Genomic DNA, 71,619 nt, shown 5'->3' on the forward strand with positions numbered 1-71,619 from the left:
GCACATTCAGGTTTAGGTCTTACGTAACTCCATTGTGTTGACATTGGATTCTGACTGGCCTGGAATGAAGGAAGGGAGAGCACAGGGACTCCTCCTGGAAAACTGTGATTTTCTAATGAAAGCGACGTTCCACCTTTGAAAATATTGAAATGGGGCGTTTTCAAACCTCAATGTTTCTTATTGTTGTGACGATTCAGTGTTGGTGTGAATCCAGCTCAATACTAACAAAATTCAGGAAATTATTCCAAATTTTTGGACATGTAGGCAGTGAGCTGAGATGACACAGTAGGTGAGGGATGGTTAACCATTTCTACAGAAGACTACTTTTGAGGTAAACTTATAAACATCACGTTAACATCGATTTTTAGGTGGACTATCCCTTTAAATGTTTATCCGTGGACCAGAAGACGTTCACATTAACACTGACTTGATCCAGCAAAACATTTGGGAAAGGCACGGCTGCTGACAAACAGCATTGCAAAACAAACTAAAACAGCCAACTGGTGTGTGGCCCCCTGAAAACATACAGCGCTTCCAACTCTGGTCTCCAACACTCCCAGCTTCCAGTTTGGAGGAGAAGTTCATTGTGACATGGCATATTCCAGTTGCCAAATTTCATTCAGTGCTGAGAAGTCCTTCTCGTTGGAGTCCCCCCCACCCCCCCTCCCCATTCCCCCTCCCTCCCTACAATTCTAGAAGAAACTCTCCACACATTCAGGGATGGAGTGAGGACAGAACATTGGAGAGAACTGATATGGGAACATAGCCAGAAACTGGACTAGGAAGAAGGCACGTGGTTTGCTGTATGCATTGAATGGTTGAGACCCAAAGAGAAATAGGCCCATGTCTTGGAATAGAGGCATTTAGAATGGAGGGTGAGAACATTTGCTCTCTCTTTGTCCCATCCCTGGGACTTTGTGGTTAACTGTGTATGATTTCAAAGGCACAATAACTGGATGCAGCTTCCAGAGGATGGGAAGGCAAATAAAAACCATCCAAAAAAACTAAAAGGGAAACAGTCGCAGATAAGTAGTATTCCATTTGGAGTGTAGCATCCATTTGTTCCCTAAACCCATTTATATATCATTTATAAGTCCTTCAATTTGGCAATCCTTCATTTGACCATATATGGGCACAGTCTCTAAAGAGAGTGTTTCCCTCAATCTCTTTCAGTTGGTTAGGTCTCATTAGTGAGAGAAAGTGGGTAATGATTGGTTTGGTTGTCGTAAAGCAGGGAGGAGGGGATAATCAACGGTGAGGGGAAGTACTTAGTAGTAACTGCCCAGGTGCGAGGGCACATGGGCGTTGGGGTGGCGAGGCACACTGGGGTTGGGGTAGATCCCCCCCGTGGGGGAGCTCCAGTAGGGAGCGGTGGGTCCGAAGAAGTTGGAGGAGGTGACTGGCATGGAGGGGGGGTGAGGGGACACAAAGTTGACCTTCTGCTGGTGGGCGTGGTAGCTGGGCACATAGGCCAGGTCCGAGGGGTATTTATACATGGAGGACTCGGTGGGGTGGGGCTGCAGAGCCTGGGCGATGCCGTGGAAGTCGAACTTGTAGGCGTAGCGCTTGCCGTGCACCTTGGTCATGATGTTCTTGTCGTAGTAGTAGCGCAGCGCGCGGCTCAGCTTGTCGTAGTTCATGTTGGGCTTGCTCTTGCGCTCGCCCCAGCGCCTCGCCACCTCGTCCGGGTCGGTCATCTTGAACTCCCCGTTGGTGCCCTCCCAGGTGATGCAGCCGGCGTTGGCACTGTCCGATAGGAGCTCCAGCAGGAACTGCCACAGCTGGATCTGACCAGAGCCTGAGGCAAGGAAGCACACAAACGCCCGCAAATAAACCCACACAGCTGAAATGATTTTCATTATTCATGACATTATTTATGATTTATTTTATGATGTTTAGAAATCCATAAAGACAAGAGGCGAGGATCTGCTGCTTGTCCCAGAATTCCTGGATGACTTAACAAGAGGACTAAGAAGCATCTTTACCATACTAAAACAACTCAGACCCAATCTTGTAAACAATAACTTTCAACGTGGCTACAACAAACAGCAATGCAGACCACCAAGACATTTGAAGTACTTTTCCCTCTCTGCCAAGGTATGCCCACGCTCCAATCCTTACCTGGGTTGGCCAGTCGACTGCTGGTGGGTCCCAAGATCTGGTAAGGATCTGTGAGGAGAAGGAGAGGTTTGTCAGACTATATCAAGTACCCATCTCTGTGGTGAGTCTGATCTGACTTGTGTGATGTATACGCTGGACAGAAGAAACAAGCTGCAAAAATCCATTACCTGGCTGAGGCCTGGCCTGCTCAGCGGACTTGGACACGTTCTGTGTGACCACCGGCGAGCCTGGAGAGGAGAGAGGTTAAAAGAGGGAAGAAAAAAGAAAAAAGAGAGAGGAAAAACAGAAGCGGGTTCAGCCACGGATAACATGCAGCCTATCCTGATGGCACGTCCGAAGCGTTCCAAAGCAAACAGGGCAGGAGCTAGCGGCTATGCTAAGTGCTGTGAGCGTCTGGTGTTCGGAGGCTGACGGCTGAGGTTTTAGTCGTTGGTGGTCTGGCCTGACGCGCTCGCGGCCGAGCGTGGCCTCTCACATGTGCCTCTGCGATGTGGGGCCTCGGTGTAAAATGACGAGGAGAGAGCTCAAAAGTTAGCTCTCAGCTAACTAAAAGTTCCCGGTGTGTTCCCGAGTGCACGATGCTCACCTTTGCCGCTGTGCATGCTGTTTGACCATCCTGTCCGTCTTACAGCATCGTATGAAGGGTCTGAGAAGGAGGAGATGGGGAAAAAAGAGGGCTTTGTTAATGCAAACGACTACCTCAGTCTGAACTCTATTATTCATCCAGTTCATACATATACACTTTACATCCACCCATCCCAATGTCACAAATGGATGAAGTGGCTCAGCTAGAGAATCTGGTTCTTAATGTTCTTGGCAGAGAACCCTATTGCTCCACTCTCCAACCCATCTCTGGAAGAGAACCTGGCCTTGAGGGAGCCGAGAGACTCTCTCGGAAATAAGGGGAGAGAAGGATGCCAAGAGGACACTATAAAAAGGTCTGCCTATCTCAGTGCTGTCCAAGAAACCCGTTACAGGATATCTGGCATGGGCGATGTGGTTTTATTTGGCATGCAATGATGTCTCCGAAAGTGAATGAACAAAGAAGATGGCTTTGATAAAAACAAAAACCGTTTGTGGGGAAAGTTGCAGCACAGACGACCATGAGCAGAGATGTCCACGTACACAAGCATGTGCCCAGATGCAACCAGATCCAACCGAGGATGCATCCCTTCTTGGTCATGCCACAAAAATGACTCCTGCGCTCTCACATCATAAACAAACGTGGACCCTCATTTCACTGTCTTACATGGCCCAAGAGGTCATTTGCTATGTACACAAGCTACTTGCAAGCTAGCCATGTTCCTGACTAAGTGACAAGCCCTCATTGACCAACTCACAGCGGCAGGAAGAAATATGATGCCTTTGTAGCCATGCTTGTTAGTCTACTTTCACTGTGCTGACGTCACGCTCCTTCAAGCCTTTGTGTCATTTCAGAGATCCCAAAGGGTTGCTTAACCAAGAAAGACAGGATTCTAGTCCAACTGTGCACCCCTCCAACCTTTTGTATCATCCTTTGGAGTAGATTGTTCCCGTGTGTGAACCAACTGGCCTGAGACATTGTTTGTGTGTGTTTGTGTAGTTGTGTGTATGTGTGTGAGTGTGCGTGTGTCTGTGTGTGTGCACTTGGTGTGTCATTAGAAATGTTGCCATGCTGACAGCTAGAACAAGACAGACTTAGTCATGTCATGACGAAGACCTTTTTTTGTCACAGTAACTTTACATTATTGACTCAAATGTTCCCTCAAAGGCACGTTTGTGGAGAGCATTCAGTGACTCATCAATGACCTCAGAGTCTACAATTGTCCAAGCTGGTTGTGTTCCGTGTCAAGGTTTAATATGCTATTCAACACTGCCCTCTGCTGGTCACAAGTCAATCGTTCAATACAAAATAATGAACAAATTGACTCTCATAATTTAAGTCTTGGTGTTGAATATTAGAAAAAGTGTCTCTGGATAACTTTGCCAACACAAAGTATTTTTTGTCAAATATGTCAATGTAATCCTTCACAAAAACAATATTTCCAATCTAATCCAAGTCTAAAAGTACTTTAACAGGATGTTAGTTTATTTCATTTCCTTGCACTCCTGAGTGTTGACACTTTATAAAAACGTCCACAAGAAGAAACCAAAAAAGAAAACGCTCTTAAAGAGACCCCCGTTTCACTGATTTCTAACTTTTCAATTTTTAACCCTAGAGTTGCCTCGCGGACCTGAAATTGGACGTGCTGAACAAAGGCAGGGGGCTCTCCTTCCTCTCCATGGGCTGGGTCTGAGGCTAAAATGGAGGGATGGAGGTGGAGGTAGGAAGGGAGGGAATGGAGGGGATGACAGAGTGAGAAAAAAATTGTGTAAGAGAGAGAGACAGAGAGAGAGAGAGAGAGAGAGAGAGAGAGAGAGAGAGAGAGAGAGAGAGAGAGAGAGAGGGGGGGGGGGGAATGACAGAGTGAGCAAAATATAGAGTGCAGGAGAGAGAGAGGTAGGTAGGTAGGTAGGGAGAGGTGGAGAGGGGTGAAGGAATAACAAGCGAGTAGGCTAGAGGGCTTAGCTGACTTGTCAGGTCCAATCTGGGGAAGGCCGGCGGGATAGCCAAGGAGCAGCGACTGGGGGAGAGTCCTGGGAGAGTTGTGTTTCCTGCCTCCTTTCGCCTGCAGACAACCTCTCTTTGTTTTAACTGCCCCCCCCCCCCCATCCCACTTTCTGTTTCCCCCCTCAACTCCCCCAAAAATCACACAGGGGCTACCTCCTTCCAAGAGAAGAGAAGGGTCACTAACAGAAGGGCAGTAAAGAGAGAGAGAGGGATAGAGAGAGAGACAGAGAGAGAGACAGAGAGAGAGAGAGAGAGAGAGAGAGAGAGAGAGAGAGACAGAGAGAGAGAGAGAGAGAGAGAGAGAGAGAGAGAGAGAGAGAGAGAGAGAGAGAGAGAGAGAGAGAGAGAGAGAGGGAGAGGATATGAGAGGAGACTTAGGCAGACGAAACACAACGGTGGAATTTGAAAAGACAACAATGATGGCGGATATAGCTACTGTCTGGTTCAGGAGGGGGACTTCTTAAATAGTGTTGGCCTGAACAGCCTACTTCCAACGAGACAGGTCACATAGCCAATATCCTCACACACACTGCGGACTAGAGAAGCTACTGCGTTCACACACACGAAGCACAAAGAAGCAAAGAAACACACACCTAGCGAGGTCAACTCAGACATAGACAGAACTATACACACAAAAACACATCCAGTATGGTTAGACACTGATACGAGCGGGCGTGCAAATAGAAGCCCCCATCTCTCCCATCATTTTCCAGGCTTCTCTCTCCTTGACTCTCCACCTCTTTCTCTGCCTGTCTTTCTCTCATTCTCTCTCTCTCTACCCATCTCCCTCTCTCTCTCTCTCTCTCTCTCTCTCTCTCTCTTTCTCGCTCTCCCTCCCTCCCTCCTTCCACGTTGCGCCAGTTTCCACACGGGCCGGGGTGTGGTGCACAATCCTGGGAGACACGACAGCAATCCAGCTAGTCAAAACAAGGGGCTGAGCAACCGATGAGAGCGTCCAGCCATAGACCGCTCTTAACCCACACTCTCAGCTAAGGAGGGAGGCCGCCCCAGACAGACTGGGCAAGGTTTCCCTGACCCCATACACAGGTGCATCTGCTCAGCACGAGACGAGAGCCCGAGGCCGTACCGTACACGTACAACCACAAGGATACAACAGCCCGCGAATAGAGTTTCCGTGGACGCGGCGCGCCTCCAGTGTATGTCTGGAATATAGAGTGAGCGCGAATCAAACGGTTTCAACGTGGGAGGCCAAGGAAGGAGAGATGAAGGAGGGGGCAGAGGACAAAGAATGGCCCATCAATCTCTCAAGCTGCCTCTGTAGTGGCTACTGAGCACCCATGTGGTAAATCTCCTGCTCGCGTCCTCCAGGTTAGACGACATGCACGGTGTGTGCACGTGGACGCACGCTCACGCACAAAGGAGCAAACGCAAACACGCGCAAGCACGCAAGCACATACTAGCACGTGCACGCGTGCACACACACACTTTATCGACTGAAGACACATCGACACACACACACAAACACACACTTCCATAGCTGCTGCATTCCATTTCTATGCTTTCTTTTATTCATAACATTGCATTTGACACCAGACAGTCTGGAAAAGATTTAGAGGTCTCCAGCTGAATGCCAGTACTTGCTCTACCCTGGGAGAACCTGGATGTGGTTCAACCAACTTTCTAAAGGCAATATGACTGGGAACATCTGGCCATTTGGGATGTGAGCGAGCCTTGATAGAGGTTCAGAGCTGGCTTCTGTTGTGAGCTCCTAAGCAAGACCCATTTTATGAAGTTCTGGCGGCGGCTACCCGTATTCTGTTATTGGAAGCGGTGAGAAGCACTGGGTGTTATGGGGATCGGTCGTGTGGTGCTGCGAAGGGGAAACGCTGCTGAGGGAGTGACCGGTTATGTGTGCCAGTCCAAATACCTGCCAGTGAGAACCAGGAAGACAGGGGTCAGGGGTCGGCCCGCAGAATCTTATCTCTCCCTGTCCGTTGGTCCGGCCTCGCTGCGTGGACAGGGAACGGTGTAGCGCCGATGAGGGGGGATTTATTCATCTGCACAGTCGTCGTCACCCCCCCCCCCTACACCCCCCCTCCCTTCTCAACCCACTCCGTCTAGATAAGCGATTGTCCTGTGAGCGAGACTATCACTGTTATTGCAGCCTGCTCTCTGGTGGGGTGGTGACTTCACGTTTCCACTCTAAAGGACTTGTAAGTGGTTTTCACAGAGTTTGGAGAACAATCCCCCCCCAAAAAACTTTTAAACAGGTCAGATAGATCGGTTAGCCCTCTCAAAAGACCGTAAGGATTAAGGAATCTATAACTTTTTATTTGGGGGATGCCCTTCAAAAAACTCAAGGACATCTTACAGAAAATGAGCTTCTATAGGTTAAAAACTGTGGAGGTTTAAAAAATACGTCTAAAATCAGGATACAGATCAAACAAACATTTAGTACAACGTGCCTTCAAACTGAATTTGAATTACCACAATAATCCCCTACAGCTTTTCAAAAGTTCCTCAACCACTGACACGAGACACGCAAAAAGACCCTGGCGTTTCCTCCGCTAGGCCTGTTTTCCTTAACACGTGCCCCTTCCCGTCACAATAAACTCCAGTCCAGTCTATAAAAACAAAAACTAGCTTTCCATCTCCCTCCCTTTCCTGTTAAACTCGGTTCCTACCACCTGTCTCTTCACATCCTCCCTACCTTCCTAAATTATGTTCACAGCCCTTCTTCCGTCCATCTTTTATCTTCCCCTTGCCTCCCAACAAAGATCCGTAGCCACGTGTGCCTTTATCTTGCTAATCACCCTCCATTCTGAGCTAGCCCTCCATTTCCCTCTTTACAGGTATAGGCCTCGGAAAGCATTGATTGGGGCTAGTGCTGTTGTTATTTGGGAAACACAAAAGGTGCACCTGCCGATGCCGCTGTCTGGGTTGTCGGCGGTGAATGTGTTCTCTGTGGCAGGGGAGGGGGAGCTGGCGCTGGCTCTGAGCGCGTCCGTCTCTCAGGGGCTGGCAGCACGAGGCAGAGCGTGGCGCTCCATTGTTTTGGTTTAATGATCCCGCCTAATGAGAAGGTTCTGTCTTCTCAGAAGGGACCCTTCCTCTCCTCAATGTCTGTCTCCCACGCTTTGCGCTGTCTCTCTCCGTTTTGCGCTCTCTCTCTCTGTTACTAGCTCCCCTCTCTCTACCTCTCTCTCTCTCCCTCACGGTCAGTTTCTTTCTCTGGTTCTCACACACTGTTTCTCCCTCTCTATCTCTCAGTTAGTCTCTCTTTCTCTCTCTCTTTCTGTCCTCCAGCATGCTAACCTGTGCACTCACCTCAACATCCCTGCCAGGAGAGCTCCTCACAGTGACTTGAGTGTTCAATAGTCTCAGGCAAAGGATGATGGACCAATTACACACGCAACGCATGCAAATCCAAATAACGAACGAATGTAATAGACACATAGTGGTCCAGAGAACAGACTGTTTCAGTCACCCGGGCTCAAAGAAAGCTCAGCCACTCAAAAAAAAACATCTTCAAGGAGATAGTTACCCATTACAAAAGGGAAGCATCTCCATTATAGACTATTTGAATCTTTGTTGAAGTAAAAAAGTGTGTTTATGTGGAGGGAAATGTCAAATCCTACCTTCTTTGGCAGCCAGGCGTGGAGACTGGTCCGTGTGAGATGGAGTGTTATAGGATAGCGATGAGCTACCTGCAACAAGCAGCCACATCAACATGTCAGAGATCTCAAAAGCAAAGGGAAAACTTGACAGAAAATCACTACAATCCTGAATATTGTGTCGCATTAGCATACCGCCCATAGTATCAATATTATTTTCTGCACCTCTGTATGTGTTTACTTCTTTACAAATGTTTGTTCAGCAATGATGTTTAAACAGCTGACACCGGGCTAGCACTGGCTGCCAGCCAGCAGATGGCAGTAAAAAGATTTCAGTTCCCTGTTACAAGGATGTGTGCTCAGCATGCATAAGCTTAAGCTATACAGCAACGTCCCAAGTGACCATCCAGGGGAAAAACACATCAACCTATTTCAATGTTTTTTTTTTTTTTTTTTTTTTTTTATAAAACCAGCAGAAGGACTCAAAATGTACACTCTAAACCTGGAATGCAATGTAGTCATAGTCAACGGGTTAACAGTGAAACCTACTTCTGAGCACTAAACTAAAGGAGGGAAGCCTCAGCTGCACATGGCTGGCTATTCATTTCACCTTATGGAGCAGAACTCTAGACTGCATTCCTCCGCTTACACTTGCACCCTGGGCGGCACCAAAACGCTCTCTTAATTTTAGCCGCCCCGAGGCATAAATCAAGGAGTGGAAAAACAGACCCCAAAAATGCGCTGAGAAAACACTGCTCGACTTCTGCGTGGGGAGCGTTGGCCTGAACACGACTACCAGTGGGAGTCTGGCTGGCTGGGAGATCGCTCTTCTCTCTTTTCTGAATGGAGGGCAGATACGAGACGCGTGTAGGTGTGTGGCACCATGGCACGCCCGTGCCGAGGACAGGGGGGGGGGGGGCGGGGATGGGGGTGGTAGTTGGAGGTGGGGGTGAGGGGAAGGTGGGGGTGAGGGGAGGGTGTGGACGAGGAGGGGAAGGTGGGGTGTGGAGGGTGGTGAAGGTGGGGATCGAGACGCATTGGTTGGTGTGTGGGGGACTGGAGGTGAGGGTCGGCGGTTGACCCCGGGGGTCTGTTTTTTTTTGTGTGTGGGGCGGAGGGGGGGGGGGGGCAGGGTAGTTCTGGGGGGACTTCACACACATATTCTAACCCCCCCCCCCCCACCCCACGGCACCCCCCCCTAAGGCTCTGGTCCCAGTTTGGATCTTGGGGGTGGCTGAACAGGGGAGGCATTGTGTGGATGGGGGTCCCTGCACGGCAATCAAACGCAGCTCGGCGTACAAAAATAATTCCACACACCAGGCAGTGGAGGCACGCCGCCGAGACATCCACGCTGAAAGAGAGGGCTGAGGGAAGGAAGGGAGGGGAGAGAAGGAGAGTGAAAGAGAGAGAGAGAGAGAGAGGGAGAGAGAGACAGGGGTTGACTCTCCCCACACTGAGTCCCACATGTGGCAGTCTCTCAGACAGGCAAACGGGCAGAGAGGCTGAGAAAAACCACAATCCAGCCCATAGCACTGACAGAGGGAGGGAGAGAGAGAGGAGAAAAGAGACAGACAGACAGACAGACAGAGAGAGAGAGAGAGAGAGAGAGAGAGAGAGGGAGAGGGAGAGGGCGAGAGAGAGAGAGAGAGAGAGAGAGAGAGAGAGAGAGAGAGAGAGAGAGAGAGAGAGAGAAGAGAAGAGAAGAGAAGAGAAGAGAAGAGAAGAGAAGAGAAGAGAAGAGAAGAGAGAGAGAAGAGATTTGGAAATGCAGCCCTTGACACTTTGGGAGCGAGGAAATCTTGGCCACAGCTTGTATTTATTTGGACCCCCCCAACCCAAAATATCTAAAGTCTACAGTAATCTGAGGGATGGGGGGAGCAGGGGGAGGGGGGGACTGGCTGGTATTCAGCTTCTCCTCTCCTCCTCCATCCCTCCATATCCACATCTGCGCAGGGTCTGCTCTATGACATAACACACCTCTATTTTCTTTCCCTCTCTTTCTCCTCCTTTTCTATGACTGATTGCTTCTTTAAAAAGACCCCCGGCCACCATCTTTGCGCACCATAATATTGACAGAAATCTTTCAGAGATGGCATGACGTCACGGCCAGCGACTGGGCCTCTGGTGTTGGTTTTGTCCCGCCCGCTCAAAGATGCCGCCGGCCGCCTGCACCCTCCCCTTCGGGCTAAAGGACACCCCCCCCACAGTCAGCCAAATGCCCGAGAGACCCGACTTTCAGACACTTGGTTAACCCGGTCCCCCTTTAAAACAGACCCAGAATGCTTTGTAATGGTTGCTAACGACGACAGCTGACAGCCAGGCCACACCGCTCCAGCTCTGCTCCGGTGCTAATCTGCCAATAGAAAGCACTAATGCAGGGAGAGCCCCCCATAAAAACGTAGCATGAGACAGCGGGAGAAAGAGAGAGAGACTGACCGAGTGACTTAGGTAGAGACATAGAGAGAGAGGGACACTGAAAGAGAATGACACAGAGACACGTTGTGTGTGTGAGAGAGAGAGAAAAAGAGAAAGAGAGGGGGAGAGAGAGAACTCCAGACCTTCCTCCACAGCCCTCCAGCCCAGATGTTTATGGTCTGCATAAACTATTGAGGGCTTGAGAATGTCCTCCAGTCTGGAGTAAGCACACAGCACACAGCAGCAGCAAGAGATGCAGTTAAATGTGGGAGCCCAGACTTATCACTCTCTCCCACTCTCTCTCTCCCTCCCTCCCTCCCTCCCTCCCTCCCTCCCTCCCTCCCTCCCTCCCTCCCTCCCTCCCTCCCTCCCTCCCTCCCTCCCTCCCTCCCTCCCTCCCTCCCTCCCTCCATCCCTCCCTCCCTCCCTCCCTCCCTCCCCAGACACATAGAACAAGGAGAGCTACAGGAAAGAAAACCATTACAATTCTCCAATGACAATGTTCATTTTCACATACTTCTATAAAAAGCATCGCTCTCTCTCGCTTCCTCTTTTGTCTCGTATCTCTTCTCTAATTTTGCCCTCTCTCTCCCTTTCTCCCCATCTCTCTCTCCCTCCCTTTCTCCCCATCTCTCTCTCTCTCTCTCCACCTCCATCTGGGCCAGTCTTCCATGTCAGAAGATAGATCCTCTCGTTGTCTGAGGTTTTCTGGCTCTGCTCCGTTTCCAGCACATGTGGTATCAAACCGACCTACACGGGTGCGATAAAGCAAACAGTCCACAGTCCCTCCCTGACAGACTAATTTGTACAAATTCTCAAATTGCGGCCCCAAATTGAAAGCACATTGGGGCGCGGGCGGCCATCGCTTATAAAAATCTGGATAAGTGACCAACAATGAGGCCAAAATAATGCAGAGGCACCCAGCCTCATTCCAGCGAGCAGCTGGGTAGGTGGGGGTTCTGATAGGTCCGGCACGGTGTCTACGTGCCATACCTGGCCCTATGTGGGTGTGTGTGTGTGTGCACATATGTCACTCTTTCTGCCCCCAAACAAAAGAAAAGTGCTTCATGACACAAATAGTTTTTAGTTAGCGTATCAAAACGCGTACACATGATGCACACAGATGTGTGTATGAAATGATTGTAGCGGGGGGGGGGGGGGAATTGTGTGTATGGAGGGGATAGGATGGTGGGGGGGAAGGGGGGGAGGGAGGCGGGGTTGTTGGAAGACATCACATGGCCTATAATCACTAAATACTTCCAGGGCCTGACTCCCCCCCCCCCCCACTCTCTGTCTGAGCTGGAAGCTCGGCCGTGCTCCAGCTCTCGTGAGTGAAGCCAGAGGTCTTCATTCTGGCCCAGGCTACTCCTCGTCTGTGATTGTGTTTGTTTGTGCTGCGGGAGTGGGGGGGGGGGGGGGGGGTGGATAGAGGTCGGCTTCGGTTCTTCTACGAGAAAAATCTGGAGTGCCCGCGGGGGTCAGGATAAACGCTGGAACCTCCCCTTCCCTCCGACATGCCTTCACTCACTCACGCGTTGCCTCCGAGCCCTCGGGGGCAAGGCCGTATACCATACCATGGCCCTTCTCTCAAAGGGCCCCTGCCTGCCACTGGTCAGTCCACGCACGGGTCGGTCAGAGCGCTTGTCTCTCCGGCTCAGGAACGCATCCAAAGCAATTTAAGTTGCCGAGCGGGGGATTCCGAAAACATCTCTTCTGTTTCCAAAACACACAAGGGCTAAATCAAAAGGACGAGTGGCAGGGAGAACCACAGTATAGTGAATCTAAGCCCAGGCTAAGGTCTGCGGCAAACCGTCCCTAATGAAAACTGCTGCCCTGCATATAGAGAAGTAGAGAGATAGAGAGAGAGAGAGACACAGAGAGAGAGAAAGAGAGAGAGAGAAAGAAAGAAAGAAAGAGAGACAGAGAGACAGTGGGCTCTGCGATTGACAAGAAGATGCAGAACTGCCTGATGATCCAGACACGCGCGCGCGCACGCACACACACACTCGCTCACACATACACAATGGGGCCGTTATACTCAACAACAACCATCCTCTACTCCCAGACGCCACGCTACGGAGAAAAACTGTTGACACCCGCGGAATAAAGTTCCCATTACATCACGGGCTGAGACATTTTTAGGAGCAGCATTAAATGCAGCCGACCCATCAGCGGCTCCACCCAGCTCAGTGTCATGATGTTCTCTGCCCCCGCTCCGAAGCACAAGCCATTAGCATCTCCTGCTAACTAGCACATGTGTGTTTGTGAGGCATAGCAGGATGAAAACCGAGACATCTATTAGGACATTTATGACTAGCTGATTTAGAGTAATAGACTGTTCACTCTTTAGGCCAAGAAAAGGAGTAACGTATTCATCCAGTCCAACCTCAGGCTAACGTGCTATGCTAAAATACTAGCAGTGCAGCTTGCCACCACGATGCATCAAATACATTCAGCCAAGGCTGAATTGACAACTACCGAAGTAACACTGAACACTGAGCAAACTTTACTCAGTCCAGTTGACCGGCCATGTGCCATATGCTGTACTTCTCCCTGACATGCTGCTTCTAAACACCATTTGCATGTGGGCGCAGGGAGAAAGCATGTTTCTATGGAGCCGTACCTCATTGCCAAAACATGCAGTAGAAAAGTGCACAGAAAGGCCCCTCAATAGGATGAGAGCAGAGCAGGCTTCTCTAGTCAATTACAGATAAACTTCCCTTGCCAGGCTGAACACACAGGCCTTATGTCTGCTCCTGAGGCAATGCACCTGGGCTTCATCTTATTGTGGACTATGGCCTGTCCCCAGTAGAGAAGGGGGGGGGGGGCATGATGGTTATCTAAAGAGGAAAGTTCCCTAAAATCCACTATAGCTGTGCCAAAGTCCGGCCTGCCATTTTGGATATAAACAGTTTCCTAGGAATCGGTATCACTGTTAGGCAACTGTGTGCAGTGACAATGCAGCATGAGTGATGCTACTCCCCTGGTTTGGCTTTTTTGTAAGGGCTCCCCATCCAAACGCAGAAAAGAACAATATGTTTAAAAGTCTACACTTTGAGTATTACCATAGAATTACAGAATAGTTTACTATACAGTTCTTTGTTTGTAACAGGCTAGTGATAGTGATCTAGAAAGCATTTCTAACAGGTTGTGAATACATTTTGTTTTTTCTCAACTCACTTTCCCTGAGGTAATTGAGATGTGAGAGCAGGACTTCGGCGTTGTACATGGTGGTGAGACGGAGGAAGTCTTCCTTGCTCATCTTGCACAGATCCTTGCCGTCCGTGTTCTGGAACATGGCCGTGTCAATCTCCAGCAGGCCGTACTCCTTGATGGCCCATTCCAGCCACTGACGGACATGGTCCTGCGACCACAACGAAGGGTCTGGTGGGAGAGAAGCAGAGAAGGCATGGAAGTCACGCAAGCTGTCGGGCCTGAAGTTCTCCTTCAGAACATGGAGCAGCTTATTGTCATTCGATAATATCTACTATTCTGATGCTGTGGATGCCTAAGAGAATACAGGATGTTTTTACTGAGGCGACAGCCTAGTGATGGCCTAGTGATGTCAATTGAACTGCAGTCAAAACAAACAGAACAATAAGATATCGAATTAACTGTACTCAGGCGTCCGCAAGACTGATTGAATGCATAAAGGCTGAAATGTTGACATCATGAAATGTAATTGAATAGAAGCAAATCTTGGATGTTTGGGTTGATAACTTGGGTGTGTGGGTTCATTGTGATGGGAGGGGCTGAATAAAGAGGGAGGCGATGAGCAACCGTTACCTGCGGGGACAATGACCCTCCTCTCATTGGTGGTCATGTTGGGGGGCGCGGCGTTCTTCTCGTCCATGTAGTTGCCGTAGTTCATTTGAGATGAGTCGTTCCCACCCACCAGCTTATTGCATTTCCCCACAGTGCAGTCTACAGGAGACTCCCGACTGCAGAGACACCAGGGTCATCAGTTTAGATAAATGGTCTGTCTCAGACTTTACGTTGTCTCAGAGTGTACACACAATTGGATGGAGCCTTTCAGTAACCTTTTGGATATCTGGACCCCATGAAAGACCAAAGTCCCAACCCACAATGAGACACTGTTCCTGTTAAATGCGTATTTGGTTAAGTAGTAGATCGTTCTGCTGTATTAATGATCTCTATTAACAGTAATACTGTACCTACTTAAGGTTTCAGCAAGTGGACAAAAGGTATTTCCAAAGACTAGACTACCTGTTCAGATTTAGCCTAGACAAATTATTCCTGCCATTTGAGATACATACTTTCTAAAATGAGCACTTATGGGTTTATTGGTTTCCTGAACAGGGATTAAGCCAAGTCATAAACCCCCCCAAAAAATATTCTATAAGAACTCTCGGCAAAAAACGAAATCTGTGTGTCTATTGTGACTATGTCTAATCTGTGTCTGGGACTCCAAATCCAAATTTGACCAGCTCTAAAATAGTCTAGAGCTGTAAAATGGGTGGTAGGCTACTTTACCTAGATCCATTCATGTGTTCATATTCTCTCTTGACGTTGACTGGACGGACAGGTTGGTTAATCCACTCTTGCTGGGGGGGTAGGGGGTTGATTTTGTGGGGCTGGCCATAGTCCTGTGTGCCAGAAGCAGTCATGTCTGTCTTGGGGAGGGGGGCGGCAGCAGTGTAGGGCGGCTCAAAGAGGGACTGGTCTTCACTCACCACTGACAGCGCCTCCTGTGGGTGGGGAAAAGCACAACGTTACAGACATACACCTATCACGTCATCTCCCATCCTCCATCTCTTTCCCTCAGCCACATCTTCTGTTTACTGCAATTACTGCGCAGTTATGTGTTCCATCGCATATCTGCCCTCCTAAGTGGTTTGTGTATGCAGCAGTTGGGCCTAGCTAGCTTAAAGACAGCTTCCTGTTGACGTTATTGTGACTTCAAACGTGTCCACGCGGCCGCGTCCTGGGCGCTGCCGCGTGCAAGCGGTCTCGCCTCCGGCTCCCGGTCCGTCCGCCGAGGGAGGGGGAGACTCGCAGCTGAAGACTGAACAGAAGCAAACGGGGGTCAGTTCTACACTGACCCCTCTGCAGTGGCTCAGCTGGAGCAATGTCGGTTTATTAAAGAAAACAAACAGAGCAACTGGGGCTCGATGGAGGAAGGCTTTGTGTCCACGTGTTTGGTCTCTCGTCTTGGAACGAACGCTTGGAAACGCGGCCGTGTCTGAAGAGTGTCTGTCTACGAAGGGTGGCAAAACAAACAGGCTGACAACAATGTGGTAGCTATGACCCTCAGACACACAATGCCCAAACCGCTTAGTGCTCCTGGGCTCATTTCAATAGCCGAAGCATGATGCTGAGTCCTTCAGACCTAATGAGGTGTCTATGATACTGGTGACTGTTAAGACAATGCCAAATCAAACTGTGACAAATATCAAATGGTTTGCATTTCAGGGATTAGGATCACATCTGACGCACTTTGGGTCTCACAGCATCTGATGGCTAAGCCAAGAGCAGGACATCTTTAATCCTTGAGATTAAAGGTATTTATTTGCTAATGACATCTGAGACAGATCGTTTTGTGAAGGCATATTCTGTGCTGTGTAAAGGATGTGACGATATCATGAGCATTGTTGTCATTTGGTGTGAAGTTTGGGTAGAAAACAACAACGATTTTACAAACAGGACTTGTTTGTGCAAATATACAGTATGTTTTCTTACACACACTGTATCACAGCTGAAATACAACGACAAAGGACTAGCCTACATAATTATATACTTTATAAATATATACGTATATACATACTGTATATACTTTTATACTCTAGTCTCTCAGCATATATACGCAAAATAGTTGACCCATTGGAGTTACAACAATGCATGCGGCTGTCTGGTTGCTGACTGTATCCACATCCTGTGTAATCTTATCTTGAGATAGCTCATGATGTACATCATCAAGACTAATTAGAAGAACAAGTAGGGTATATGTACTGTACATGTCAGCGGTCTCATGGTAAATAAACACGGGCCCCACACGGGGTACAGACAAACTGCTTTAAATACCAGAATCTTAGTCAGAAACGATTCACAAACACTTTGGGAATTGCTTTTGGAACCCCGGGTTCATGCCACAGGTACAAACTCTTCAGTAAATGAAATGTCTCAAACATGGTAACTGTACAACAATAACATTTGTGGCCAGTCTAGTCCAAAGCAAAGGTCATAAAAAAACAGTGCTGGCATAGCTTGGCGACGTCACAGCGATGACATCGTTTCAGATATTGGCGTAGGTGGTTGAAGGAGGCTGGATGATATTGAGGGGACATCTGTTTTGGCACTTTGGCCTTCTGGACAGACATGACCAGTGATTTCATCGGCAAGACCAACATAGGCTGGGATATCTGAACCACCCAGCCCAGCTAGCTGGTGGATGATAAGGGCAGGCCAGTGAGGGAATGTCTCAATGTGGCCTGATAAGGGCAGACTCTGCTATTGTGGCTGTTGCACGTTAAATTTGCACTGACATATCAGAGTGACATATACACCATGTCATTCATGATTGGCAAGTGGCATGTGCCTATCAAGATCACAGAACGTTTTAAAAATAGGAGCGTGTGTGCGCTGATGAGCAGGCTCTGACGGCAGGCTGTGCCAAGGCTTTGTTTTCTACTCTGTATCAGTGAGAAGCACGCAGACCACCAGTGGCAGGGCGGGATAAGGATACAGTTGATTGATCTTGATTCTGACTGGGCACACTTCGCGTGAGCACCTACTCCCCGAAATGTGCTCCCATCCAATCTCTAAAATTTGAGTTTTATAGAAGTTTTATAGAAGAAGCAACCTGGAGTCAGGAGAGGTTTCATGTGTGAAAGCTCCTGACAAAAGTTTCCGATTTTTGATAATCATACTCTCTTTATACGATGGCACATCCGGTAAACATGTTATTAGCATCACTTTCAATATTGCAATCATCATTAATGTTATCTTCCTTATCATCAGCCTCACTATTATCGTCACCACGACCATAAATGGCATGGTTCAGTGATCACTGCTAACGGTGTGACACCTGTAACCTCAAATACCCCAGGGATTATGTCCACAGCCCTCCGTCGCAAAGCAACGCCTGAAAAGTGCGCATGTGCTTCATATTAAGACGTGCACATGTCTAGTTGGCGTTCATAAATCCACTGGAGGTGGGAGTGTAGGGGCGGGGGGGTCATTCCTGTCTTTTGTTTGAGAAGGAAGAGGAAACCTGTCAGGAAACAAGATTGTGTAGCACAGGAAACTCTCATGACTCGAGAACACCCTCTCTGGGTGAGTATGTTTGAATGCAGTCAGATCATTTTAATACATACAATCAGAGATGTCCATAAATAAATACTTCCACCGCAGTCATCACATCGAACAATTCATCTTTGTTTTCCAAATGTAAGTCTGCAATATGGACACGCTGACCGTCATTCCCATCCTCATACTAGTATAATGGCTTTTATGCTTTAACAACAATTGATTACCCTTGCTGTTTGGTCAAAGATTACAGTGTTCCAAAACTCATACCACACCCAGCTGCCACACTGACCACACATCCCCACCCCTCGCCATCCAAAGAAAACATGCCACAATTCTGTACGCAAACAATCACTTTCAATGTTTCTATATGGTTGGAAACCGTCCTATAGTGAATCTAGGCCGAGCGTTGGCAATATCTTCAAACAAGGACATATCTGAATGTTGAAATGTTGAATTTCAGGACCCTTGACACATCTGTACAACGGAGCATCTGGAATTCCAATACCGGGGCCAGCAGCAGGCTACCGTGCTACTCTGCTAGCAAGAGTGCACCAGCTCATTGTAATAAACTAATTTAAACATTCAACACTGTTAAATCCTTTGTTTGTGCAGATTAACTTTGACAACTAGCATTACATTTGTACGATGTTGAAATGTGTTGTGACACTTCGGTTTTTATCTCAATTGAGTTAACGCTTTTCTAAGCAGAATTGGGAAACAGACTTACACATAAACAGTGCTGTGATGAGCTCAACTCTGAATCACCAAAATTGTTTCGAATTAACCCAGACATCGTGAAAGGGTCCAAGGCGCCGTGCCACCAGTGTTGCGCAGCACTGACACATCGCTCTTAGCGAACGAACGCATTAGCCTATATGTATAACGACATGCTGTCTATTGTCAAACGCTCACTTATTTCTCAAATCCGTAAAACCAAACGCAGTTTACATGATTAATATAATTGCTCTGTTATTTGGTTTCTAAAATTCATATTCTAAACAACAACAAAAATCACACATTTCGATTTCAGACGTGCGTAAAGCGCGCTCGTTCCAAAACTTCTGTGTAGTCCTCTCTAAATCCCAACACCACTTTTTCCCGAAGATTTTGGTTGCAAAGGAAAAGGAAACTTGGTGAGAATGAGGAAAGGATAAGGTAATCTGGTTACCGCTCTTGGAGTAAAGAAAGAGCTACGCATTTCTGTATCATATGGCTACAGCTTAGACATAGCTACCCATGCTAAAAGGAGGCGCAACTCGAAAAAAGCATTCTCTCTCAAACTCGTACACCCCAACCTCCACCCTTACCTTAATAGTTCCGTCCATTTTGCGCAATTTTCAGCGGACCCCAACAATAATCCAAACATGACACGCTCCTGAATTAATTCCAGCCCCCGATATGTCGCGGAGAGAAAGAGTTACCGGATGGATTTTTTTCCGTCTAAATTTGGGAAGTGAAGTCACCGCTTTTGAGAAGGAAGCTATGTGTGTCACTGCAAGCCCTGCCTTCATCACAGCACCGAAAAGCAGGATACTTGTCCCAAAGAGATAAGCAGCAAAAACAATTGAGTGTTACAGCCCCGCTGTTAATGTTTTTACACGGAAATATTTACAGGATGGTTGCCAGCCTGTTATGCCGCATTGTTAAGACTTCGCATATCACAAACACTAATGAATGGGTTTGCTCTCAAACAATTTCATTTCATCAATGGGTTATTTGAACAAATACGATTAGCTGAATGGAAAAGCTTTTAATAGATGATACATGACTGTTATTAAACGGCGTTTTAGTGTAATTGCTGTTCTTTTCAGAGGCCCGAATCCGATCGCTGTTTTCTATATCGTGTCTCAATAAATCAGGTCATACATCATACTATGTTTACTGCGAAAAATAGATAAAATAGGGGTCTACTTTTAAGCAGACAGATGTGATCCTATAAATGCGGATTATATAGGCTACCTCTAAATTAAACTTAAGGGGAATGCAAACTTGAACTACCTGTGGAAGGGATTGTTGCAGTCTAGTCTTTGTTATAGCTTCCAAAGCCTCTGTGGAGTTTTCCCGTAACACCATTAATAAAATCCAAGCACGCAGCGCCTCAGTCACATAATGCTTACAGTCTGTTCTACACGTGTGCGTCTGTTATTCGACACATGAATGAATGATGATGGTCTGTGTACCACCTCCAGGACATTGAGATAGCTTGAAATGAGACCCTTTTTTAATTTAAGGATTTAAACATTCACCGAAATAAGTGTCGGCTATGTGTAGCCTATTGTATGATATACCGTAAATATTATTAGGCCTACTGTTGCTTTTCTCCCTATTGTTCCTGCATGCTGTTAGCTTAACGCTGGAATTGGCCCTATAGTGTAGGCTAGTTTTAGGCTTTGCCTCTCCTCATTGACGCACTGAACAAAGTCCCCACCCCCACGTATTTTTCCTTCCCTACCTTTCGAAATTGCCCTCATCAATTCAGGCACAATTTCGGCGCAGATTCTAGACATGGAGCCGGCTCTGAACGTGACCAGACCAACAGGACCCTGCCTGAGGGGAGCGGCCTCTGAGCGTCCAAAAGGAGCCCGTGCCGCAGCGACTGACAGACGGGCCGGTCTGTCTGCTCTCGACTTGGGGGTCTGTTGGGGGAGAGGCCCCCTCGAGACTACCACATCTGGATCCTGCTAGGGGTCAAGGCTTCTCCTGCCTGGGGCCAGCTCAGCCCATGTGTAATTAAGGGAGACACCTTGTTTAACTGTTAAGTTGCTGTTCCTTTTTCATATTCAACATTTAATAGTTGTAATATTCGTCATTGACATAATAGAATGACTCTCTTTAGTAGTTAGGACAGGAGAATGAATAGCCAACATCCGACAAGAAAATATTTCTTGGTGACCATTGTGACCATTGCAGCGAACACTAGCCCCCAAATAGGGGAATTGAAGTTTGAAGTATGGTGCTAATAAAATTATTCACATAGTAATTTACTGAACACTCGTTGTGTAGAAAGGCAAAGGGTGGGTCGTAAGAACAGCCAAGGCCATAATGAAAACAATGTTAACAAACATTTTGGAAGGCCAATAAACAGATGCAAGTTGGTTTATACAGTGAACCACAGAACATCTGGCTTGACGCAGAAAGTTGACAGCCAGACGTTTCTTCCTACCACAAGCAGTAGGACACCAGTAGCGCCTATCCATTGGAGAAAGCATGAAGTGGGTGGATACCATTGAGGTTATGATCTGTATTTAAAGACCTGCCCTTGCCCATGCTTGCCCACTTCAATTTTATGGACAAACTGAAGCGCACCATTTGAGTCTCATAAATAGACATATAATTTAAAGATGGCAACTGCGGTGTTCAGTGGGCTGTTGACATTTTGGTGTACGGTATCATTATTTGACAAGCCACCAACAAGCCATCATTGACTTGTGTGGCTCGAGTAGGTTTCACTAAATGGCGAGGGCCCGGCTTCACGTGCATTAATTGTACGATCATCATTATCGGAAAACCCGGGAGCCATCTCGTTAAGTTGGCATAGGCTAGGCTTCCTTGGGCAACGCCTATGAATTCGCTTTTGTGACACACGCTTGCGGCCTTTATTATTTTAACCATGACATAGCCCCCGATATGGATCAGCCATTTAAGATTGTTCATTAGACGGGAAAGTTCTGTTAAGCCCCATACCTCTCACGGGCAGAAAGAGAACCGAAGTAAAAAAAATACCGAGGGCAAAAAAAACGGAGACTGCTGCACACAAGAGCGAACTGTCTGGCCCCTTGCTTGAGGCCATAATTAATTTGAGATTTATTTTGATTGGAGAGCTCTGGTCTCGCCTGGCCTTAACCAAACAAAACCAATGCTAGACTGTGGATTCGCTTGAATAAAGCAGAGTATTTCTTTAAAAGTTTGTCTTGAGGCATTCACATTCTGAGCGACATTATCCCCCGAATGCAAAACCGTATTGTACGTCTGGCATTTACATTTATTTTATTTGGCTGCTACTATCATTAAGACCTTGGTAGTCCTATGCCATAATAGACTATATCAAAGTTAGTAGAAATGTTTGGTTAATTCATTTTAGATCCACTATTCCCAATTGAACAGCATATTTGCCCTAACTCAAGAATGTCAATCAATAGGCTAAAAATAAAAAGTAGGCTATTGGGTTTTGCCAAAGTTCCTGAGCCATTTGTTGAATAATTATTGACCTACTTCACACCAAAAAAAATTCAAAGCATATTTTCTCCTCAAAAGTTCATGCTTTTTGAGTCACCCAAAACAAATCGTGAATTGTTCCCAGAACTCCAGCATGTGGCACTGAAATTTAAGTCTCTCAGCAGAGGCACAAACGTGGCTGTATGAAAAGGCCCCTTATGCAAAGGGCAATAAGTCTCCAAAACATAACAAGTAGCTGAAGGAAAATACCATGATTATAACGATATTATGAATGGCTTGGCCTCGCACAATTGCTCATTTTCAAAGTGCCCAGTATCCATGTTTGTGTATGCTTTAAAAACACCAAACAAGACAGATATCCATGAATGAATAGCAACAAAGCAACATTTCAAATGAGCAAAACAAAAAGCTTTTCTAAAAGGATTGGCTTTAGGCCATTCTAGACTATTCCAAAGCTGTAGCCTACACTGCAGGTTAATCGGTCTACAATTATGAGCGTGCATATTTCATTTATATCAAACTGTTCAAGGACTATCAGAGTTAGCCGGTTGGAGCAATTCCACGCTGTACCATGTGATTTGATGCAGAGTTTAAACGTGAAAACCAGATGTCCAGTATTTTCTTTGTTTACATTTTTTGAGACTGCAGCGGAGAGGGAAAACAGCATGATGTAAAAACTTCTGCATTTTAAACAAAATAAATGTAATTGTTATTGACACTAAAACCGATCACTTGAATCAAGGTGTGATTGAAAATCATTTTCGAAACACGACATCAAGCGGCTGTACAGATGCAATTGAAAATCATCGGAGGGAGATCTTATGCTATAGCCTTAAGGGAGGCCCCCTGAGGCCCCCCTGAGTCCCCCACCAACCCCAACACACACACAACATTACCTGATCGAAGAGACCATGTTGTCTTACCTTGACGTAAGACGAAGTGTCAGGTACGGTCTGAAACATGTTCTTTGGACTGGAAGGCCCAAAATGTGCAACAGCGTTCAAGAGCCCTGAGGAATAGCAAACTAAAATTAGTCGATATTAAACTTGTAGGATATTGTGTTCATATGTGTTTATTGGTACATTATTATTGGTGTTGCTGTTGTTGATTTAGTTATTACCAGAAATAACAAGCTTTTTATGGATATCCTTTCAATAGTGCAATTGTATAGGGTGCAATATGTGTGTGATAGGCATAATAACAAAACTGTTATTACAAAGTAAAAGGCCAATGTATTTCGCACTAGTCAGCAATGGTAGGCCTATACATGTCTCAAGATTTGGCTCTGTATTTGATTTCCAATTATATCTTTCTGATTGGGTTTATACGCTTCATATTCGAGGTAGGCCACTAGGCTAATGTGAACCCCAACTCCAGCCCACTGAAATTTACTTTTTTGTCTTCCAACAAAAATTATATAAAAATATTATTCACTCGCGTATTTGCAATTATAATTTTGACACACAACCGTGGTAAACGTAAGTTAGAGCCCAATTGGACTTTCCAATTACACAATTTATGGGCTAGACCTAATTGAAACAGCACTTTTTCACTTATGTCCTTGGCTACAGTATAGTCCTGTGCTATCGAAAACATGTCAATAGCCTTCATCAATTGAGCAGTTCACATTAGCGAACGCCTTGTGGTTTGATGAATTGCGTTCAGTTCCGAATAACCACTTCCACCAAGGAGGAAGGTCATATTTGGTTCACGAGCACCACCGGAAGTTTTAAGGGACATAAGATTCATTTTCAGCCATGTGACTGTCCTTATTAATTTGCCCCACAAATTAATTGACACATCCATGTTGCATAGGGCAGGTTTAACATCGTGCAAACAGTTTTTCTGTCCATTATTATAAATAAGCTACCACAGATCGTGTAAAAATTACAACAGAACTGTCCCTACTAGGTTCAGTTCCTCTAACTTGCTCAATAGACCCGTGTGGAGCAGGGTAGCAAACAGAACCCTTCTTCCCTACCCCCATCGCGTTCTCCCCTGAAGCTCGCCACATATTGAAGCACTTTTCGCTTTAATAAGTGCAGCTTACAAAGTCTAGGGTGAAAGGGCACTTCGAGGACGGTGTCTTTAGCCCTTCTCTCAATATGTAATTAACAAGAAGGCTGGCAAAAGCTGCATTTTACATTCCGGGCATCAATCTGGACATGCAGACTTTTTACTCACAGTTGAATTAATCTGAATTAATGGATTAAGCGCGGTTCTGTGGACTGGCACTGTGTCTAAACTGACTGTCCATAAGTGGGCAGTAGGCGATTTATTCAGGATAAGTCACTGTGCTGTTGAATTGTGGGTAGACGTGGACATAGTTTTGTTGTGTAGGCCTATATGGTAGACTTGAAAGGCACAATTGGGCACTGCATTGCTAATATAGACTCAGACATTCTAAATATAATCGGCCCATTAACTAAAACACGGCATGCACACATAGGCTAGCCTATCAGCACCCATCTTTTTTGTTCTTCATTTTTGGCTACATAACAAAAATACAAGGGATACAAGAAGAGAGTGGCCTATGAAACATTCTGAGTAGTAGCCAAATGACAAATTGCCTATACCAAGTGCTCACGAGATGATGCAAACAAATGACCATATTTCGTTCAGAGATATTTTCGTTCAAAATATCGTTTCATGGTGCCATTTCACGTTTCGTTGAAGTATTTTTTGTTATTGGCTTTCTGCCTTTTCCACCTTGCGTCTTATAAATTACCCAGGGGCTTATGAACATGACACGATGTATAATTGTAGGGCACCTCTGTTTTCTTCTTTTGCTCCTTCGGGCAAACGTTGGGCTCGCCTCATAAAGTTTCCCAAATGCATCCAATTTCTAAACGGTAAAAGAGCATAGAATTCCGCATCTGTAGCCAATTAGGCGGCTCGCGGCTCAGGAAGACTGTTGAATAACTGCATGGACTTTTCTCAAAGACAGCCCGTGGGCTGGAAGCCTCTAGTGTTACATTTTAAGCATCTTACCTTGCACGAAAGCGCGCAGTTATCCATCATAAATGAGAACAAACTGCCCAAACCTGCACTTTTCCACTCCAGTCTACGTGCATAGTAAGGCAAATAAAACGACATTTGAAAACAAAATAACTTGTTTTCCATACAAGAACAGGAAAATCTAACTTAGCCTATTCGAAACGGTATCGTCGTAACATGACATAGCCTACAGTTGTTGCACATGCACAGTGTAAACTTCCGACGACAAGGGATATGTAGCACATATTTAAAAAATGTTTATTCGGTACAGACATCAGCAATTCGGCTTACAAACCAGCATACATTAATTATTGAATTATTGTCTCCGACACAAGTTATGTTGCAGATGGTAACCCAAAGTAGGCTATTGTGGGTTTTATTTTTTTCATTTTAATTTTTGTCACTCACCTGTTGTTATATTGCCAGTCGTCAGTTCTTTCGATTTATTTATTCCTTAATTTAAATAATTAGTCCCATCTAACCAAACTCGTTACCATGGATGACAGTGAGTTATTTTGAAAAGGCGAATGAAGCGCTGAGTGTATGAATGGCAACGTTGGGGAGATGAGAGAGCAATCCGTCAGCAGCCAATGAGGAGCGAGAAAAAACACCCCTTGCCTGTGCTTGAAGGAGTCTGAGAAGCAAGTCCATTGAACCGTGAAATAAGGGGAATAGCAGAAATCGGAACAGTGCCATAAAACAGCGAAATAAAACTCACAGCGCAACGTCCTTTGGAAGTGAAGGACAATCGCCCTCTTTTTAATGCACCTCCTGAGAAGTGATCTAGAAAACACGTCTGAGAGACACCTGCTCATTATGCTTTACGTGACGATGCAATTAAAAGGAGCATAAAACCGCCAGAGCAGCTGTCAAACTGATAGCCTATTATCAAAGATGGGGTTGGCCAACTGATCATGTCAAATGTTTGCCTAATAAGAATTATCTTGAAATAGATGTTGCATGTTTGTATGATAATAACAATATACTTGATTATAGTTCAAGACTGTCACTTTTTATAGGATAAATCTTGCCTCTATTAACTCCATTATAACTAAGTCTAACATTGTTTTAGTTTAAGGCTGTAGCCTATAGCTCAATCAACGCCTTTTAGTAGGGCCTACATGCTGCCGTGGAGACCGTGCAGCAACCGCGCATCGTGACAGGGACACGCGTCTCCAGTGAGTTCGCCTTTCCTGTTCGGTTGACCCCACTCAGTTCACTAACTTCATTTCCTACACCGTGCCCTTATCAACCAAGAATCCCTAAAAGGATGTCATGCAATTCACACTGTGAGAAAAGTTGCTCAAGCATAGCATTTTACAGCCTCATCAAGGTCGCCATTTCACGCAGGGCAACCAAAGTAAAAAGGCCAGGCTAAAAACAATTATTTGCACCATGTTTAGGCCACCACCTCCACACAGCAGACTTTAAACTAAATGTGTTGAATAAAGGCCTGACATGTTGTAGGCCTATGTGTCTGGACCATGAAACTGCCGAATGGTGTGCGCAAACCTTGGCCTGTTATCCGCAAGCGTTTGCCCATGAAATGCTTTGGATCTTACATCAGTGCATTGGTGATGGCGCTTCTGTGGAACAATCAACGGATATCCTCAACATCCGTTCAACTTTTACCCTCCACTCTAGGCTACTCTGATTTCGTCTCCTCGAGTTTCTATGAAGCTTTTCCTAAAATTGTCAACACCTGCTCATTTTAGTCGCACAATACAACAATGTATAATGGGGAGGTGTGTAGACTTTATCCTACACAGTAGAAAGGTTGTAGCGAGTACACATGTACACGACATAAACATTCCAAACTCGGTGACTCATGCACATCCAAGAACCTCCAAGCGGGACACCGGGAAAACAAAACTGTCTCGAGCCCAACTCAAGTCCCAGGAACTCTCATATATACAGTATGTCTCTTATCACAGTAATTGGGAAGGACATTCACAGCAATGATTATGCATAGAGAATTAAAAAAATTCAAACAGCCTCAAAGTTCTTTTACCATCAAGACTTAATGCCCCTTTCGGAGTTAAGGTTTGGCTGCTCAAATTATGGTGGCAAAGGAGCTTTCAATCACACTTTAATAAGCTCTCAAGATTTGAAGCTGGATCCGATTTAAGAAGTGGCAGATGGCCATGTGTTTCTTGATGATGAGAATATTACTGTGACTCTAAAAACTGTCAATGGTTTAGCTGAATCTATTTCCTCTATTTCTATAAGAGAGTTCTCTCTCCCCTTTTGTAGACTTAACATGTCTGAAATCAGTTCTGAATGCCACATAAACTAGCAGACCCTTACCATTATAGGTCATTTTAGAGTTCCAAACCCCTCTCCTGGGGCCATAGAAATGGATGTCGTGGCAACCTACAGACATCTCTGATCATATCGACAGCAGTAAATGAAGCCCCTAGCCCTGAACTGTAATTTGTTATTTATTTAGTTGAAGGAGCTACCAAGAGAGATGATCTGGAGATGGAGATAACCAGAGCTCACTCCCACTCCAACCATTTCCAACTCCTCAGGGGGGAACAGAAAATGTGAGCAAGGCACCAGGGAAGGCAGAGCCGTATAGAAGTATTTTCTTACCATGACCCCAACCCCGCAAGACCAGTCCTACCGAGACCAGATGCAACAATGTAAATCCTCAGACCTGTATCTTTCATAGCTGGGTATTCTGTGGAAATGAGTTATTTTAAGAGGCAGGGAGAGATTGGGGCGAGAGAGACACAAACGTCTCATCATTTCAAACATTCTTAAAACCCTACAACTTACGGTCTGTGTGGGACAACAGGAATCTTCCAAACTAACGGCCTGGAACACAAATTCACAGACCGGCCCGTCATGTCCACAATGGCCCTCAAAAGGGTAAATAGCCATGTGACTGCGTGTTTCGTAATCATTTGCAAGGGGGGGGGAAGTCTTAAATTAGGGCCCTGCAGTAATTTTATGGGGCAGCCATTTATGAAGGAAACGGCATCCCCAGTAAATGAACGGGAGGCCTACGATCAGGTGGCTGTGTAGTCATCAAATCTAGAGCAGGACACCGATAACATGTCCTCCATGTGACCATGGCTGGTCACGATAGACCAGCCAGTCTTCTACGGAGCTTTCTAGACTTGCGCCCCAGGCCTGTCTTCCAGACGGGAGGGTTTGGGAAGAGGGCACTGTCATGGATGCCTGGGATTCCACGTTGTGTCGAGACAAAGCGCACGCTCTCATCGAACACAATATGTTGTGGTATGCGTTTAATCAAAACCACTTTGAGGCTGAGAGTGTAGGCATTTTTGGGGGTCTGTCTGTGTCTTTGAGTGAGTGTGTTTCTGTGGGACATGAATGAGCGAAAGATAATAAAAAGAACTGGGTTACACAGATCTTCTGTGGTCACTTTTATTACACTGTTCATATGATGTTTATGGACTACACAGATGAAGTATTTCAAAAACCAGCACCCTTGTCGTATTAACTCATCACATGTAGAAGCTCTGTGCCTCTCATCATGATATTGGATTGATTCCACAAACCTCATCTTTCACGTGATTGTCTCTCTTCATTATTTTATTTCTATTGAGTTATTTCACGTTAAATAGGGTCACAGTCTGCCTGACAATCATCCAAAATGGTGTGCTCTTGCTGGAGCACACAACACAAGGAGATTCATCCCAGTTGAGGCAGCATGGAAGTAATAATACGAAGTGAAACCCTCCAAAAGAGACTACTGCATGGAAAATAAGGGGAACTGCAGAGATCGCTGCCATTAAGAGAGCCTAAATCATCTCCTAGACTATAAATCTACTGACCGCTCATCATTCAGCAGCATTTTAAAAAGCCCTTAAAGAAAAACACTGGCTGAAATGAATATGCTGTCACCTCTAATTTGGGTCTGCTCCCTTCGACCCAATAGAGAAAGTGTTGTTCCCCTGGAAAGGCTGGGCTGAGTTCTTAGTTGTTTTTTTTTTTTTTTTCACCCTGCCCTGCACTCTCAAGCATTTTAACTTCTTTGAGACTCGTCCACCCCCCCGACCCCACCGACCCCCCCCCCCCCCCCCCCCCCACCCCCCAGACATGTCTGACAGGCTGAACTCGTGGGCTGCTTACCAGACTACAAAAATCATTCATCTGCGCCTTTGGACGGTCAAATCTGGATCTAATAAAGAAGGCCAACTATTGATTGCCTCGCAGCTCCCTGACATTGTCCTTGGGTTCGAAGTCCACTAGAGGGCTCCAGGGTCCATAGTCTTGAGAAGACAGTGTTCCAATCCAAACATCACATTAAAACAGCATGTGGTCTAAAACCTCACATGAAGTAAAAACCGTAGTTCAATGTTGCATATTCGAATGCCTCCAACCTTGTTTCTGGTAATCCACAATAAAACCATCCATTGCTGAGTGAGGTGAACTGTTATTAAATTGGGTATACTTCAAAACAGCCATGGGATTTGTCTTGTCAGACAGCAATACATCTTACATCTCTATCAACTGGACAAGTAGAATCTAAGAACACACATTTGTTTCTTATTGTGATGGCGTTTGAAGTCCTCAGACTCTGGTTCTGAGCTGTTAATGAACCTAAAGTCAACAATGGCACCGAGCAGAACTGCTCCCCTCTCATCTCTCTCTTCTCTCTCTCTCTCTCTCTCTACTCTCATCTCTCTCTCTCTCTCTCTCTCTCTCTCTCTCTCTCTCTCTCTCTCTCTCTCTCTCTCTCTCTCTCTCTCCCCCTCCCCCTCCCCCTCTCTCTCTCTCTCTCTCTCTCTCTCTCTCTCTCTCTCTCTCTCTCTCTCTCTCTCTCTCTCTCTCTCTCTCTCTCTCTCTCTCTCTCTCTCCCTCTCCCTCTCCCTCTCCCTCTCCCTCTCTCTCTGTCTCTCTCTTTCTGTCTCCTCCTTTGGCCTGCAGCACAAACAAACGTGTGAAAGAGGAAACAGACGTTGCAGTTTACTAACGGCGAGCCAGCCCAGACGAAAGGGCCGGGCGTTGTTTTTCCCGAAACGCTTAGAGTAGCATGAAAATAGGCCGCAGCAACAACAAAAGACATCCTTCCAGGGGACAGGGCTAGCGTTCGACTTCAAAGAAGGGAGAGAGAGAAAGAGATGGAGAGAGGGAGGGACAGAGTTCAAGTCAATCCAGAGCTGTGTTTGTGTGAGTTGGACAGGGCAGTGCCCCAAACGCCCGGGCGAAACCGCAGCATTCCTCGCTGCCTCTTAAAGAGACAGAGTGTCACTGTCATCAGATGTGTGTGTGTTTGGTAGCTAAAGTGTTAACATCTGGCATGCCCTCCTGAGTGGCTGCAAGACACATAGTGGCCAGTAGATGGCCACACTCCTTCTTAAAATCCTGTGTAAACTCAATGGAGACCGATTGACGCTTTGCTTACAGTAACGATGCAAAGATAGGCTTGTAAGAGTGACAATGAATGAAACACATTCTAACTGTTAGTATTTCTAAGTGAAGTTTTGATGAAGAAAAGTTTTGAGAAAAGATGTTCATCCACATTTATGAAGCACCTGAAACAGGCCCTGGCCTCTGGATAGTGTCAAGTTCTCAACTGTGACTGCAATATGGTGTTGCACTGATAGAGGGCAGAGTTGAGCTTTGAAACAAGTCTTGGACCATCACTTGAATGAAGCCCATTTGAAATTCTGGATCGTCTAATGTAATGAGTTGAACAAACCTGAGGCCTCCAGTTCAGTGGTATGGTCCAGTATATTTAACTTTTGAAACACACAGGCGAGATGTAAATTGACAGACAGGAGAACAGTTCGCTGGACTACATCAGTAGATTAACAGGCCTGGAGTTTGAAAGGTTTCCCGCTACCTTTCATAACAAAACCCACAGCACAGGAGAAATAGAGGACTTCCTGAACATGGTTTTTCTGAATGGAGTAGCTGTAAAGACGTCACGAAGATGCTCCTGTTGGCAGTTAAGACCAGCTGCTTTCATTCGAACAATGGGAACATAAACAGAAGACTTGTGCTGTGTGGCTGCAAGAGAGTGTGTGTGTGTGCCTGAAGTGATGTGCTGACAGAAGGTGTACGTGTTCTGGGCTCCTGAGCCAGGCTTCCACAGGTGGTGGTGGTGAGCAAGCAGCAGGCAGCAGAAGGAGAAACCCCCAAACCAGGCAGACACCACCCCTGATGGCACACGAAAGAAACACAGAAAGAGAGAGAGAGAGAGAGAGAGAGAGAAAGAGAGAAAGAAATGAAAAGCCACTCATGCCATAGAGAGGAGAGACCAGGGGGCTGGTGAGGTGGGGGGAGGGAGGGAGGGAGGGGGGAGGGAGGGAGACACAGAGCAGTCAGTTTCCTCGCAGAAAATCACGACACAGGATGAACTTTACATCCTTAAAACATCAACTGCGGACTAAAAATAACCCCTCTCGCCGCACGGTGAGGGAGGCAGGCTGGAAGCGGGGGGGGGGGTAGCGGGGGAGGGGGCATGGGAAAGGGAGCGGGGCGAGGGAGTCAGGAGTTGGAGGGAAACACTGCTCTGGCAGACAGTTATGATAGTAGACGGCTGTGTGCGTGTGCATGTGTGAATGGATAAATGGGTGTTTAGAAACGTGTAAATGCTTATATGTGTGTGTGTGAGTCTTTGTGTGTGCAAAGTGTCATTATTTACTTTAGTTGAACCTAATCTAGTCCCCCAACCCCCCAACCCCCCGGCTGTACTTTACTACTTCCACAGACTGGGCCTAAAAATTATATCCTGTCGTTAATTACAGCACTAGCTTTGTAAAACAAGTCTTTCAGATAGAGAGAAAAAGACAGAGACAGACAGAGAGAGAAAGAGCTCTCCGGGTTACAGGAGCTTCTGTTCGTCTCCAGTTGAAGATTCCAAGGGCTCCTCCACTGGGAGAAGGTGTCTGGTCCTGCGCTCGGAGCTGCTGAACTTCCCCGGCAGTGAAGTCATGAGATTCTGGAGCTCAGGTTCACTTAGCTGCAACACACCTGGAGGGTGGTGGTGCGGGGTACACCTGGGGCTTTGAAAATGACTTTGCTTTGGAAGACAAAAGGAGGGACAGGCGACTGGACACAAGACAGACCATCGGGGAAAATCACCCTTTGACAGGGAGGCACCTCATCCCTCTCTTTGCTCCGCTGCTGATAGCAGACACCACAGATAGATGAGTTGAGTGAAACTGACAGGTCTACTTGTGCCACTTAGGCTGCTATCAGTGCGAACAGAGCAGGACGGGCACGGAGTTCCAGTGTGTCTCCGGACTGAGGAGAGACCTGTTGAAGTGGCGATAGAGCTGTCATCGACGCTCTTTGTCAGGACGAGGCTCTTCAGCAGAACGTCTTTTGCTCTCTCGGTCACTCTCTCTCTCTCTCTCTCTCTCTCTCTCTCTCTCTCTCTCTCTCTCTCTCTCTCTCTCTCTCTCTCTCTCTCTCTCTCTCTCTGTCTCTGTCTCTCTCTGAGCTGTTAATGAACCTAAAACAGACATTTTCACACACACACTGAGTGTATTCCCTCCCCCACGTACACACCTTACGTCTTCAGTCTCTCTCTGGCATTTTCTTTCTAGCTCAGCCGTCCCTAATGAGAGCGTGCGTGTGTGTGTGTGTTACGCAAACGTCGGGCAAACTCCTATCCTCTAATGACACGACATGCATCTCGTTCTGGGCGGCTAATGAAGAGGAATAGCGGGCTTCAGGACTGTGGTGTGGGAGACTAATTATGAAGGAGAGGGGGGCGGACGGGGTTGTGGGGATGGGGGAGTTCTGCGTGGGCGTTTATCTTGGAGCATAGCCACACAGCTTATCAAGGGCACGATGGACTTTTAGTACTACCCCCCCCCCCACACACACACACACACACACTTTTTCATCCATAGTTTTGTCTGTACTTAGCCACGCCGTTGTCGGCCGTCTTAAAACGACGAGTGAGAAAAAGGCCTGGATGTTTTGAACTTCACAAAACGTTTGTGAAAGCGTGACACAGAACGTTTCAAAGCGTTCACCGCACAACGAGAGCGTTGATGTCGGTGCATCTCATGAGAGCAGAATTATACAAACACTCAAGGCGTGAAAGAAGAAAGCTCCTGGTGTCAAATGGCCGCTTCAAAAATTTGCTGTGAGCCTTTGCATTTCTCCACTGTATTGACTGTAGTTTTCAAGGGCTCACTTTCCTTTCATTTGCACATTCCCTTCAGGAGGTGAAGGGCCAGCCAGCGAATGTTCCAATGAAGCTGCGACAGTGTCATGAGCCCCCTTACATTTCAACACAGCCATTTTTGGCCAAGGAACAAGGACCCCTCCCATTGGTCAAACCAGGGTCAAGCATCATGAACAATGCTCTTTAGATTGAAACTAAAGTGAAACACACACACACACAACCGTCCTCGGTTGGGAGTAAGGATACACACACACCCGTCCTGGGCTGGGAGTAAGGATACACACACACCCGTCCTGGGAGTAAGGGAGGGAGAACTAGGCACGGACCCAGAGACCCAGCATGTGATCCTGTAGAGCTGAAAGCCCTCGTCGAGAGGAACACTTAAACAGAAGATCGCTGTCCACTGGTTCATCCCTCATGAAACGCTTGTGCAACATGAACCATCTGGTGCGATATTGCACGCTCTTTAACCATCAAATACTGGGGATGTTTATCCTGCTTACAGGGCCTATTTAAGGCTGTTTAGACAACCCACTAAAGGGATTGGTGCCTTAATTAAAGATAATATAAAGAGTTAATATCATCCCCAAGACCGCTTTTGTCCACAGTCAATAGAGCAACAAAGTTTGAGTATTTGTTTTGTTTGTTTGTTTAGGGGTGAGACTTTTAAACAATTGGACCTCACTGTGACCTCACTCAAATCAATGCAAAAATCCTCTGCATGACTTGCATTTAGTGAGGCTGCTCGCCCAATTTCCCCCTTTCTTTCTCCTTGTGCCGATGGATTTTTTCGTATCTAGCACGGCTATTACATATTGATCTTTTTTTTTAAATTTTATAAAGCATGACTTCCTTTCTTCAGTCATTACAATCGGGGCTTTAATCTAAAAATATCTGGGCAAGGAATAAGACAAGTTTCCTTGCCGGGAGATTAGGTCTGTACCTCTCCGAGCACAGCAGTTCGGAAACACAGAGGCCCAAAATAGACGTTCTAGCCATGAAGAGGTCCTTCTTTGTAGTCGGGCGTACAGCAACAACATCTGCAGGGCAGTTTCTTTGGGAGAAAAAGACTCGGGCAGGGTATCAAAGAGAGGCAAACTCCTGTGCGAAAGAGTGGGTGGGGAACAAGGGCTCACAGATAGGGTTTCTCTCTTGCTCTCCCTCTCCGTCCCTCTCTCCAGCAGAAATGCAGATGAAATATCCAGTAATCAGGCCCATCCTAGCTAATAAAAAGCCATTAATATCACCTGTCAACTCTATCTTTAGAAGATCCAAAATGAGAACGTGTGAGACAAAGGAATATGTGGTCTGGGCCTGCTCAACTATCAGCTGGACATCTTGAGGAGAGGAGGAGTGTGTGTGTGTGTGTGTGTGTGAAGGGGTGTGTGTGGATAGGATGATATAGGTATGTTTTCAATGTCTGAAGATAGGAACGACCAGGGTTGAGATTTCATCCCTCTAATAAGTTCTGTGTGAGGCTGATAACTGATGGGAGAGCATGAGGTGTAGAAACAAGATGTTAAGTGCTTATATTGTCTCAGGTTTGGAAGAAAACAGTCACCACAAAATGTATGTATGGGGGGGAAATGTCTTTCCAATTAAATCAGACACAAACTGTATGGCCTATTTGCAGTACACTATAATACTGCATACTACCAACTACTACTACTACTACTAATGTGTATCCTTGCATCAGATAGCCTTGTATACGGTTTGAACTCTAGTGCATGACTGGTATGGAAATGTCAGAGAGGTTTGATTTTGGGTAAACTACATCTCATCCCTTTAAGCTTTTAAAGGGTCTTTAGGCTGAAATCAAAGCAATGAGGAAGAACTACGATTACGGTTGATTACGGAAGACAACTAACGTCAAGCAAACAACAAAATGAATTACACGGCATGCAAATGCACAGCCATACACACAGAAACCTAAAGAAACACATGTACATTTGGACAATAATGGACTGAAGTAAGAATAAAACCTGCCCATGTGTGAAAAAGCACAAGCTGACACTAAAGGTCTGAAGGATATGCTCCGATCAACAGTGCACAGGGTCGTAAAGCAAGCCAGGCCTGTGAGGGACGGCGTTTACCGTGGGTGATGGCATGGCATTCACTATCTGTCTAATGTAAAGCATGTTTGCAGTCGGCACGGACAGAGCTGCCGAAAGGCAGAATCTGAACGGAAAAAGGTGGCACCCTAATGGGGAGGTGAAAGGCATGAGGCCAAGTGATGAGAGGTGCTTCATGCGGAGCAGAAGTGTATCGAGCCCTCGCCTTTGAACTCCCGGGGCCTCTAATTGAAACAGCATTGCGGGGGCCACGGCAGAAGATCTGGATCGCATTCGTCGGCCGCTTTTATTCAATTGTGCTCATCGGATGGGGGCGGTGGGGGGGCATGTCCGAGCCTCTCTTTCTCCTCGCGGCCATAAGTCATACCCTCTCCTTCTGTCCCCCCCCCCGCCCACCCCACCCCACCCTCCACGACGTGTTGCCATGCGCCCCCTGATGGGGTCGGGGGGGTGGCAGGCAGCGGCTTCAAACGGGGGCCCCTGAGTAAGCCCAGCCTGGCCATGACCCCCCCACCCCTCCACGTTTGCCTGGGGGGCCTCCCTTGACGCAGGTCTCTGTCCTGCACTCCTTCAAGTCTCTAACCTTGTGCTTGAAAGCCCCCATCTCTCCAACCCCCCCCCCCCCCACCACCTCTCCACACCCCCTCTCCAAGATTTACTTTGAGGGGGAGCGTCTGCCAGGGTCTTCAACCGTGCACTTTCTAATTCAAACAAATGTTGCACCGGGGTCACGGAATTACCACGGAGTCACAAGGTGTTTCAGATGGCTCGCAAGTGTTGAGATGATCATAAAAAAAACGACCTGCGCGCACAACTGAACGGGACGGTCGTCTGGTTTAACTGCAGATTCACTGATGGATACATATGTGGATGAATAAAAATACAAAACATATGATCAATTCTGTGTATCGCAGCACGTTATCGGACAACACTGTCGTCCGATCGATGTCATGGCGCCTCTTCTCATTTCGCGCCAGAGTGCCCGAGTTTTCTTTCAGGACCCTAATCAGTGTCACACACACGTGGCTTGTCAGGGACTTTGGTTGGGCAAATGGATGACAAACATATTCAGGAAGCAGGTGCCACCCAGGGGTATCCTAGTGGCACGGCATGCTGGTGACACTGCGGTGACACACACACTCTCACACTTCCTTCAGGGAAAATGTGGCTGTTGGTCTACGGGTTCAAACTGACCACCCCTTCGATCTGACCCTGAATCCTTGATGATGGGATGATGTATGATACACACACATGCTTGTACACACACACACACACACACACTGGCACAAAACTGTCCAAACACACATTAGCACACACGCAAACACAATTGTTTGAAGCCAGCACTGCAGGATGTTCATCATCCTAGTGACTCCTTTCCTTTTGGTTTTTGCCAGTAGGTGAGGTTATTACCGTAAGTTCCAACTAAGAGATCAAAATCAAATAAAAATGTCCCTTGTGACATGATTCAATTATATCTATTACTGATAAAAGGTTGAAAAGACAGTTATTTGGCACATCCAAATAATGTAACTGAACAATAGCTATGTATGGTTAATATAGGAAAGTCAACTGCTTAATTGGCTTAAATAGCTTCAGATAGGCTAATAGTAATAAAATGTTGCAAATGACATGCCTAAAGCCCAAACCCGAACACGTGTTTGTATATTCAATGATTGAACGTGGAAAATCCCACCTAGGATTTTGAGTGGATCTCAATATTATTGGAGGGTGGGACTACCACCAGCATGTGTTCATTCCTTCCTCTTTGGACTTGCTGCGAGCCAGGTACACTATCAGTGCAGTCTACCGCTGAAGTGTCACAGGCAACTGCACAGCGAAGTCAATTTGCAGGAAGTTTCTCTGACCTGAAACGGTAAGTTGGAAGTTCGGTGTCGTATTTGACTATTTGATAGACAGTTTAAGAGTATACATATCTAATTGAATTCATTAGTCGCTGCATAAACATGGTATTAATGCGTTAGAATTAGTCGCTTTAAAATGGTACCTTTACAGTCGCGCGTCCCACGAGGAATGTGGATGGGCAAATTAGGAGATGAGTGTTACTTCCAGTCGAACGGTTTACTTATTGACATTGACGTATACTGATTATTCTTAGTGATTTAAGGTTAGAGCTGAGCATAGTATTTGTATCACGTGGATCTGTGTTTAGTTTATCTGCTGGCCATTGGTCCATTCATGAAGTGTGTGTATGGTCAAGAGAGCCAAAAAAAAAAGAAGAAGCTATTGGAGGAAAAAAATGTATTCTGTTTTTGGCTTTGCATGATATGGCCATATACTTTTACCAAATGGTCTTGTAAAATGTATTAATCTATGCGTGGTACACCATCCTATTCCAGTAAAACACATCCATTTCATATTTGTCTGTAGGCAATTTTGCACCACTTTACTGAACATCTGCTAGGATTACGTTGGATAAGTCATATTTTCTATGCATTGACATCGACCATACTGATTAGTTATGAAATGAATAAGTGATGTGTTTCTTGTTTGGATTTAATGTGATTTGGAGTAGCCTCCAGTCAGCATACATCTTGTGTCTGCCCACGTACTCCGCTCCCCTATAAACATAATCCACACAGCTGGGTTCCTGGTCCCTCTGTTGATGCTGTAGCTAGTAAACAATGATAAAGAGATGCCCGAAGTGAGTGGGAGGGAAGGAAGGACGGAGGGAGGGAGAGATGAGAGGGGAAGGGAGACGAGAGACTTGGGCAGGGGGAGGGAAGCTGGGACTAGTTTTCCACTATGACGCCAGTCAATGGATTTTTTTCTACTCTCTTAGTCTTGAATGTTCTTAAATGTTGGTCAAATTTGACACACAAAACGACTATGGCTTAAGACACTTGGGTGACAATACACTCCAAAGTTTACTAAACAATGAATTGCACATCATCAGCAGAAAGGTAGCTGAAATTCATCTGATGAATGCCAAACCTGGTGATTTGACAAAGAAAGGAATGTTAACTATGTTATTTGGGACACGCATGTTTTTCATGTTGCTCTGGACAGAGCTCGGTGCCACTGTGATTATACATCACATACAAAAACCAGACAGACACACCTACACACACACACGCGCACACTCACACATGCAGCAAGTGTAAACAGCATGTGATTGATAGGGGACCCCACCCTGACTGTTTTGTGTGTGTGCGTGTGTGCGCGCGTGCTGATCCCTTCCGCAGGCCTGTTTCTCCAGACCCCATGATGAGTTACTACATGGATCCAGTTTCCTCCTACCCAGCCCTTCACCCCTATGACCGTCTGGGCGCGATGGTAAGACCCGAGCCGTAAATCACGTGTGTGTGTGTGTGTGTTTAAGCCCACGTTAGCCACCTACCACACGCGTCCAGGAGTGTGCAGGAGAGTGTCTGCATGGGTAGGACACACCCCGGGAAACCCTTAGCCCAGTGTAACACCAGGTCATGGTTTGAGTTGAGTTGTTGAGTTTGGTGTACCCTGTAATACCAATGTCCAACATCTGAGCTATGGGTTGTGCCAGGAGGAATTGGGCCAGGACAACGTGGCCCTGTAAAGGTTTTGCTAAAGATGAGAGGAAGAAATCAACCCCCAATCCTGAATGTAGTCTCAGGCAGTTGCTCCATGTTCCTAACCACCTAACCCTACCAGCTGTAAGCCCTAAGAAATGGACCTGGATATAGAGTGTAGTGTGAACCACAATCGTAACCAAGTCTATCTCAAGCCCCAGCATCCACCTAACCCGTTCCTTGATAGGCTATATCGGCCAATGTTTGTCAGCACACCCAGTGTTGGTCCCCACCAAATGAAAGGGCAACCTGAATAAAGCTTGCGAGATCAGAGGAACGAGGGGACATTGGGATTCCTGTCAGGTGAGCCATGAAAGGTGCAGGGCTAAGAAGCGCTGGCAGAAATGCCTCCATTTGTATGCAGAATGGAGGTCCATTAGAGGAATAGGAGGAGGTCACATGCAAATAGGAACCCAGCCTGGCCCCTGAACAAAACACGGCGAGACAGAGCGCCCTGCGTCCTAATTGGCTCAGGTGGTCGCGCCCGCCTTTGAAATTGAGATGACTGTTAACGGGGCCCGGCCCGGGATCCAAAGGTGAGGGGGGGGGGGGGGGGGGGGTGCGGGGGGGGCGGGGCAGCTCTCCTTTTCCTCCATGCATCTGCATGAATTAACAGCGAAAAATAGGGTTTGATGTTTTAGGATTCTTTTTCTTTTTTCCTTTTTTTTTGATGCTATGTTTGAAAACACGTGGATTTGTGTTCCTGTGAAATGGGACGACAGACATGGGACTGTTTGATGGGCTTTGTAGTCTCCCCGGCTGCTGTCACGCATTTACCCGTCTTTAGCCTTGCGATTGGTTCTTGACAACACCAGCCAACCAGTTGGTAGTGTGATTTGCCTAAAAAGTTCTGATTCCCAATAGTTTTGACAAGCGATTACAGGGATATATCGACTTCACACGCTTTAGGGATGTTTAGCTTATTTTACTCGAGACAGCCTTATCAAATCCCATATGACTACCACTCTGCCCCACCCTCCAACCCCCACCAGTACCACCACCAGAGCGTACTGATTGCATCGTCATAATCTGTCTACGTAACCCCATAAGAGACCCCCCTCCCCCAGCCCCTCCCTCTCCATACTACCAGACAGCAGAGCTCGCAGCTGATAAGCCAGGCTACGCTCTAACAGGGGGCCCTTATCAGATTGGCAGTCTGGCACCCCCGTGCTAGCGTGGTCCCGGGGGGGGGTTGTGGAAGGAGGGTAGACAGGAGTCCATGGTGGGGGATACAGGGGCCACTGTTGGATCAGGGACCTGAGATACTCTGCTCTGGTCCTGATACTGTCTAAACGCTTCTGTGCTCCCAGCTACCGGTTGTTGACTCAACGTCAAGTGGGTATTCTGACATGTTGTGAGAGTGTTATCAGAGTCTGAAAGTTGAATACATTTCACTGTTTTTTTTATAGTAATAGTGATGGTAACTGAGTGTATACTGTCACCCTGTACAGTTTCATATAAAGTAAAGAAGTGCAACATAAAGTCACTGGCCATTCTTTATCCAGTCCAATTTGGACATCCATTGTTATAGATTCCTAAAAGTATGATGATAATCGTTTAATAACAGTCTAAGAATGAAAGAACAATGTGAACTAGAGAGGGTACAATTTCTGGGGAAATTGTGGGGTGCGCTTGCGTCGGTTGCAGATGGGTGCGTTTTTTTTAACTTAAATTGTACAAGTCATATTTGGGTAATTAAAATAAGCATGCATACTTATTATGTATGACGATTACATAGATTAAAAAGTAGACATTTGTTGCTGCTCATTTACACTTCTAAAATAATAAGTGTATAATGAAATAGTCTACTGTTAGCCCTGCATGTTTTCACATGTTTATCTGCTCCAAATGACTGGTTTGTCAAAACATAAGTTGATAACCTGTCACTGTAAGGTCAGTCACTGCTGCTGTTGCTAGCCAAACTTCACTAAGAGGATTGTTTGGATGCGCTGGAAATGAAAAGCGTTTCTTTATGTATATTTGAGTCCACACATTCGTGTATATATAGCCCTACGTTTCAACTATATGGAAATGGATTATGAGATCGAACGGATTAAAAAGAAACAAGACACAATTTCACCTCATCTGTCCATATGAGAAATGCCTATGGCAAGCTAACTAGTGTTAGTGCAGGGCATGTTAGCTGTCAATCTGTTTGTCAATCTGTTTTCACAAACAGATTGACAAAGTTTAGGATGTGGCATTGAAGACAGCGACGCACCACACAAGTTTGAGTTTAAATACATTATTTAATGTGACATTACTTACTGTACATGCAAGTCTTGAATTACTTAAATGTATGACGTTGTGACATTAGGCTAGCACTGAGTTCTCTTCTGCCACACAAGGGAATTTTTGCAACAAAAACGTTGTAAGCTCCTAAACCGTGCAACGGAACGTAAATAAAAATACAAGCAACTTAATCGGGACCAAGACAAACATTTTGATAGCGGTGTTGTGTATGTAGTCAAAATATCAAGAGATCCTTAGGGGTGGGAAAATAATAATAATAAAAAAAATATATATATATATATATATGTGTGAGAGAACAAAGGTTGCACACCCAATAATCCATGCTTATTTTGAAACGGCACAATAACACAATATCAATCAGGTTAGAAAGTGAATACCCTAACTGAATTATGATGGTTAGATGGTTTTGGTGAAAGTGACATGAGATGGAACGGGGGAGTTTGGAAATACTTCTCAGAATAGTATTGCTGATGGGCTGCATGTTATCGCTTTCATCTACAAATAAAATCATATCCCGCTCACTTATTCATTCTAGACGTCCAATCTTTTATGCAAACCTTGTGGTGATAAACAGGATAAAACACTGAGGCAAAGATAAACCAAAAGAGTTCAAATTTAGCCTCCGTTTTATCTTTTATGGGAACCGTAGAACAAAAACAGCAACACAGCAGCACAAAGACCTCTTAGGTGAAAGGGCATTTTTAGGGCTTCAAATTAATAAATAACAAAACCTTTTACAATGCTTGACAAATAATAATCCAACCTCAAATGTACTGTATATCCTACCTATGTCTGAGTATCAAACATGGTTAAAGGTTATAACTTTGACCTATGTCGCTTCTTTGAACCAAACCTGGTCAACTATGTATTGTACCTCCACAGAGGCAGAGTGGAGGCCTGGTGGTCGGCTCCCAGACCCAACACCCTGGGGTGGTCCACCCCCAGCAGCACTACCCCTCCCTGCACCTCTACCCCCAGGACGTGCCCCTGCAGGAGGTACCCAACGGACATGACCTCTGCCACACAGGTAAGCCCTGGTTTTGCTATGGCAACAATGTTTTGGGGAGGATACTTGATTACGTGGTTTATAGATGCTTAACTGTCAACATGCTATATTGTACAACGGCCTCATCTTCTACCCTACACAACTGGAAGGTTGTAACCAGTTGTCCCACATCAATGGAGCCAACAAAAACATATGTATGTCAAAATATTTGAATGGGAGCCTATCTAGTTACATGGTGGCCTTTTCAAGTGTGTGCTTGTTTGTACAGAACGTGTATGCAGCACAATACGTTTGCTGTGTACCTTAGGATAATCTGCCTCTGCAGAAGTCTGGAGTAGGTCTCACATACGTACTGTTGCCAGAAACGGAACTCAGATTGGGGGGGAGATTGTTCATTGTGGATGAAGTGTTCGATGCAAACAAAGGACTTTGTGTGGAAGGGAATGGACAAGTGAACTGTGAGTCACACACACAGGCCCACACATCCACACTTGTGGCTGCGTACATCGACACACACACACACACACAGTTTACCCCTGCGTTTGGAACCAGTCTCTCTTCATTCAGGCACATGGGTTTGAACACACACACACGCACGCACACACACACTCGCTGCAGTGTGAGCCCTGAGGCCTACCCCCTGTGGGTCTCTGGCTCTCTGGGGAGATTGGTGAGGTTGACCCCGGGGGCAATGCCTTTACCAGATGCCTCTTCCTCCTCATCCTCCTCTTCTCCTCCCCGGGGGGATTGGCTTCATGCCCCAGATATTTTCGACCCCTCAAAACTCTTCCTTCTTAAGTTTTTTGGCAGTTTATTTAAAAACGGGAACATTCCTTCCAGTGCGTTTGCGACTGCTGGACTGTGGCCTCCTCTCTGAGTGTGATTTATGCCAAGATAGGAAGGGAGGGTGGAGGGGGGGGGTACTGGGACACATGCCACGGAAGAGGGCTTGGGTGGGAGGTGGGAGGTGGGGGTCAGGGGCGCTCGGGGCACCGGCTTCCCTCCGTCACCAACGACTCCCCCGCCCCTTCCACTTGCACCCACCCCCCCCGGCTGGATGCAGGGGGCACAGCACTGGCCAAAGGGCAGCCGTCTTTTTCCCAAGCCTCTGTGTCTCAGGAGACGCATCAGTGCATTCTGGGCTCGAGGATTTGATAGGATTTTCTGATGTTTGTTGCCGGAGACACACTCCTCTCTGAGTCTCCTCTGGTGGTGCTTGTGTTAAACCATTGAAATAAATATTGTCCAAGTGAAAAAGAATGTCCGGGGGTTGACCCCCCCCCCCCTTCCTTCTTCTTTGCTCTTTCTTTCTTTCTTTCTCTTTCTTTCTTTCTTTCTTTCTTTCTTTCTTCTTGCTCGCTCTCTCGCTCTCTCTCTCTTGCTCTCTCTCTCTTGCTCTAGCATGTCTGACATTCAACGGCCTTTTTGCAACCGCCTGTACACACCATTAGAGTCATTTTGCTACCCGAAGGAGTGTCATCTGCATATCTGTGCTGCCACCGAAGGTGTAGAGCAGCCAGTGAACTGAGACGAAGGGCTCCACTAACCTCAAAACCAGAGCAGTAACTCCTGACACTGTCAGTGATAGTCTCCACACCCTGGAACCGTTGGTGGGACACGTTTGGCTTCTCAAACTGAGACATGTTGACCTCCTTTATTTCGCATACTACTGCTGTTTGAGGTCAACCTCAATGAATTTGAAAAGAGGCCTGTGGTCCTTTTCGGTAGCCTACATCGTACTAATGCCACATGCTCTTTCCCTGTGTGTAAGTTGAGGCTCGTTTTGCTGATGTTGTCTTTTCTACACCTTGGCTTAGAACACGTTTACTGTACATGACGTGAGCTGGCTTTTCATATTTTACAGCCCAAGTCCTAGCACACAATTAATCAATGCCATATTTCTGCCGATGGATGTTTTCTTTGGTATATTTATTTTCGTTTTCAGAGAGCCAGTGCAATTAAACACAGATTGACTGGGCTACCTCAACAGATTGCCCAGATGGCCTTATGGAAAATGGCCACCAATTTTGTTGGTGCCTACCCACCTAGAACTTCAAATGTAAACGGCCTATAAGAAAGCTTTTTGTGTTTTTTTAATATCCTCAGCTAATACAAACTAGACCTATCTTGCCTCAGGAAGGATTTAATGTTGTTAATACAGGCACAGGTGCACTTAGCAAATGACATTGAGAATGAAAACCTTGATCCTTTGCAAATCCCATTTAAATCACGGAAGCAGTAAATAACACACAATCCGAGTCTAGTTTAACCCTTGTGTTATCTTCGGGTCATTCTGACCCATCAGTCATTGTGACCCACCATCGTATTGCGACAACTTTACCGCATACAAAAACAAAGTGAAGCATTTTCTTTTAACCGTTGGGCTGTCTCAGACCCCCCACATTGCGAAGGTTAAAAGAAAATTATTTTTATTTGTTTTTGTATTGGGTAAAATTGGGTAAACACAACGATGGTTCGTTATGAACCTTTGGGTCATGTGACCCGAAGGCAGCACAAGGGTTAAATTCAACACAAGCGGTCTGTCGGGGAAACCTATTGAGTGTGTTTTCAATGTAAAGTGTGTGCACCGTCAGATTCATGGAAGCAGATGCAGGGAAGTTGTATGTTCAAGAGGCCATCGCACGTCTGGCCTTGAGCTCACTGTCACACACGCCGCTTCCTGACATCTGCCATGCCACTGCTGTGTTTACAGGAACCCCGCTCCTCTCTCCAGCACCCTGGCCACTCTCACCCTGCTGAGCTCCGTCACAAACGCCTACTTAAGAGATCCACTGCACACGCGTGTGTGCGCCAATCCTGACAAGTTGTGTACACTCACATGTCCTCGCAGACAAGTGCGCGCAAGAAATACACACATTCTTCTCACACACAAATACACACTAGAGCACCTAATCTTTCATTCATTAAGTTCGCACCCAGCCCATATTGTATGACTATATCCTCCCATTCAGTAAAAAAGCTCACTCACACACACTTCAACCATACATACACACACACACATCCAGTCTTAGGCACCCATGAGCTCACTGTACATTTGTATTTCATGTATTTGCACGTACACACACAAACACACACGCGCACAGCTGTGATATGGCACTCAGGGACCACTGGACTGTGTTTTATTTGATGTGATTTGACAGCTGGGCAGTGAGGGAGGAAAAGGAATGAGGGGATTCGGGGGGGGGGGGGGGTCACTGGCCCAGGGTTGGGGTGGGCGGTGGGTCTGTGTCGAGGGAGGGGAGGGGTTTCGCCTCTGATGAGGGGCACGTCCTCACGGGCGCAGGCCCATTTTTTATTTCTAAAAGTAAACAGGCGGCCTGCGGGGGTCTGGAGGTTATGGGAAAGGAGGAAACAGCGATGCTAATCAGGCCTGAGCACACTTCCCCCCACGACAATAAAACAAAACAAGAGGAGGGGAGGACGGAAAAAGGAGAGACAGAAAGAGAGAAAGAGACCCCCCGTCCCCCCCCATGCCCGGTCCGCCGAGCCGTGACCCGTTTTTGGTGACGTCAGAGCGGTTGTAGCAGAGATGTCACAGGGAGTCTCTAGGTTGCACAGTCACTTGGTTTACAGTCAGGCAGTTTACGTATTGCATATTATTCCATTGACAGATCAGTTCTGGGTGGAACCACTGTAGGTTTTGTGTGACTAACCAAAGGCGTCATGCAGTACAGGACATTTTAGAAAATGGACTCCATTTATATGGCGCTTTTCTACCTATGCGGCACTCAAAGCGCTTGTCAGTGCCTCTCATTCACCCATTCACACTCACACACCAACAGTGGCAGAGCTACCATGCAAGGCGCTACATATAAACATATAAATACTTACAACCCAGAAAAAATATGACAAATCTCATCATCTGCAGCAATAAAGTGGCACCTTCAATAATAAATCATCAAATTTTCATCACTATACTAGTATATATACACCTAGACTTTCTTTGAAATAGAAAACAGTAATTTTTTTTTTTTCTTACAGAATTATGGAAATGTGCAGTTATTTGACGTAAAAGATTAAAAACCAAACTTAAAAACATGATTTTGAAAAAAATCCAGGAGGAACTCTAAAGAAGGCATGGGAGTAAGACAATCATTGTGGAACATGTTGACACATTGGACATTCTGGCTTGTTGTTTTGGTTACAATGTACTAGGTCTGCAGCGACATCACATTGGTTACAATGTACTAGGTCTGCAGCGACATCACATTTGGTGGGACTGCAAGTACGGCCAGCTCATCCAAAAGTGGCACTTGGGCAGGTCTCAGGGTACACCTCCTTTGTGTTGAGGAAGGAATGGCACTGTCTTGGAACTCTTGTGTTGACACAAGCATTTTACCAACCCATAGAAAACACTTAATTGTAGAATACTTAATTATTTATTTTCTTTTTTTCTTCAAACTTCAAAAATCTTTCAAGTTCCCCAAAGGATCCATCATTTTTTCACTCCACTGACTCTAAATGAGTCAAATTAAGAAGAATTAAGGGATGCCGTCTAGTCACAAAGACGTAGGGGCTTTCCTGTAGTAGTGGGGGGGATGGAGTGATTGAGTTTTATCAGTGAGCTCTGGAGGCAGAGAGGGAGGGAAGGAGGGGAGGAAAGAGGGAGGCCTGTGAGGCTACGAGACTCCGAGGGGGCGGGGATAATTGAATTATCTGCACAATGGAGTGATGGGGGGCACGTGGTGGCGCTAATGGAGGCAGAGATGTCCTTTTTAGCGAAGCTAATTGTTCAGAAAGAGCAGAGCTTTTGTTCGGAGAGGCCCCCAGCACCACCCCCTGCACGCTCAAACGCACACTGTGCTGACGGAGTGGAGAAACGCACACACACACACACCTAGCTGGATTCCCCACTGTATGCTGTGATCTCAGCAGGACTGCATCCAGCCTGTGGCATCCCAGACAACAGGCGCTAAACAGGAGAAACAAAGCGCGTGCGTCTGTGTGTGTGTGAGAGTTACTGATCAAACAAAGTGGTTCCCGTACACACGAGGGCCGACCCAAGGGTACCACTGCATTGAGAACATGCTTTCCCAACATCATTTGCTTTTACATTATCGTATTGTAAAGCTTAACATTGAAATGACAGAGGGTTACAGAAGGGAACGTCAGTGTTAGCATGTGGTAAAATGTACAGGATTTCTCTCAACCAAAGCTAAAAGTCGATTTGTCTAACATGGATTTTAAACTTATCTCAGATAGTTTCTCCCAAATTTCCATACAGTACACTAAAAAGTACACAATTGAAAAGAACATTTTCCTCACATATTTTATTCTATGTCAGATCAATGGAGGTTTTACCCCAGCTAACACCTTTTAGGTGTCAACGCAAAAAAATCTACGGGCGTCTGGATGATTTGCGACGACGCTAACCTCTCAGCTAGCTGTCAGTTGACCCTGTGAGCAGCAGGTGCACCAGTTCCATGTGTGGATTAGGGATGAGCAGTCAGACATCGCAGATGTGTCTCTCAGGCAACGTTAGCAATGGCATCACATCTAGAGTACGGGTTCAGCGCATGAAGGGCTAACTGTCAGAGCTATGGTAACAGCATTTGCCAGGTGAAAAATTGGAGACAGTGAAAACCAAGCTCACATGTTGGCTTACATATGGGACAGGGCTGTAAACAAGATTGGTTATGCAGCTACTCGAGTTTCTGCCAAACAATTTCTTTTTTTTAAAGGCTGTTTTTGCCAACTATAAACATTATTTTACTATTGAGCCAAAGACACACAGGAGCTGCTTGTTTATGGTGTTGCATATTAACCCTTGTGTTATCTTCGGGTCGTTCTGACCCATCAGTCATTGTGACCCACCGTCGTATTGCGACAACTTTACCGCATACAAAAACAAAGTGAAGCATTTTCTTTTAACCGTTGGGCTGTCTCAGACCCCCCACATTGCGAAGGTTAAAAGAAAATTATTTTTATTTGTTTTTGTATTGGGTAAAATTGGGTAAACACAACGATGGTTCGTTATGAACCTTTGGGTCATGTGACCCGAAGGCAGCACGAGGGTTAAAGATGATAAAGGTTGAGGGGGGCTGCTAACCCTAACTCCTCACCCACCTCAGAAAGAAGAGAGGTGTGTGTGTGTGTGTGTGTGTGTGGAGGGGGGTGGGGCTGGTTTGATGACATGCACCCCCATGGAAAAGCCCACTAAGCTCCGGTCTAGATATTAGTCAGCAACGCAATTAGGTTTTAATGGCTGCCCTTAGGCACAAAAGGACCCAGGCTGTCCTTTTAAGAGTAGATACAAGGAGCTCATTAAGACAAAACAAAGAGGCGCAGTCAGAGAGATGGAGTGAAGGTGAGAGAGTGACTGAGGTGAAGCGAGAGATACCCCCCCCCCACCACCGTCTCCTTGCATGCCTACACCCCCCTTCGATGGCCTCTCGCTGGGAGCAGACCGCAATACCCGCTGCACCTCTCCTCAGACGTTGCCACGGCAGCCACTATCTGACAAGTGAAACCTGATTCAGGGGAGGCTAATGGGGACTGTAAAGAATCCCTTATTTAAAAATCCATACATAATCAATACTCCTGGCTCCTCAGTCCCATTTGAAACGACATACACCAGCAGAATCATATTCCATGCATATTAGAATGCACCATATTGACTTGGCTAACAAGGTTTCTTTTGTGGACATATAGATTGAGCAGATTTGGGGAGATTATCGAGAATGATTAAGGATAGATTTGTTGGATGGAACCAAGCCTACTGTGTGATTTATAGCACAGCAATGTTTTGAACAAATTAATGTTCTGTTAATCCTGCCAGTTGCCATATTTCCTCCAGTAATAGTGCCTGGGAGGTCGTTGCCAACATTGGTACGTTCCACAAACAGCACACTGACCTGCATGGTGAATTGCAGTGACAATCTGTTGCCATGGTAGGTAATTTGCTACTGGTTGTTTCAAGTGGGGCCTTACTAGTCCACTCCCTCTCCCTTGATATGAATTCCATGTCTTTCTTGCAAAGGCACATACAAATATGATGTTCTTATCGCCCCTTATTAGAGTAGGAAACAGGCCAGAGTCACCCTAACCTTTCCTTTCAAATGAAATGTGTTTGTGCCGCTACATGGGGGTATCGACCCACTTAAATAGACATATTTTTGTTTACTTTGTTGGTTACTTTTAGATGTGTTTCTGCTGTCCTCCTTTTCCCCATGCACCGAAGGGCATATTTGATCCTGAGCATTTTGTTCAAAGGCGTCATCCTTTTTCACAGATCCGAGTGAGTAGTTCTGTTAAAACCCAAGCTTGTATTTTATTGATCAGTACAAGGTGAACAGGAAATACTCTGGGGTGTTTATGAGGGCTGGTTACAAGTTATAGGGACGCTTGGACTTATGCAATTGGACACAGACGGTTCCCTTGGCCCATGACGCTCTGTATGTACTGCTGCCCCTCAAGCTATACTTGTCAAATACTCTTAATGTCACCTTTTTCTGTTTAGACTACCTTAAAAGCAATGATGAAATACTGATTTATCTAAGCAAACAAAAATAAAGGGCAGTTATTCAGCCATAATATTGTGGGCATTCTTTAAGTCAAACTTTTACTAAATAAATCTTAAAGTTCCATAATTGCAGGTTTTTCAACTCACTAAACCAATCCAGACAACTTGGAAAGCAACACAAACACTCAAAGGATTCTCAACCATCTATGTGTCTAAAGGAGTACCTACTACCGTTCAAATGTGAAGGGAACAGTCCATGCGTTGTCTCCTGTAACGCGCATAGATAATGTGTCTGTATTCTCCCAGAGACAGAGGGCAAGAATGTAATTGAATTGTGAATCACTCTCAGTCTAAACGCCGCCCATTCAGTTGCCTTGTAGGCTACATGCGCGCAGTAGAGGACAGAAACGCCCTGACGGTGGTAGAGGGAGGGAGTGAGTGAGTGAGTGAGTGAGAAAGAGAGAAGAGAGAAGAGAGAGAGAGAAAGAGAGAGAGAGAGAGTAACGGAGATTGAAAGAGAAGTTTGTTCAAAATAAAATAGAATTGTGGTGTAGTTCAATTGAGGCGGGAGGGCAGAAGAAACGCAGAATTGCCAAGCCAAGCTTTTGGACAACATAGGGGAGACAGCGCTTTTATATAAATTATTTCGGAACTACTGTTTCACAGAACATAGACTGCACGCAGCTGTATCAAATAGATTGATCTGATGGTCATGACGGCAGCTGTCGATATGAAACCGACGTTAACCATCATTAAATCTGAAAAAATGGACGGTGAGTAAAGAAAATAGTGTACTACATGAGGCGAACATTAGCCTACAGTACTGTTTTGAATGTAGTCTGTACAATTGCCCTGTGTATTAATGAATTTAATCTAGTTAGGTCGGATGGGCTTCTTGAGATCCGTTGAAGCATCCTACTGTTTGTCTGGCTCTGAGTGATGCTAAGCGCGCTTTTGATAAAGTCATTTAACGGGACAGAATGTCCGTGTTGTTGAGAGAATAGCGGCTGTTCGTGGCAGGGTGGATGTACAGTATCTATCTACAAGATTGTTTGTTTAAACGACTCATGTTCTTCAAGCCTAGAGTAAGGGAAATGTATGCTTGCACCGGGGAACTGAGACATAGCATATTTTCCAGTTGTAAATTGAATCGCACATTTGTTACATGACATACATTCTAGCTGTAGACTTTTATACATTGTGACAATAAAACAGTAGAAGTGTCATGTTGACTACCTGTAGGCTACATTGACCATTAGCCTGTTGGCTAACTGTTATTTCAGTAGATAAAGGCTCAATATGTGAAGTGGAGAACATGTTTTTGAAATATTTACACAACACAGTTAAAATATTTCAGCTATATTACCCAGGATTTGGTAGAGTACCTTAGACGTTCTGTGTTTCTGTGAGTGTCCGGAAGTCACGTTGGAGTTGTCTGTAAAGCTAACTGCCCTCTGAAACAATCAGTCCTTTTACTTAAGGCTGCTTCATGCACTCCTGGTACCAGTTACCTTCCCAAAACTTTGCCTGTTCCTGCCCACTCACAGGCTGCAGGGGAGGGCATGTGGAGGGCATACCGCCCTGCACGGGAGACTGGCAGCTATGCCCAGTCATCACCCCCAGCCCCCCTCCTCCCTTCATCACCCCTCCCTCCTCTCCACTCCCTCTCCAGAGTGGTTGAATGTGTGTCTCCTGAGGGAATCAGAGACTAACATGATGAGTGTGCAGGCCTGAGGGCTGGGTCTTCTTCCTGCAGCCCGGAAGCTTCCATGCGTACAGGGCAGGTTCAGGACTGGGGCTGGCATTATCAGACACTTTGGGAGGAAGACAAGCCCACGCTCTGTTTTTTTTCTTGGTCTAGATTAAGATCGAGTCTGTGGTCTGAATTTAAATCATTTGCACTCTTTCAAGAAGTGTATATATATTTTTCTTTTGTCTGGTGGATCTCAGATGTTATTAATATTGTTGACTTAGCTGTAGTTGCCTACTGTCATAATGAGCCTACTAAACTGTCTGCAATTCCGCTGCTTGGGTGGTGTAGCAGCTGTAAAGTTGGCAAGGCTCTAGGACGTCATGGAAACACGATACTTAACCAACACCCTAACCCACTGAGCTGAACGTAGCGGTGTGATGTCTTCTTGAGGTGAACGCTGTGATGTTTTCCCCGTCTTCTCGCATGCGACACCTGCGTACTGCTAGCGGGCACAGGCACACAAGTTCTCAAAGCGATGCACACGCCTGTAAAGAAGGGAAAAAGTGCTGACAGCTGCAGTTGAATTGCCAAAGCGTAGCGCTGTCTTGCAAAACCATTTTGTAAGCTAGCTCCTTCGTGTGTACTCGGGTCAGCGTGTGGCTGCCAAGAGGCGGGATGGATCCATCACACACACACACACACACACACACACACAGGGCACTCCTATTCACGTTCCTCACTTTTCAAACTAGATCAGTGTCCCGCTGATGACTTAAACCGCTTTTGAGCCAAATAGGAAACAGTCTAGTTCCTCAATGGCTGAGCCATGTTAGATATTTGAGGGTCAGACAGGGTCTTTGTCTGTGTTTGAAAGGGTAAGTGCCCCACAAAGCCACAATGCCTTCAGTAGGTTGTGTAAGCACCCCTCTCACTTGGACATGGCTCCTGTCATTTTACCAACACGTGAAATTTGATACTGGTAACTGACATACAGTGTGTGCCCCCCCCCCCCTTCATCTTTCACTCATACGGTACATGCACATAGTATTGTTTCTTTTCTTTCCTTTGTCGAGGCGTAGCAGTGTCAACTTACCCAAGTCTCTTTTCATCGTGAGCTCATTGAGTTAATTCCTTTTAAGTGCTTACAGACTGTCGAGGTCCAAGGTGACACCAAACAAAGCTTCTTATATTCTGGCTATTTCCACTGTGTTACAGTAGCAGTGTATTGATACGACGTTGGCTGCATGATACTTCAAACCAGCGCCAGTTATTTTCAGCCTGCCCCTTTAGCCATAACATGGCTGGGAGATGAAAACAGAAAGAGACAGAATATCTCAAGAAACAGAGATCTCATCTTAAGATGGGAGGATGTTAGATTTAAAAGTACAACTTTTTCTTTTGATGCCATCACGATCTTTCTTCTTTCTGAAACCATATTTTGTTTACCAGTCACATGGAGTGCATTAGTAGTGAGTGTTCATTTAATTCCAAAATCTGGTACGAGGGTATCTTTTTGTCACCCAAATGGAGCTGTCCCTGTGTGAGGTTTTGTGAGAGCTAGAGGTTAGGGCTCAGTGACGGTCAGGAATGTCTGTGACTCTGCTTCCCTCAGTGGGGGGGAGCCGGCTGCCTTTTATCTGATGAAGACACCACTGCTTGTCTTCGCTGGCACACACTAGTGGGCTCACACACACACACACTACACCTCCCATGTCGCGAGCACAGGGCCCTCCCCCTTGTTGCCCGCTCGCCTGTTGACACGCTGAAGTGTGTTTTCATTTCGGCCTGGGTGTGTGTTGTTGCATAAGCCTGTAAGTTCAGGGCTGTTTTGACCATGTCAGCACCCCTTTAGGTGGTGGCTCTGTGTGTGTGTGTGTGTGTGTGTGTGTGTGTGTGTGTGTGTGTGTAATGTACCCATGTTTGAGCCCGCCTGGCAGCTTGGCAGCTGTGCAAACAGCTCTGAAGCCATCCCGTCTCCCTCTGATGTGGGTCGTTGGCTCGACCAGAACTGTAGTCAATCCAGGTCTTTTTATTTATTTATTTATTTTTCAATCAATCTGCATAGCGCCGAGAACCGGGCCAACCACGTTGTCAGTTCCAGATCATAACGCCGAGGGCTGTTTGATGTTCTGCCCGTGGTCATTAACAGTGTGGGTGACCGAATAATGTCGACATGCAAGGTTGTACTCGTGCCTCGTGGGCATCGGGTGCCCATTCTACTGAATGGGCCTCACACATCTGCACGTAGCGTAGAGTCGCCTTTCAAATGGACGTCTGCGTGCGTCCACAATGACCCCGTCTATGTCTCTACAAATGGGATGTGATGTCACCCCATTATTCCTTAGAACTGGTGGTTTCCCCCATTCATTCGTCATCCATTCATTCATGCGTCTGTAGGCAATCCCGTCTCCTATGAACAGAGAGACGGTCATGTGTGGGCAGTTTGAGGATGCCTCTCTGGTGACTCCACACCTTCATTTTTCCCTTATACAGCTTAGTCATGAAAGCAGGAGAGTTGCTTCCAGATACGAGAGGGGGCTAAACGGTAAGCATGTGTGGTGAGCGCGAGGGTGAGGCAGGCTGAGAAAGAGAGGGAGACGGCCAAAGGTGTGGTCTGTTTGATGTGTCAGAAGCCCCTGGGATTCGTGTGAAATCGTTGTGAAAACGATTTTTGTTTTAGATCTGAACCGCGTTCTTAAAACTTTCCTTTTAAAAGTTTTTTTGAGTGCCCTTAACTGTCCTCTTTTCCGTAATCATCTGCTCCTCTGAAAACGCCGTCCAAAACAAAAGGGGAAAAGCACGTTCCAGTGCCAAAAAAAAGAAAAAGAAAGGAGTCAACAAGCCTGAAGGTTTTCACGACGTCCTACCCCCTCCTCCTCTCCTTCTCATTCCTCCTCTCTTCCACACTCCCCCTCTCTCCCTCCCTACTTTTCCAGCTCCTCTGTGGGCCACATGAGCTTGTCACGTCACCTCAGCCCTTGATGTGGCATCTCCCTGGTGCGTTGCCCCTGTCTCATCTCCAGACGTCTCACGCTACTAATCATTGAGTCACAGACGCCCGCTGACTGCTGGCGCGCGCCGCCCACTCGACTACCCCCCCCGCCACGGGCATTTCTTTCCCTCATAACCCTCCCCATTATGAGAGCGACTGGGAGTCCCGGAGGGCTCCGCACTGCCCCAAAATGGCTCCAGAATAGTGGCCACCTACCGCCTACGCGTCCCACCATGGCCCTGGTCGCAACTATTTTAGTCCCCCCCCCTCCTTCGCTGTTGCTATTATGGTTGTTGCAGTTCCACGCTTGGAAACTCTTTCTTCTTTCTTTCTTTCTTTCTTTCTTCTCCCCCTTCGTCCCAAAGTACAAGAGGGAGTCAGTCTGCTATAGACATCAGTGTTTTGTCCTGTAGGACTTTAGCGTTGTTTTCAGTTTTCAGCGATGTTCAGTCATCCTGAACAAGGCCGGTTGAGGTCTTTGTTGGACGAAGAGCGACCCCAGATTTCTCTTTTTCCCTTTGCGGGTTAGCTTTCTGCTGGCCACCTGCTTATGGAGTCAACGTTTTGGGGGGGAGCGGGGGCTGCTTTTGTAATCAGCCGGTGTCCCAGAAGTCCCAGACGGCTCTTTTTAATGAATGTAAAACCTACTCCATCAAAACTGTATCGACAAGCAGATCGGCTTTTATAGCGGAGAGCAATCCGCTACAGCCCTTGGTGGAGGATGGGGTTAGGGGGCTGTTCTACCCTGTAGGTGTGACTTGGACTCCCACAGCAGGCTGAGCGAGGGGCCTCAGTGACGCACCGGCAAGTGGGAGGCAGGCACATGTGTTCTGGCAGGCAGAGACATAGGAGGCTGGGGCTAGGGCCCAGAGCTGAGGCTGAGACTGAGGCTGGGGGGTGAGGCGTCGCGGTATTCACAGCTGGGTTCCTCGTCTGGTCTTTCCGTATCTGCATAGTTGAGGTAGAGAGAGAGAGAGACAGAGTGGCCAGGTTGCTAGTCGCTAAGTGTTGCTAGCTACAATTACTGTAGGCGTCTGAGGCGAGCCCAAGGGCCAGTTCTAAAGAGAACTTGACTTTGACACTTCCCTTCCACTCTACTAAATTGCTGGTGGGAGTTTGACGTTGCCAGGTTCTCATAAAACCCACATTAAGAATCCCTGTGTGCTGCTTTAGACCTCATAGGGAAAACCTATGAGGAATGAATGACAAATGGTGAGTATGGGAATAGGAATTTTTCAAGATGCCGGTTTGCGTCATGAATACTCTTGTGAAAATGAACACTAATGTATTCCCCAGGGGTCCAGTCATTCTTTTGATAGCATGAGTCACATTGACTCAATGTTGTTCATGCGTGTGTGGTTTTATGTATGTGTTTATGTACGAACGCCTAAATTATATTGAATGACATTATTTTCTTATCATGAGTTGACGTCGGTGTTATCAAGCAGAGAAGAAGTAGAAGATCAAATAAGTAAAAAAAAAAGTGTGTTTCTCAAACAGGAAACTTGGACTCCTTTCTCTTCAACATATGGGTTTGAGTCAGGTTCGACATTACTATTCCATTCCATTGATACATTACTTTTCAATAGTGGACAATATATATTGAAGCTCAAATCTTTCCTTTCATCATGAGTGCCACAGTAATGTTCTGGTTTTGTTCGAAGAAAAAAAAAACCCAACAACAAAAAAGTTGTGAGAAGCACATTAGCAATTGTAAAACACCAGTGGTATGTATGGCATGCAACATGAAAACAGTGTGGTCTGGGGGGAATACATTTATCGAGTATACATCTGTCGCCCATATCTTGCTTCCTAATGAACTGCTAGCAAGAGCTACATTGTGATGTATAATTATGTACAGAACTGTGTTTGTGCAAAGAGTATTGGAAAGCATGCATGACTACAACATGGATTACAGTGAATCATGCTTCCCATTGGTTTATCCCTTTCTCATCGTATTTCACGTTTAAGTGTCCGAAAAAAGTTTCCGGAGGAATGTGTCCGTTTGGGTGGAAAACCGGACAGGCAACAGGGTTTCTTAGAAGAATGCAAGCGCGGGAGTAAACTGTTTGTCATAGACGTTTTGTGTTTGCTTTAGCGCCTAAACAGTTCACTCGGAGCATCCCCTGTCTGTTTACACCAGTGCCGGGTCTGGGGGAAGGCTAGCTGCAAAACGCGTTGCTAAGCTAACACCACCTGCACTCTGGTGTGGTAGAACCTAGCAAAAGCCTGTGTCATGTCTTGTGGGAAAAGAGAGAGAACTAACTTCCCCTCATTTTCTCCATGTGTCTCAACCCACCAAAGTACATTTGAATGTTTGTGAAATAAAGTTGTGTAGGCTGTTTTTCACATTAGGTAAAGAGAGGAGGAATTTCACAATTATAAGACAAAATACAAGAACAGAACACCATTCTCAGAGAACTTGCGTCTAGTTGTCAGTTTGGTGTGCATGAAGAGTGAAGGCGAGTCATTTGTAAGAACTTTGTGTTTTGTCATGTTCTGAGGAAAGCTGGGAATTTCCATCAAAGCTTTTAACTGGAAGACACTTAGCATCTAGCCAGGCCCAGCCAGGAATCAATGGAGACATGAAGCTAATGTCATAACGCCAGACCTGAGACTGTGCAAACAATATGGAGGTCTTAATGCACTTCCACATCATAAGCTAATGTGATTTCAGAGATAGTGAGAGCGACGGAGGAAGGGAAAGAAAGCAGCCGTAGTATGAGACAGTAGTTTTTCTGCCAGCGTCGGTAGGCTGTGCAACTGGAGTGTGGTGTTCCTGGAGAAGCCAGTGTTTGCTTTGTAAAAAGACAGTAAAGTCTTTTTAGTACAAAGTCAGCAGCAGCATAATATGGCCTTTAGGTGCGTGGGCTAGCACACAACCACAGACTTGTACAGGAAGACGGTGTCCAACATACAGTGGTGGAGGCCTAAAGATAGACTCACTGTCCCAGAGCTACGTGATACTGGCCTGGACATCAACCTCAGAACGGGTGGCTGGGTCTGGCCCTGGGTCTGGCCCTGGGTCTGGCCCTGGGCCTGGCCCTGGGCCTGGGCCTGGCCCTGGGTCTGGCCCTGGGTCTGGCCCTGGGTCTGGCCCTGGGTCTGGCCCTGGGTCTGGCCCTGGGTCTGGCCCTGGCCCTTCCTCGCTCCGTCTCTGGCTCCGGGGCCTCCCACACTGTGGACGCCCGCCGGCCACTTCTATTCCTGTCCCTGCAAGCCCCCGGCGTTCTGCATTGAGATGGAAATCCAAATAGCCGCGTAGAAAACGGGAGGGGGGCTGAAGAACAAGCGGCCCTCTTAGAGATCTGAGTCTCCCCCTCCCCTCCCCTCCCTCCCTCCCCCTCAACAGCCCCCCTGCCACTTCATTACCCTCTGGGACCTGAATGGGCTCCCTTCATGTCGGCCTGGTTTATGACCTCTGGCTCTCCCAGACTGGGACAGATAGGAATCTCCATCAAAGAGCCCCCCAGATAGCGCCACCACCTCTGGACTGGCGGTTCTGCGGGGGTGGGGGCTGCCCTTCAGACCACCATAGGGTGGCTCACCCTCCCCCCCCAACACCCCCTTCGCTTGTTCTTTTGGTATGGTCCCTCGCCTCTCGCACCACAGTCACTATAGCTGAGCGAGAGGGATGTTCCATTCCTTCACCGTGGGTGTTCCGGGTTTAAAACACCTGACCCACCTTATCTCAACCTCATCAAGTGGCACCTTCACAACAGTGGACCAAAAGCGTTGTGATGAGAACAGCTCGCCCATACACAGCTAAAGCAAAAGAGGGTGCAAGATAAAGATGGCTTGTCTGACGTATATGTTAATCTCGGAAGGAGACCAAAATAAACCGTCCCTCTAAATCACCCGTCAAGTGTTTTACTTTAGAAACACCCGACAGTTCCTCGGAAAAGACCCATATAGGCCCTCTTTTATTACACGCCCACGGCATGCCCCACATTGTGGTCAAAACCTGCACAGACACAAACACACACACATTTATATATTTTTGAGCTATATAGAGAGTATCCCACGTTGCATCATCAATGACGCCTTGCATCATTTTAGGCGAGGCGGCGCTGTCTTCACGAATGAAGGAAGTCCACTTCCGCCTGGGTGATGGCCCGTTTCCTGCTCTGATGTCACCTTGGGCGAGAGAGAGAGAGAGAGGGAACGAGAGTACACTCTTTAGTCCTCTCATTCATCTCCCCCTCTCCTCCTCCTGTCCTGTGATCGGCTTCAATTACAGCCCGATGAGTCACCCCTCCGCTTCCCACACACACACACACACACACACACACACACACACTCCCGACCTCGCCCCATCTCGCCTGGGCCTGTCGAGGGTCTCCAGTTCCCAAGGGCTGTAGCCCCCCGGCCGAAAAATCCCAATTTCACGCCCTCGCTCTGGCGCACAGGCAAAGGATGCTGCTAATTTGGTTCACGTGTGTGTGTGTGTGTGTGTGTGTGTGTGCATGTGCGCCACTTTCTCCTTGACTCTCCCAACCTGGATGTGTAAGGTGTAAGGCAGAACCTTCATCCCTGCCAGGCAGGGTGGTGGGGGAAGGGGGGAGGGGTCGTCCAAGCGGTTGATATCTCCTCGGCAACCTAGGAGGGGGAGGGGATGGAGACACCATAGTGGCAACCCAGCAGACCACTCACCACTCGTCCGTCCATCACACGGTGATGTCACTGGGGAGGAGGCGATCGATTCCCGATCCGCATGTCGCCCTCACTCGTTTTGCGCGTGTCGTCGCATCGTCTTTTGGGCCGGCACCGTTGCCATCCTGCCATCGGCGGACAGAACGAGGGAACGGAGATTGTTATAGCGTTCCACCGTCTCTCATCCTAATGGACGGGCCTCGTCTTGGGTTCGAGACAGACTCCAATCATCCAGTGTGGATCAGGCTGGTTAGGAGACACTTAACGCTCAGAGCCTCTGACCCTGCCATCGCTAATGGTTCTCACACAGCCATTGAAACCGTATCAGGACCCCGCCATTTACCAGAGGCTAAAGACCGAAGCCTGCCTCTTTTGTTAATGGACGCTGTGCATTAGCTATCAGACACAGCTGCGATGTGGGTTTATGCCATTAGCACAATGCTTCATTTCTCTATGCTCGGAATTAGAATGGTTTTAATGCATGCTGAAAACCTTCATATTAAGAGACACAGGGAGCTTCGGGGATCAATATATATATTTATGGGGAGAGGGGGAAGGACGAAAGCGGGGACCAACTCGTCTCCATTCATCCCGGAAAAGCGAGCCGTAGCGCTCTGTGAGGCCATAGCCCACGCTGTCTGAAGAAAGCACACCTTGGCAGATAGCATCGCTCGCCAGTGCTATCCGCCAAGCGTTCTGTGTCTCTTGCTAACGAACACACAGTCCCGGAGTCAAGAGGGTCATGGCGGTGTTGGTGCAGGAAGGCCTGGTGACGGTTAGAGTTCATTGAGATGTGCAGGGTAAAGGGCTCTGCCTGACATCATATTATTATTGTTATTATTGACATTTTTGCAGGTAATTCTCCACGTGGAAACACTGAGTCAGGCCAGACAATTTCTAGCCCCGCCGCCCCTCCACACACACAGACATGCGCACCACACATTTACAGGGGCAATGTTCCTCTGATCCTTCTCTCTTTGTGAATTTGGCATAACGTAGCCTGCCAGGCTCCAGTGAGGAGACAGATGGAGGGAGAGGCAGGCAGACAGACAGGCAGACACGGAGCAACACAGACAGGGCTAGGTCTAGTTCCCGTCAGCCAGCCTGCCAGCGCTGGGTTATGTCGGCGCGACTGGCGAATCAGGGACAGCTGTTGAGCATTCCAAGAGAGTCCAGGATGCTGGCCCATCCAGCAGAGGAGAGGCCAGAACATCTGGGAGAACGACACCGGCGATGTGAGAGAGAGAGAGACGCCGAGGCAAAACTGACGCAAAGCATACGTCAACTTATTTTAGGGTTGCTTGTTCTGCACTGCAGAAAGTGTTCCTTGTCGTCGAATACTTTTTTTGTGGCGACTTTCAAAGCACATTCTTAGAGGGTCGTCTCAGTAATCTGTAGCATGCACTGTCATTCTCTCTCCATTGTGGAAAAAAGTGGTGAAGTTGCTGTTTAAATCATTTTTTTTCGTATTTTTGTGGCATGGGGGCTTTCCCCTGTCTTCCTCCCTCCCCCCCTCGCCTGAATCAACTCCCTTTCTAACACCGCCTCTGTCTCCTCCAGCCTCCACAGACCAGCCAATCTAATTAGAGCACCGCCAGTCATCAGGCGCTGTTTAAAGCCATCAAAGACTCTCATTGTGTCCAGCTGGACACTCAATGTGTGAACTGAGAACACTGTGTGTGTGTGACCGCGAGTCGTCGCCCCCCCCCCCCCCCCCGACACACATGCACGCATACACACACACACACCAGAGGCCAGGGTGACATCATCACCTCACTCCTGACCTTTGACCCTGACTGTTTGACCCAATGCCTACCCAGGGCAACAGTAGCCTTTCTGTTTGCGCCCTAACTGTGTGCCTGTGTGACCAGGGGCTGAATTAGAGGGTCCGGAATGATCTCAGACAGACCCCAGGCTTCACCCTGTGTCCCACCCAGGCAGCCAGTCACTTGTGGGCACGCTCCTTCAAAGCAATGCAGCGTAGCGACTTCTAGCGTCTAAATATCAGGCGCGTATCCTGTGTCCTAGCAAAACACAGAGGCACCTGGACAACACACGGCAGGGGAAACTAATCCATTTTGCCCAGAAAGGGTGTGTTCCTGCGATTCACTGAGCACTTTTGCGACAGCTGCGACATTTAATGGATTAGATGGGATGTCGATACACTGTCTGTCTGAACAGGATGTAATGGCTGAGCCAAGTGCTTGATCACGATGGGAGAGGAACTGGAGCTAAAGACCGAAAGTGTGTGTGGCTACTACGGTGTGTCCGGTTAGTGAGACTGACCCCCTCCCTTCTCTTTGCCTCCCTCCTCTCGCTCTCTCTCTCTCTCGCTCTCTCTCTCTCTCGCTCTCTCTCTCTCTCTGTGTCTTTCTTTCTCACTCTCTCGCTCTCTCTCTCTTCTCTCCTCTCTCTCAGATCTGGAGTGTGGAGACGTGCCCCTGCTCACTCCAGGGAGTAAAGAGATGATGTCTCAGGCCCTCAAGGCCACGTTCAGCGGCTTCACAAAGGAGCAGCAGAGACTGGCCATTCCCAAAGGTACGGCGGAGCGCTGTGCCATGTAGCTCTCTCTCCCTCAACTGTCTGTCTGGTCACACGGCAACACACACTATCTCTTAGAAAATCACCCACCCCAAAACACATTGACATACTGCCGAAAGCTAAGACACTATCCATCACTAAATGTAACATAGTTACATTTAGTTACATTTAAATGTAACTATGTTACATTTAGTATGTTCTACAATACATAAAGATGTAGTTGGCTTCCAAAATGGAAGAATGGCTGTGCAAGGGCTACAGGTGAAAGCAGGGGTTAGAAACAATGTTATAATGATACCACGTACTAATGATGAACAACACTTAGCTATTTAGGAAGTACGCAAATGGTATTTCTGCTTTTGAATGATGGGTGTTTTGGCTGTCCTCACACCGCCTTGAATTAGCCGGGGGTTTCCTGTCTATTAAGTGCCTATTTGCAGACAACTGAAACTGCTGATTGTTTGTGGTTGCACTAACATGCATATGGTTAGGGCAGCCAAATACCTCATTCTCTAATGTCTACAATAGACTGGCCTACATGTTTCGTTTATCAACGGCCCCAAAAATGATAAATACAAATCCATTGTGATGGCATCGCAGTGCGACGTCTCTTCACTATTTATACGAAGCACGAACGAGGGGAGGTTTCTTACCGAGACGTCGGTGAAGGATTTTACGGCTTTGTCCATCACACCGAAGATCTGTGTTGTAGCTCATGGGAAGTGTTCAAATGAGATTCCGACAGACCCCGGGCTCACCGTCGCGCGGTCACGCTTCCACACCTAACCCACCAAATCAAGTCTTGGCTTGCCCCCCCCCCCTTTCCCCAGATCCTAGAGTGTGGACGGAGGGTCACGTGAGCGAGTGGCTGGCGTGGACGGTCAACGAGTTCAGCCTGAAGAACGTGGACTTCCACAAGTTCTGCATGAACGGCGCCGTCCTCTGCGCCCTGGGAAAGGAGCGCTTCCTGGACCTGGCCCCTGACTTTGTGGGCGACATCCTCTGGGAACACCTGGAGATGCTTCAGAAAGGTAAGAGGCATTGGAGCCAAAAGGCTGCAAACCCACGGCCGTATCTTTCATCAGTGTTGAGAACCGGTTACTCAAACGGCTGGGTCAGAAGGACATCTCGAAGAGCGGATGAAAACAATAGTCTAGTCCATGCTAAAAGGCCCATTTTATAGGCATTGTTAGCATTTAACACCGTAACAGGAGCCAAAGAGGAAAGGAGAATTACCTCAGGTCATTAATCTTTCATCAGTTAGGCCCGACACTCGATGCAGCTTTTCACGGCAGTTATACGATACATGAAATCAATGACGGGGTTAGTGATGCTCATAATTTATTTTTCATGAAGAAGACACAAAGCATTTCTCCAACGCCAACGGCCTGACCTCCAGCTTCCAGGAATCCCGCTATAGCTCAGACTACTTTGTCAGTAAGTACCTCTGAGGGGGATAAACACTGTAGATGGTCTGTTTTGTAACTAATAGATCGTCATTTTATTCTAATATCCATTTTGGCACACTACTTAATATTGCATGTGAGCCCATTTATTCATCCTTGTTTGTTTGTTCATTTATGTGAGTAGTTCTCATGCTGTGTTGTAATTGTCAGTTCTAAGACATGAAATTGTTCCAGATTGCCTAATCCTTCTGTGTCTCCAACCCCCCCCCCCCCCTCCGTTCCTGTTTCTCAAGGCTACGGCATTGAGCACGCTCAGTGCGTCCCTCCCTCGGAGTACTCCGAGCCCGGCTTCATCACCGAGTCCTACCAGACCCTTCACCCAATCAGCTCGGAGGACCTGCTGTCACTCAAGTACGAGAGCGAGTACCCCAACGTCATTCTCCGGGACGCGCCCCTCAACCCTCTGCAGGGCCACTACTTCACAGTCAAGCAGGAGGTGGTCTCCCCTGACAACATGTGTGTGGGCCGCATCAGCAGAGGTGAGTGGACAGTCGACCTCAGGTTGGCAGGAGCTCCCATGCAGCCGTCGTTAGACGTAGTTTAGTCGAGACACTCGCGTGATCGATTTCACCATTTATTCATATACGTGAGAATAGGTTTAACATTGGTGGAATGGATGTCCATGGGGAAGCGCTCCCTGCCTTCACTGCAGCATGCGTGACGTGAGGCAGGGAGCAACGAGTTAAATCCAGACAGACAGACCACACGGGGGAGAAGGGTACGGTGGCGGGTGGCAGCAGTGCAGAACACTAAGGTAACCGAGGACGCGTGTGCGTGCGTGCGACTTGCAGCGCCGCCTATCGAGCTGAGCCTACGGGCTGAGAACACTGCGATGGGCGATATGACGCGCGCTGCCCGAGTGCCACGCCTGAACTTGCTTCGCTCGTCTCTCACTGAAACCCTGTGTGAGGCTGATGTCAATAACTGGAGCAAAGACCAAGTCTAGTTATCTTTGTGAAAGACGATTGTGCGCGTGCGTGCGTCTTTGCCCACATGGATGAGTGCGATGGTGCTGCTGCTGTCAAAGCTTACCCAGCCACAACAGTGTGTGTACAAGGTGAGGAGAAAGCAGGCAGCATGGTTTGTGCTTGTGGTTCCAACAAACCCACCCCCCCCCCACCACCCCCGCTCGCATGAGACGAGGTTTGGGAACCCAAAAAAAAACAACAACAAAAGACGAGAGCAGTCTATTGTTTTCCTGTCAGTTTGAAACACGAACAAACGCGAACAAAGCCAGAGAGGTTGAAGAACGTTACCTTCAAACCTTTCACGTAAAACACCTCAAGTGCGAACCTTCAAGCACGCTGTGCTTTTTTTTTTTGCCCCTCTTTGTCTCACGTCTCGACCTTGAGGTTTTCTGTACTTGGCGTCAACCCGAGTCCGCCAGGGAGCACGGGCGTTCTCATGAACCGATCCCGTTTGCTCGGACCACAGGCACATCTGCTCGCTTTCCCCTCTTGATAGTTTGGAGAAGAATTAGCAATGTGGTTTACATCGATACCAGTAAAGCTGGGATTTTCTTTCCCCTCAATCCTCCTCAGCTGAACAAATGAGCAGGAGTATGATGGATAGAGTTAGCCACAGTACACACATTCTCTCCAACGGCCTGGGCATTTGCCCGCAAGGTACGTCCAGACATCGAACATCATAAATCCAAAGAATTCCTTTTTTTTTTTTGTGAGGTGGGGGGAGGGGCGGTCGGGGGCCTGGCATTGAGCTATTTCTCGACGTGGGAAAGTATTTGTGGCACAAAAATGAAACCCAACATGTGGCTTCAATTTTTCACAATTGGAAGATTTTCGGGGCGTAAGTTGGTGCACTGTATTACGTTTCGTACTTTAATAGCTGGCAATTCAAAGGGTCCTCTTATCTTTTTCTTATCCGGCGGCCAGAAATAGCGAGGAGCCATTTGTGCAATGGTCTTCCAATTAGTCTGAACTAAATGGCAGCTCTACAAGCGAAGCAGAGTGTGAAATAGAGAATCGCGGCAGCATACAGAAACAACGAGCCTCGGTTGAGAAAAAGAGAGAGAAGGACTCATTTGCTGCCGAAGCCTTGTGGGTATTCCTGGTGTAAATATTGTCTCTGAAGCTGCAGCTTGAAACAATTAACATTCTACCGATGCATTGGTGGCCTATTTCTATTGGAAGTCACAAATTGTCAAGTCCATTGTCTACGTGGTCCTAAAATGTATAAAGCAATTCAATTCCTTTGATCCGAAGCGCGGCTAAAATACCTTTTCAGGAGCAACAACACTCATGAACTCTTGTGATCTTCTTCTGTCCCCCCCCCTCTCCCCCCCATCCTGTCCTCCCCACCCCCAGGTAAGCTGGGCGGCCAGGACTCCTTTGAGAGCATCGAGAGCTTGGAGAGCTGCGACCGGCTCACCCAGTCCTGGAGCAGCCAGTCCTCCTTCAGCAGCCTACAGCGGGTCCCCTCCTACGACAGCTTCGACTCGGAGGACTACCCCAGCGCCCTGCAGGGCCACAAGCCCAAGGGCACCTTCAAGGACTACGTGAGGGAGCGTTCGGACCTCAGCAAGGACAAGCCTGTCATCCCTGCCGCGGCCCTCGCGGGCTACACAGGTGAGATTACCTCCACAGGCACACGACCGTCACATGATATAGTAGTGTTTTTGGGAATGTTTGACCATTTTTGTGAATCTCTGCTTGTAAAATGTACACCAGTACCTTGTCTATTTTAATGTAGGTATATCAACAAATTATTATTTTTCTTAGATGATTTGACAGCCATAGGTCTCCATTGGATATGGTATTAGATGTATTGTAACGTAAACTACTGGTTTTGCATGCACTGTGGTAGCAGGTGTGGGTGTGCCTCAACATAACTGAGGTAACTTAAAAGAGGAGTTCAAAAACACCAACCTTAGCTGGCTCAGAGTTACGCACCTTACAGGAAACAGGAAGAACGACAACAATCATTTGCAGCTCCCTGCCCTGTGCTCTCCACCTTGCACCTCTTTCTGTCTCATCTGCACACTTTTTTATCTATGTCCCGCATCTCGACCTATTTTCCAAGTTGTCTTAGCAACGCGTGCACAGCAAAAGAAAGCAAAAAAAATACCCACCTCTGTTCTTCAGAGTTGATTTATCTCTTCATCTCCCCAAGCCTATTTTACGTTTAGTATACGCCTCCGTATTCTATTTAAATGTAAAGGTACCTGACAAGTCTTAAAACACAATCTCTTGGATTCTTTATTTTAGTCTTTTATGGCAGGATTGTAGTGTGGAAAAGTAGAATTACATTCAATGTTGCCTTTTAATGTTTGCCAGTTTGGACAAGACCTTCAGAACTGAAACTCTTACACAACACTATGTCTACAGGCACTAAACACAGAATCAAACCTTCCTGATGAATGTTTCAATTATCAAGAGCAATGGAAGGTTTGCTGAGTATTAGACAAACATCTGAACTGTCACCTATTCAGCTGAAATCTTGTGGGGCTTTTCTGCTGTGAGGTAATTGTAGTCATAAGATTGTTAGTAGTGGAAGGGGGAAAGCCAAAATCCGTTCTGTACGTCACTGACAATGTATGCTTAGATTTGATTATGTTTTGACCTGGGGTCAAGTTAATTTGCAGTCCCCAAGGTAATGCTACTCACAAGACCTCTATTAAACGGTGCGTCATTCATTCATATATCTATCTCTTTTATTGTAGTGTCTAAAATAATTCAAATGGAAATGTAGGCCTAAAGAAGTTACACAAACCTTTGAATTCTGATGTAGTGCAGATAATGATAAAGTACACTCAAATGTCGAGGATGAATTATGATTTAGTAAATGTGATATTTGGACCACGTTTCCTACATGACGGTACAAAAACACACATGCAGATGCCTTCGCCAAAACGTATAATCTTGCAGGCGTGTTTCTAATGACAATATCAATGGTTGCCAGGGCAGCACAGAAACCCATTGAGATGCTAACGCATGTTGCACATTATTTCTGCTGGTGGGACCCCAATTTTGCAGAGCACCTGGAGGAACGCAGAATGAGAAAGAGAAGAAACCAAAAATTGAGGAAAATATCATAAATTGCCGGATAAAGACAAGGTCTGTCTGGCCTCTGTCGGCAATAGCTGTTAGTACACATGCCGTACAGCAAGTAAGTCCACAGTAGAGGCCCCCCAAAGAATACATGCATAATCTCATGCAGCAAGTGACGGCAAGATGAAGTAAAATATGTGGGCGATGGAGGGTAAAAGAAAAAAATGGCTGTGAACAGCACGAGCGAGAAAGGGAGAGCGGGTTAGTGAAGGGGGAGTGAGAGTTGAGATGGGAGGTGTTGCAGGGAGTGGAGCTGCAATGGAAAATATGCAAAATGATATATCCCAACGGGATGTTTGTTCAAATGGGCGTCTCTCGCGCCACACCAAATACAGGCACATCTCGTTCTCTGCACAGCCTTAGCAGGAAAGTGATAAGAGGTGAGAGATAAGTCAGACTATGAGGTTAAATGCTTTTCATATCCAGTCACACCTCTTGACACTTCTGGGGTTGTCCGACCACTCTCTGACTCTCATAGACATACGCGCGCGCACGCACACACACACACACTGTTTATCTCGCCCTCTTTCACCCACACGCATGCTCAACGCTTTTCTTTTTCTAGCCATCTCCTTCTCTCTCTCTCTCTCTCTCTCTCTCTCTCTCTCTCTCTCTCTCTCTCTCTCTCTCTCTCTCTCTCTCTCTCTCTCTCTCTCTCTCTCTCTCTCTCGCCCCTACACCCTCATTCGCTACACTGTAGTCTTTTTCAATGAAGGCCATTGTGAACACTCATATTTTTGGAAAGGTTTTTTTTTTTTTTTTTTTTGGAAGGGGGTTCAACTACATTCTCGCGTGAGAGCACAAGGGGGGGGGGGGACTGATAAATGGGCACTGTATCTCCCTTATGTGGGCCCACTGTTACAGTAGCAGACTTCATGGAATGCGTCTCAAAGCTCTCAGTGTTCAGGAGACCCAGTGCGACTCCGTCTGTTGGTGTTCGGCGAGTCGAACACCAATTCTCCCATTTCACTGCGCGTCTGTTCTTTTCCGAGCGCGAAGGGCTTGGATGTATGTGTCGCCCTCGCTTTCGAGCGCAAAACCCACAGGCCCATTTCTCTGAAATTGTTGGTGTGTGTCTTTTTGACTCTTTTGGAGAGGCAGCTGAGAAAACCTGCTGTTTCTTAGCCGCTGCTGAGGAGGTGCTACATGAGTAGGTGTGGCTGTGAACTCACAAGCCAAGAACAGGGGGGGTTGTCATTGCACAGAAAACCACAATATCAGAGTAACCAGATCAGGCAGGCTTTTTTATGGTTCATTGTCTCCTCCCCCCAATACAAATGTAGTGACGTCGCTGTCAAGGTCATCCTTTTATTTTGCTCAATTTGTTGAGCCTGCAAAATGCATTTGAAGACCAGGTGAATGCATTTCACTCCAATAACAGAATAAGTATTCTGTGCTAACCTGGACATTAGCGGGGACTATGCAACCACTGTCGACTTAGAAGATACCGTACTCGCATCTCCTTCAGCATTCTCCTTTACTCACTTACTCAGTCACACACACACACACTCACTCTCTCGTACACACACACACAGACACGCATACACATGCTTGGATGAAATCATGTCCTCAGATCTGGGACATGAACAGCCATGATTTCATCATCATGGTATTCATAGGAGGAGACAAAAATATGCTACGGAACCTAGCCAACACATGCTTCTCAGGGCAGCTACACATGCTGCTCAAGGCGAACAGACAGAGATGAGCCATGAATGGGCTCCTTGTGCTGTAAAAGACATCTTTATCCCCACTAATTCTGTCTCAACTTTTCACATTGTCTCCTTTAAGGGTCAGATGAATGGCCCAAGGCAGTCAGTTAAATCAAAAGCGTGAACAGAACTGTTCCAAATGCTACACTGACATATTATGTCACCTACTTATCTGAAATTTGGACAGTTTTGTGTGTTTCGCTTTTCTTATTCTCTAGAAGCATGCTAGCGAGCACCGTTCTAATCGCTGTCGTCATCTTCTTCTGCTCTGCAGGCAGCGGGCCCATTCAGCTTTGGCAGTTCCTCCTGGAACTGCTGACGGACAAGTCGTGCCAGTCCTTCATCAGCTGGACGGGAGACGGCTGGGAGTTCAAACTCTCTGACCCCGACGAGGTGAGAGGTCACGACCCCCTCCCAGACCACTGTCACATGGTCGGGGGCTCAGAGTGGTTTGACAGATGAGTTTTGACGTCTTCGTTTTTTGGGGTGTTTTGCAGGATGTTGTCAGTGATGAGGGAAGGGTCATTTACTCGGACAAACAGAATTGGAAAACAATTTTATTGGTTTATAAATCCCAAACTTTATCTGGATTGTTGTCCGTAGTTACATATAGGGCAGTTTGGAAGTTTATCACATGGGTATTAGGCACTTGTTACACTATGTAACCCAACGCTCTTTGTGACTCAGGTGGCTCGGCGGTGGGGAAAGAGGAAAAATAAGCCCAAGATGAACTACGAGAAACTGAGTCGCGGCCTGCGCTACTACTACGACAAGAACATCATCCACAAGACCTCGGGCAAGCGCTACGTGTACCGTTTTGTCTGTGACTTAAAAAGCCTGCTGGGATACACCCCTGAGGAGCTCCACGCCATGTTGGACGTTAAGCCCGATACAGACGAGTGAAAAACTACAGGACAAAGGAAAAGAAGGACAGTGTAAAAGCAGCCAAGAAGACTAGGGGCTCAGAAAGTGTTCTTTACTATCCGGTAGACTGGGCAACCATTTTGGGACTTAAAAATCTAACTGTGGTCTTTTTGAGCTCATTTTGAGCTCACGTCAGGCAACATATTAAAATGGAGCACATGCCAACAGTGAAAATTCATATTCTCTGTTGCTTTGGCATCGTGTATGAATATTATATACAGGTATAACTGAGCAGCTCAAGGTGAATGGAAAGCTGTTTGTTTGAATAGAATGCCCGTTTTGCCTAAGTAGCACAAGAAACTGACTTTGAGAAAGAGGGCTGTGAAGGAGACAGAGGGTGATTCATTGTAGGGTGGACATTGCATGAGAGGAAAATTACTGCTATGAAATCTGTTGCCAAAATAGAAAATGGAAATATGTTGTATTTACATGCTCACTGTTTCTCTGCCTCACTGCACACACAATAGGCATGGGTAGAGTTCTCAGCTTGGACCAAAAAAAAAAAAGTGTTTTATTTTATTTTGTAACTATTGTTTTAGAACCATACTGTATGTTTGTGCCAGTATTATTGTTAATGACTCCTGTTTGGAGCTTACAGAGGCTCAGAAAGAGGGCTGTCTTTTTTTAAACAAATGAAGGTATTGTGAACCCAGAAGATATTCTGTGTGAGGTTAACCGTACTCCTGTTTTGTTCCCTTCACGAGCCTCAAAATGCAAATGTGGTTATCAGACGACACTAGACACTGGCCATTTTTCTCGTTTTCACGTAGCTCACAAGGGCGCCGTACTCATAGCAAGAGTGCTTGATAGACAGCCAACTGAAAGTAACCGTTGCTTTAAAAACTGACGCTTTCACCTTTGCACATTTGCCGTCCTGCTATAGAGAGACAGTGTTTTTGCAAGACTATTCATATCAGCATGCATGTACAACTCGTACACCAGTATGAGGATGGCCGGTCAATTCGCATAGAGAAGATCAGGCATGAGTGCCATGCTGTTCCAATGCTCAAGATGTTGAGGGCGACAGTGTAGCGAGTTGCATCCTGGGTCAAGGCACTGCTTGAGAAAAGCTTTTGGAATGTGTATCGAGGGTACTGTGCTACGAAAGTCCCACGTTAGTGTTGCGGCACAGTACTTCTGAAGGTTAAGGCGTTTGTGGAAATTTGCGAGCGAGGAGGTGAGAAGAAGTCAAGGCCGTCTGCGACTGTCTGAGGATGGGTGTATCAGGAGGCTGCAGGAGATTGGTAGACGTGGACAGGGAACTAGAGATTGGTGGTTGATAAGTGAAGTGTGATTGATAATAATTGACAGCAAGGGTGTGGTTTGAGTTCTAGCAGCACTGCATTGCTCGGAGGCCTTTGCTGAATTAAGTGTAAATAGACGCTCTTGTTTTACCACTGTTAAAGGAGGGAAGAATCAAAATCATTGACAAACGGGTCAACTTCAAAATGTACAGGAGGCGGGGGGGGGGGGGGCGGCGGCAAGTGGCATTACTATAAATGGTATTTTGTAATTCATCATTTTCTGTGCTTTAGACAAAAAAGACACCCTACTTTGTTTATGGAATGGATGAGCAAAAGTATATGAACATTTTTATTTTGACAGTCTAGCTCACTTGGACCACACAGTGGATAGCTGGTTAGGTTTGGAGCAGTGGCTCCACTTTTGTCAGTTCAGTGGGACCAATACTCTACGCCGGCCTTATGGGAAAAGCCAAAGTCAAGAAATATCATCTTAAAATAAAAATGTTATTGTTTACAGTGGATGAATGTTACCCATACTGATGAGAATAGCTTTTGAAATGTCTATTTGTACAGATTGTATTTCATAAAGCTTTATTAAGACCCAGATTAAACAAATAAGCAAGAGACAAAGCAGGAATAATAACCAAACCCATGTGAGGTCTTTGGCAGTGGGGCACCCTCC

The 71,619-nt window shown here is 46.7% G+C and overlaps 2 protein-coding genes across 5 annotated transcripts in view; one reads left to right on the top strand and one right to left on the bottom strand.

Annotated features, from left to right (window-relative positions):
- Positions 1-685: 685 nt before the first annotated feature.
- Positions 686-25,761, bottom strand: fli1 (Fli-1 proto-oncogene, ETS transcription factor). 3 transcript variants are annotated; one of them, XM_062472313.1, is made up of 10 exons: positions 25,552-25,761; positions 23,070-23,155; positions 15,196-15,410; positions 14,488-14,642; positions 13,882-14,085; positions 8,311-8,379; positions 2,708-2,767; positions 2,289-2,348; positions 2,122-2,169; positions 686-1,798 (listed from the first exon to the last, which is right to left on the bottom strand). In XM_062472313.1, exons 2-10 carry the CDS (start codon positions 23,106-23,108, stop codon positions 1,269-1,271), a joined length of 1,380 nt encoding a protein of 459 aa, XP_062328297.1. In that variant the 5' UTR covers positions 23,109-23,155; positions 25,552-25,761; the 3' UTR covers positions 686-1,268. The 3 variants fall into 3 exon arrangements, with proteins under 3 accessions (XP_062328297.1, XP_062328296.1, XP_062328298.1); XM_062472312.1 differs by having other exon boundaries at positions 23,043-23,155; XM_062472314.1 differs by lacking the exons at positions 23,070-23,155; positions 25,552-25,761 and adding an exon at positions 19,278-19,439.
- Positions 25,762-37,106: 11,345 nt separating this feature from the next.
- ets1 (v-ets avian erythroblastosis virus E26 oncogene homolog 1) overlaps positions 37,107-71,619 on the top strand; it is a 35,561-nt gene continuing 1,048 nt past the window's right edge. Inside the window, exons 1-10 of one of the 2 annotated variants that reach the window (XM_062472717.1) lie at positions 37,107-37,210; positions 38,541-38,631; positions 42,039-42,183; positions 61,402-61,521; positions 62,355-62,555; positions 62,881-62,961; positions 63,224-63,469; positions 65,315-65,575; positions 69,044-69,162; positions 69,457-71,619. The exon at positions 69,457-71,619 is cut by the window's right edge and continues 1,048 nt beyond it. In XM_062472717.1, coding sequence (XP_062328701.1) covers positions 38,560-38,631; positions 42,039-42,183; positions 61,402-61,521; positions 62,355-62,555; positions 62,881-62,961; positions 63,224-63,469; positions 65,315-65,575; positions 69,044-69,162; positions 69,457-69,672 — 1,461 coding nt within the window. In that variant the 5' untranslated portion in view covers positions 37,107-37,210; positions 38,541-38,559 and the 3' untranslated portion in view covers positions 69,673-71,619. Of the gene's footprint in view, positions 37,211-38,540; positions 38,632-42,038; positions 42,184-50,072; positions 50,419-61,401; positions 61,522-62,354; positions 62,556-62,880; positions 62,962-63,223; positions 63,470-65,314; positions 65,576-69,043; positions 69,163-69,456 lie in introns of those variants that run through there. The other variant, XM_062472718.1, reaches the window with a different exon arrangement.

This window comes from Osmerus eperlanus, chromosome 11, assembly GCF_963692335.1.
Source record: "Osmerus eperlanus chromosome 11, fOsmEpe2.1, whole genome shotgun sequence".
NCBI classification, from domain to species: Eukaryota; Metazoa; Chordata; class Actinopteri; order Osmeriformes; family Osmeridae; genus Osmerus; species Osmerus eperlanus.

Bases quoted from the DNA above. Each gene is read 5' to 3' on its own strand.
- fli1 (XM_062472312.1), bottom strand. From the start codon at position 23,108: ATGTTTCAGACCGTACCTGACACTTCGTCTTACGTCAAGGTAAGACAA. The intron at 15,411-23,042 runs GTAATGTTGTGT...CCCCACCCACAG, and splicing joins AACATGGTCTCTTCGATCAG to GAGGCGCTGTCAGTGGTGAG. The intron at 14,643-15,195 runs GTAAAGTAGCCT...GTGTCTCTGCAG, and splicing joins GAACACATGAATGGATCTAG to TCGGGAGTCTCCTGTAGACT.